The 52969-nt window shown below is 43.4% G+C and overlaps 2 long non-coding RNA genes across 4 annotated transcripts; one reads left to right on the top strand and one right to left on the bottom strand.

Moving 5' to 3' along the window:
* Nucleotides 1–12888: 12888 nt before the first annotated feature.
* Nucleotides 12889–50559, top strand: LOC121042794 (uncharacterized). Its single transcript, XR_005796449.1, has 4 exons — nt 12889–13535; nt 13981–14142; nt 40183–40308; nt 50244–50559. It is a non-coding gene; the product is annotated as an uncharacterized LOC121042794 (long non-coding RNA).
* On the bottom strand, nt 47902–50979 carry LOC121042793 (uncharacterized). 3 transcript variants are annotated; one of them, XR_005796447.1, is made up of 4 exons: nt 50572–50970; nt 49944–50073; nt 49704–49788; nt 47902–49141 (listed from the first exon to the last, which is right to left on the bottom strand). It is a non-coding gene; the product is annotated as an uncharacterized LOC121042793 (long non-coding RNA). The 3 variants fall into 3 exon arrangements; XR_005796446.1 differs by having other exon boundaries at nt 49704–50073; nt 50572–50979; XR_005796448.1 differs by lacking the exon at nt 49704–49788 and having other exon boundaries at nt 50572–50945.
* Between the last annotated feature and the right edge of the window lie 1990 nt (nt 50980–52969).

Below are 52969 nucleotides of genomic sequence, written 5' to 3'. Positions count from 1 at the left end.
CATGGCAGTGCTTACACTCCACGAGACTATGATTCTGATAAAACGCTAGTGTGAACACCTAAGTCACCTCCCTGTGGTTTGTGCCGCAGAGCAGAGGAAAAGATAATTAGCCTCAAAACACAATGGAAGGGGTGGAGTAGTGGAGGCAGGACCGATAAGCCGGTCGGTCACACTGTGAGGCACAGAAATGTTCTGCATAGGAGGTCATCAAGAACTACCCTGGGTCGTCTGGGGGAGGTGGGGAGGCTCACCCCTGTAGAGACAGGTCTCAAGATTCACATGAGGACTCAAAGCTGCTCTGTCCTAGGAACTCTGCTCAGTTAAATCTCTGCAGAAGGGGCTGTCCACTCTATTCCTCACATCACTGATGAAATCCGTCTGTCCTGTTCTCAGTGCTATGCGTTAAGTCAACATAAGCATTTACTGAGCCTAGGATTGGGGCCAGATGGGGAGCAGGGGAGGAGGGGGCAAAACCCAAATAAGCTTTAGGCTCTGCTCTCAGGAGGTCTCAGTCCAGCCTCCTCCCTTAATAAGGGGAGAAGGGAAGCCTGGGGAACGAACTAAAAATAAGGCCCTATCCTCATTTATTCATTCACAAGATTCTTCTGGGTGATGAGCACACCTGGAGTGCTGACAGTTTTCTGAAGGGAGTGAGGCCAGGGTGTTGTCCTCTGCCCCACGCCAGGCCTTCCCTGCTTCCCCCAGGCCTGGCGGATGGTCCATTCCAGTCCACCGGCCCAGGCGATGACCCACTTCCCGGGCGTTTGGACAGTTGTGCTCAGATCTGAATTCTTCCAGCTCCCCTGGAAACTCAGAATCTGGGCTGCCATCCCCACGAAAAGATAAACACACCAGCTTCACGCTTCTGCCTAAATTATGTTTCTACAAAATTTCTAACACAACAGGGTTTTTCCATTACCATAGTAACTCCTGCGTGTGAACAGCAGACTCCAGAGAGAAGAGAATAAAAATGCAGAGAAACCCAGGCTTCAAAATGGTACCTGGGGAAAGGGGCAGGCAGGTGAGGCTGGCCAGCCACAGGCCTGGCCCTGCGGGGGAGCCTGTGGTCTCCATCTGGCCTGATCCAGGCCGTCAGGGCCGGAGGGATCTGTGATTCCCTTTGCAGCTATTTTTGCCCATAAGTTACAGTATCTGGAGGCCCAAGGACACTGACATTGCCCTGGTTTTCATTTGGTTGACTTTCTCTTTCTTTTCTTTTCTTTTCTTTTTTCTTTTCGTTTCTTTTCTTTTCTCTTTTCTTTTCTTGCTTGCTTGCTTGCTTTCTTGCTTGCGTTCTTTCTTTCTTAGATCTAGGGGAAGATACTTTTGTTTGCAGATGGTGTCGTTCTGTGGCATAGTTTGAAAGAGACAGGATGCAAACAAGGCTGAACACGATATGGGTACGGAATCAAAGAGCCGGAAAGGAAGAGCTGCCATGCCCCAAAGCTGAAAGTGCTCTGTCCCCCCTCACCAGGGTGGCCGGCCCTTTGGTCTTTGTCCCTTCTGGGTCACAAGGCCATGGGTACAAAGAGCCTCCATTCAGGCTTCCCCAACAAGAGCAACAAGCCAGCAGTATCTCCTGTCTCCGAGTTAGGCAGAGTATTATAAGGTCCATCTGCCCATCAAACATTCCAGGTCTACAGGAAGTGGCCTACAGCCTGAGTTGAGGGGAAATGGATAAAGACAAGGGCATAACTGACGTCATGCAGGCAAACTGCTGACCACAGTGCCTAGACTTTGAGCTAACAGGCTTGCTGCTTTAAAATATGCAGCGGGAGGATTGTTCCCAGGGTCCCTGCATCTGAGAAGCAGTGGGCTTCCTCCTAGGGTCACAGTTTGTGAAACAGGTCCTGATTCCTGAGACAAGAATTATCGTTGAACTTTTGGAGAATGTTGCCTCCGCGCGCGCGCGCGTGTGTGTGTGTGTGTGTATGCCTCAGATACACGGACACAAACTTTTCAAAACGCTTAAATCTCTAAGTGACGTAGATGGCGACACTCCTCTGTGTTACGCATTCCTCTAGACACCAGGGCGGGAAACACGTAAAGGACTTAAGTTTCAGTAACAACAGACCGCGGAGCACTAGGAAGGCGCCGTGTCTCATCGCCGGGCCTTCACAGGCGCTGGCCTCTCTTCCCAGATCCCTTCCCCACACTCTCCTGTGCCTCTGTCAGTGGAACTCCGAACATCCTCTCGTGCTAAGGGCTTCCCTAACCTAGCTTGGTTAGGAGCTTAGCCTAAAAGAAGATGCACCGTTTCCTGCCTGCGATTTGACTAAGCTGCCGCCACCGGGGCATGGAAGTACCTCTGCTAGAGCTTGGCAGACAGTGCCGAGCAGACCAGAACAGCTGCAAAGGCAAAACATCAACCACCATCCCTTATCAGACACTTTCTGGGGGCAGGGTCTCTGCCCCGGACGAGGTGGTTTCATATCTCATTTAAATTCTCTCACGGGTGGGTGTCTTCGCGTGTCCAGCTTACAGATCAAGAAACTGAGGCTCAGAGAGGGTAAAAAAAAAAAAAAAAAAAATCTTCCCTAAATGGGGATGGGACGTACAGCACAGTGAGTATAGTTAACAATACTGTGTCACATATTTGAAAGCGACGAAGAGAGTAGAACTTAAAGGTTTTGGTCACAAGAAAAAAAAATGTGTGACTCTGTGAGGTGATGGATGTTAGCTTATTGTGGTGATCATGTTGCAGCATATACGTATCACTGGGTCATTACTTTGTATACCTGAAACTAATGTACTATTATATGTCAATAACACCTCAATCGAAACAGAGAGATCGGTACTCATATTTAAATTGTGGTAGTGTAACAGTGAATGAAATAAAGTTGTATCACTTTTTTAAAAGGTTTCTTAAGTAGGAGCGCCTGCCTGAGTGGCTCAGTCAATTAGGCGTCTGACTTCAGCTCAGGTCATGATCTGACAGTTTGTGAGTTCAAGCCCTGCATGGGGCTCTGTGCTGACAGCTCAGATTCTGTGTCTCCCTCTCTGCCCCTCCCCTGCTCGTGCTCTCTCTCTCTCTCAAAAATAAATAAACATTAAAAACATTTTTTTAAATAAATAAATAATAAAAAGTTTCTTAAGTCAAACAACTATTAAAGGGCAAAGCAGGTGTTTAAACACAGGACTTGGGCCAGTGCCCATGATCTTTACCACCGTACTAAGTGGCTTCCCTTACACGTTCCCAGGCTTTCTGCGGTGCTTTCTTCACCCACGTGTGTAGACAAAGATTCTAAAACAACGCAATGTGGCCATTTTGTGCCGATAGCTTCCTGCCTCCTTTGTAAGCCTTGGTCTGAATCCTGGCAGCAACAAATCAAGAGCTAAATTCTGAAGAAGCAATGCCCAGGCATCACTGGCCCATGCAAAGATCTGGGCAATTGGCCCAGGGAAGGTGTGTGCTTTGTTTGGGGTAGGTCAGCATTTCTATTCATGCTCCCTTGATTTCTAGACAAAATTTATGTAAGTCCTAAAAGCTGGAAGCTCTGCCTTGGATTTAACCCCCACACAGTCTCTTCTTTCTGATTTGTTTTAAAGATATAAATAAATGTTTTTAATTTTATTTTTTAATTAAAAAAAATTTTTTTTTTAGTTTACTGGCTTATTTGGAGAGAGAGAGAGAGAAAGAGAGAGAGAGCACAAGCAGGGGAGGGGCAGAGAGAAGGAGAGACAGAATTCCAAGCAGGATCTGCACTGTCAGCACAGAGCCTGATGCGGGGCTCGAACCCACCAACCGCAAGATCATGACCTGAGCTGAGATCAAGTCGGACGCTTAACCAACGGAGCCACCCAGGTGCCCCAATTTTATTTTTTTATTAAGATTTTTATTTTAATTACAGTATTAACATGGTGTTATATTAGTTTCAGGTGTACAACATAGTAATTTAACAATTCCATATATTACTCAGTGCGCATAATCATAAGCGTACTGTTTAATCCTCATCACTTATTTCACCCATCCCCCTACCCCCCTCCCCTCTGGCAACCATTAGTTTGTTGTCTATAGTTAAGGGTCTGTTTCTTGGTTTGTCTCTCTTTTTTCCCCCTTTTGCTCTTATGTTTTGTTTTTAAATTCCACGTATGAGTGAAATCATGAGGTATTGGTCTTTCTCTGACTTACTTTGCTTCGCATTATACTCTAGCTCCATCCGTGCCATTGCAAATGGCAAGATTTCATTACTTTTTATGGCTGAATAATATTCCACTGCATGTATATACACCACATCTTCTTTATCCGCTTATCAAATGATGGATGCTTGGGCTGCTTTCATAATTTGGAAATTGTAAATAATGCTGCAATAAAGACAGGGGTGCATGTATCCCTCTGAATTAGTGTTTTTGTATTTCTTGGGTAAATGCCTGATAGTGTAATTACTGGATCATAGAGTAGTTCTATTTTTAACTTTTTGAGGAAGCTCCATACCGTTTTCTAGAGTGGCTGCATCAGTTTACATTCCCACCAGTAGTGCACAAGGGTTCCTTTTTCTCCACATCTTCGCCAACACGATTTTTCTTCTTTTTTTTTTTTTTTATTTTAGCCATTCTGACAGGTGTGAGGTGATATCTCATTGTAGTTTTGATTTGCATTTCCCTAATGATGAGTGATGTTGAGCATCTTTTCATGTGTCTGTTAGCCATCTGTATATCTTTTTTTGGAGGAATGTCTATTCATGTCTTCTGCCCATTTTTAATCAGATTATTCATTTTGGGGGGTATTGAATTGTATCAGTTTTTATATATTTTGAATACTAACCCTTTATTGGATATGTCATTTGCAAATTCAGTAGGTTGCTTTTTGATTTTGTTGTTGACGTTTCCTTCACTGTGCAAAAACTTTTTATTTTGATGTAGTCCCTATAGTTTATTTTTGCTTTTATTTCCCTTGCCCCCTTCCAGGATTTTTATGGTTTGGGGTCTCACATTTAGGTCTTCAATCCATTTCGAGTTTATTTTTGTGCTTGGTGTAAGAAAGTGGTCCAGTTGCATCATTTTGGATGTTGCTGTCCAGTTTTCCCAACACCATTTGTTGAAGAGACTGTTTTTCCCATTGTATATTCTTTCCTCCTTTGTCGAGGATTAATTGACTGTAAAATTGTGGCTTTATTTCTGGGTTTTCTATTCTATTTTATTCTTATTCCATTGCTCTATGTGTCGACTTTTGTGCCATTTTTTACTAAGGATAAAATGCACTTTGTTTGTAAAAAATGTAATGTTTATCATAGAAAATCAAACTAGGTTTAATCAAATGTATCAACAAGAGCATAATATATTGTCGTAAACAAGGATTTCCAACCTGCTGTGTAACTAAATAAGAAGTCAGTTAAACACTTGGTTTAGCGAAGGGCAAACACGAGTCACTGCCACCTCATCCCATACTTCCATGCTGGTTCTCATTTAAGGAAAACACACAGTGGTCTCCCTGGCTCTTTCCGTTAGAAATGCATTGGAAAGCGACAAGCCCAGGGAAGAAGAGAAGAATCCGTATAACAAGGTAGAGCTGAAGTCAAAACTCTACTTCCATTACCTTGGGGGAAGTGGAAGAGACGTTTGTTATATGTTCACCAGGTCTACATGGAAGACAGTTTGATCACAAAACAGCCCAGGGTTAAGATTTCATTTGTGGGGCATGGGAAACATGGCCATGTCCTAATTCTTTCTTGGGGTCTCAAAGTGTCTCTGGCCATGTACCCATGTTTAGGGGCAAAGGAGATGTTAACGCTGTGCCCCAGGCCCTCCACAGATGCCACAGTGGCTCCTGCCTTGAGATGACTAAAAGGATGGCCCTCCTTTCCTTAGACAGACTGGCTCGGTGTCAGAAGTAGAGGCAGGGAGGTATTGTCAACTGCAATGAGTCGAGTCCACAGTTTATCCCACAATGGATGCATTTGGCTTTTTTAGAACCTCAATGAGATTTTCAGTGATAGTCAATCACCTATGAGATATTTTCGCCTCTATGAGACGTTTCTTACAAGTGTCTTTTGGGTTTGACTCAATTGGTTGAAAACTTCTCTATTGTTCTTGAAGACAAATGCAATTCCTTTTAAGTTATAAACCAGCACTTAGGTCCTATAGTTTAATATGTCTTCATACCACCCCCATTTGGAGCCTCCATAGAGACGGATGCATTGCACTGCTGCATGGAATATTCCATCTCAACCAGTTGGCAGCCCCCAATACTCAGTCCATGAAACACAATCATAAAGTTCCTGGGCAGATTAGACACTTTTATTTACCTCATACTTGATTGGGAAGTTATCGAGGTCTCAACATTTTGATAATTACTGGTCGAGGCCCAAATCCTTTCATGAACAGGAAGCAGGCTGAGAAGTCTTCTTTCTGATTTTTGAGGCTTAAAATTCTTCTTTCATTCAAATTTGTATTTCTGATGAGGATGTGTCAAGGCCGATTTGAAAATGTCAGACGCTGTTCATCACAGAGAGAAGCCAAAGGAACCCATCTGAGACACTGGATGTGTATAACTTTGGAAGATGGTGCGTTTTCTACTTAATGCAATGGAGGAATGTCATTCTGAGTGGTGCCTTTGTTGCTTCTCACCCCCAGGCCACCACACACATACTGGTGAAGGGACAGCCAGAGGTAATATGGCATGGTGGTGAAGAGCAGGCCTTTGAAAAGACTTGCCTCCCCAGCTTGCCACTTGTGTGAGCCTGAGTGCCTCCACTTCGAGTCTCAAATTCCTCATCTGTAAAATGGGGACACCAATGCTCCTCTCAAACAGATGTTGAGGGAATCAAATAACATCGTGTATATAAGTCATTCAACAGCAATACCTAGAACACAATGAATACTATAGTTTGGCAAACAAATCTAATGGACTTCATATTGGCCAATGAGGGACGTTTAGTTCCAGTCAGGTTCCTTTGATTCACTTCAAATTCCCTCTTGACAAGAAACTTCCTATGCCAAAATATGACTTACATTTTTCTAGAGGTAGGAACTACATAGAGATTAGGTCCCACATGAGTGCAGAGAGTAGGAGCAAAGGAGAGGAAAAGAGAATAATGGGTAGTCAGAATTCCACATGGCACCCACGAGTGGGGGGGGGGGGGCGGGGGGGGGAGGGGCTGTCTAATCTCCTTCTCTTATATGAAGAGGACTTGGGAATGGGATGGGATAGTCATGCCTGTGATTCCTTTGTGTTACATACAACTTCCATCTTAGCTGGACTGGCAAGAAAGATTTGTCCCGCTGGCCTCAAAGAGGGAAACAAATTGCCATGTTGAGAACTGCTTATGGGGGCACATGACAAGGACCCGGGGACACCTCCAGGAGCTGAGAGCTTCTTTGGCTGATGGCTGGCAAGAAAGCAGAAACCTCAGTCCTAAAAGACCCAGTACTGATTTCTGCCAACTGACTGAACTTGGAAGTGGCCCCTGAGCTCCAGCTGAGATCACACGCAGCTGACGTCTTGATTTCAGCCTGGTGGGACCCTGAACAGAGAGTGCATCTACACCTGGGCTTCGGACCCCACTGGAGATTGAGATAATGAATGTGTGTGGCTGTAGGCTGCTATATTTGTGCTAATTTGTTATGTAGCGTTGAAATCTCTACAGAAAGAAAAGGCAATGATTAGAGAAATTTCTTCTTGCCCCTTCTGCTTCTCCCACAAGTAGAAGAGGGACCTTAGAGAAGGCATGGAAGAGGTGCCCAAGGTTAAGAGTCTTCCAGCTTTTGGCACACAGGGCCCTCCAGACCTCTGGTCCTTCTCTTGCATTTGGGCCTCCCTGCCTCCAGTCTCTAGTTCAGCTCCCGTGTTGCTGCCAGATTTTTCTAAAGTAGAAATCAGATCACATTACTCCCCCATAAACCCTTCAGCGGGTTCCCCATCGCCCACAAGTTGGAGCAACTCTCAAGGTCTGCAAGGCTTCTGGCTCCATTACTTAGGAACGATTGGGGCACTTACAGAACATCCAACTAACAGAGGCTTCCGCAAGCAAAGACCTTTCATGACCTCACCTAGGAGAGGTCTAGAAGCAGGCCATCAGAGTGGGAGCAACAGCTCACCCTCATCAAGACTCATTCTTCCACCTTCCCTCTACATCCTCCTGACTTAGCACGTGGCTTTGCCAGCTCGAAGGTGCACGCGTATTGCTGGCACTCGGCGTCTGCATTCCCGGAAGCAGCCAGAGCCGCCCGAGCCGCCCTAGCGGCCCGAAGGGACTCCTGCCTCGGGAGGGCGGAGCACGTTTCTGCCGCAAAGCCCCACCCACACGAGCTTCCGTGTCATTGGCCAGGACTGTCACGTGGTCCTCCCTGCTGCACCGGAAGGGGTGAAAGGCGGGCCTGGCCTCTCCAACCGCGGAAGGACGGCTAGGGACTGTCGCGTCGGTCCGGCAGCACCGGGGCCATCGTTGGTGGCCACTCCTGCTTTGCCCAGCCACCACCCCCCGAGCAGCAGGCCCCTGGTGGATTCTGAGTCTGCAACATCCTCCCCGCCTCGGCCGCCTGGCGACCCCGACCCTGGTGCACTGCCTGCCCCGCCCCAGGCCCCAGCCAGCCCTGGCTGCTCCGAGGCATCCGGGCGACTTCCCCGCGGCCTCATGCTGGGACAGCAGGCGCTCCTGCCACGAGGGCCCTCGTTAGCCGTCTCTTTGAAGGCACGTATTTGCGTCTCGTTCTTATTGTCCCAGATTTCAGGCCTAAAACCGGAGTCCTACCTCCTTTCCTTGTTTCCTCGTCCCGTATCTGATCCATAGCAAATCCTATTAGCTCCATACTCAAAATATATCCGGACTTCCGATGCTCCCTACCACCTGGACACCACCCCCCCTCGTCCCGCCTGCTCCCCAACATCGGTCTGTCAGTCCTACAGTGGGGGCCTCCACGGATCTTCCTGCTTCTGCCTCCCCCATCCCCCAGCCAGTTGTTACCCCAGCACATTATGTCCCTCCTCTGCCCTAAAACCTTCAAATGGCTCCCCGTTTCATTTTGAGAAGTCAAAGAGCTTCTCACATCCTGTAAGGCCCATATGATCTGCCTCTACCTATTTCCCAATCTCACCTCCCACTACTCTCCCCCTCATTAACGCAGTCCCAGCCACATTACTGGCGCCTCACCAGTCTTTCCAAACACTCTTGTGCCTCAGGGCCTTGGCATGGCTATTCTTCTGTCTACAGGGCTCTGCCCCACACATCTGTAGATGCTCATCATTACAGTGAGCCCTTCCCTAACCACCTTATTTTAATTTATTTTATTTTATTTTAGAGTGAGTGAGCAGGGAAGAGGGAGAGAGAGAGAGAGAGAGAGAGAGAGAAAGAGAGAGAGAGAGAGAGAGAGAGAGAGAGAGAGAGAGAGAATCTCAAGCAGGCTGCATGCTCAGCACAGAGCCCAACCTGGGGCTCCATCCCCCAACCCTGGGATCATGACCTGAGCTGAAATCGAGAATCAGTTGCTCAACCAACTCAGCCACCCAGGGGCGCCGCCCGCCCCCCCCCCCCGCTCAGTTTTAAGTTTATCCAACCCTTTATCTCTCTCCCAGGTGTATTTTTCTTCAGGCACTCACCTAACATGGTATATAATTTATATATGTAATTTGTAAATTTGTCTTTGCCACACTCCCCATAAATTATAAGCCCCATGAAGGCAGCTATGTTTTCTGCTGTGTAACTGGCACCTAGAACACACAATAGTAGCCTAACAAATATTGATAATTAATGGGTTGAATGAATGGATCTTTGCATCCCAGCACAATGCCTGGCCCACGGTAAAAGATCAGTAAATGTGTCGAGCTCATGGACAAATAACTGGCTGAACTCGGAAGTGCAGATCAGAGAGAACAAATGTGCTGTGCAAAGTCTCTGTGAAGAAGCTGGCATTAGGACAGCGTGTCAGGAACCAAGCATCACAGCACTGGGAGCAGGAGTGTGGGGACAGGAAGAGGAGGGCAGTGACATTCAAGCCATTCATTCCATCCGGGATTAAGTTCAATTAACCCCTCAAAAGGCAACTCAATTCTGTGTCCTCTTTCATCCTTCAAGTTCAAGTTCTATTAGCAAAAGCTGCTGCCCACGGCATGAATCTTGATTTAGAGGGTAGGAGGAGGGCTGGTTTTTGTGCAGATGGAGGAAAAACACAAGAATAGGAAGCCCCACTGACTATTGGGTGGGCCGTGGAACAAAGGTCCAATTGTGCTGGTGCGTAGCCTGGCCAAAGACAAAGTGCGGAGGAGAAAAAAGGGAGAAGAAAGGTCTTGGTGCAGTGCCCAAAATCTGGTCACTTTTGTCACATAAGCTGTGTTTGTGACCCATTTCCACTGCTGTTGGTTGTGTCGGTCCTAGAGTCAAATCTGGGCAAATCTGGTGGCTGTTTTGGGAATCTGATTCAACTTGGATACATTTTGTACTGGGTTTCTCTCTGGTGAATCGTTTCTCCAGTAGGTGGATTCATTACCTCAGACCTGGACTCCCGAAGAGACTGTGTCGCAACTGCTCAGGGTGGAAAATCCTTAACACCCGTCAGATGCAGGGAAGAGGCAGCTATCCTTGTACGCACTTTGCGAGTTTTTGAATATTTGTGTAAAGAGGTTTTACACAGGGCGTCTCCGAAGTGGGAAGAAACTTAAGCCCCTGGGCACGAGGCTGCAAATGAACTAGATGTGGTGGTGGGTAATTTACAATCTTTAAGATTAAGCAAGAACAAACGTGTATTTAAGGAGCCTCCGTATGTATGGTTCGGAGTTTAAATTTTGGGTTTTTTTTTTTTTATAGTCACCTACAGAGAATGCAAATCTTATTTAAAAAAAAAAAACTATCATGCGACTCTATTTCGATTCCCTTTAAATCCATAAAACACTTATTAAATCTGAAGAATGTTTTCTCGTAAAATACTCCAGGTTAAGACACAGGGAGCTTAATTTTGTTGATGTTGTAAAATAGGCAACTTAAAGCTGCTTAGTATTATATTTAAGGATAAATTGTCCCAAGAACAGCATAAAATGAGACAGTCAAGTAACAGAAGCCTGTTTTCATATTTGTGTAATTGTAATTTTACAAGCAATATAAAAATGTAATAAAATTATATTGCAATTAGGTTTTTATTAATTTTAAAACCTTTAAGAAATGATTTGGCTGCTGTGTTTCCATGTTTCTGGAGCACAGCTTTTTCAAATTAATGCTAAAACTTCACTGTTTCTATATGTCATAAAATAAAGTCCCTGGCACGTTGTTGTCACCAGCTTTTCTTGTGAGGAAAGATCTGGTGGCAAAGAATTTATAATCTCATTCTTCAAAATTCTAGACCTTTGCCTGACCTACGTGTTTCTTAAATCTTTCTGAAACCTCCTTGAAAGGAAACCAGAAGAAAAAAACAACAACCACCCTGAAAACAAAGATCAAGTTTCCTTGAAAGGCTTTTTGTTTTTTTTAATGTTTATTTTTTATTTTTGAGAGAGACAGAGAGCACGAGCAGGGGAGGGGCAGAGAGAGAGAGGAGGGGAACAGAGGATCCGAAGCGGGCTCCATGCTGACAGCAGAGAGTCTGATGTGAGGTTCAAACTCACGAACCATGAGATCGTGACCTGAGCAGAAGTCAGACGCTTAACCAGTTGAGCCACGCAGACGCCCCTCCTTTAAAAGTTTTGAAAGAAGAATGGATCATGACATTAATCGAAGATCACTTTTTTTCCGTGTTTGAACTGTTGACTTTACTAATTTCCTAATCTGAGTTTTTGAAAAGAGTATCGTTAATGATCAGGGTTCTGCGGTTCCTCTTAAATATTAATCCTGCCGGGTTTCTTAGAAGAAACCTATAGTGATCAATTTCTATTAAACTTGATTTCAGTATTCACAAAAGGATTAATAGAAGTTGTTTATAAATCACCTTAATCTTCTTGAAAGAAAAAAAAAAGAATGTGAACTTAAAAAAATAAGTAAGTGTGGCTTCATACCTCATAGCATCATCAATGCAGCCCCAGTGGCCCCAACTTTCTGGGATAATCCTGATCCAAGTCATTTTATTTTTTCCACTGATGGCAATTGGTTACATGTATAACTGAATGAGATTTAAATCTGATGAGCTTTCTTTTTCATAAGACCAAGTTCTGAAATTAGCAAGAACCATTGGTAAGACCACATATCCTGTGTTTTAGTTCAGAAAATACTGTCACTGTGGCCATGAACTCTTTTTTTTTTTTTTATAAGATTTTATTTCTTTAAGTAAGCTCTACACCCAACGTGGGGCTCGAACTTACAACCCCGAGATCAAGAGTCTGCATACTCTACTGTCTGAGCCATCCAGGCACCCTGACCATGAACTTCTTTATTGAGAACTTTAATACACAGCTGGTGGGGTTGTCTTTAATTTCTTCCAGTTTCTCTGAGAGAATGCCAACTAAAATGGGTCTGCAAAATCTCCTTCAAAACTGGATGGCAAATTTGCCTTCTGCAGGACCACGTTCCCAGGTCATGGGGCTAAGAGATAGGCAGAGGAGGACCCCAGGCCACAAGCACCAGGTCCACGCTACTAAGTGGGCTGCTCTAAGTCCCTGTTTGCTCACTTGCAACATGGGCCGGATAAACTGTACCTTCCTCCTCCTTGGATTTTTGCAACATCGCATGAGATGTCTGTGGAAACCGTCAAGGGCTGTCTGTCATGAGCCAAGCTAGAAGACAGGCGCTCTGGATCCAACGGCCCATGGAGCCGTTCCTCCTTGCAGGAAGTCAGCTGGGACGCTTGTGTGGCTGAGCTTGGCTGAGAGGCCACAACCCGGGTAGAGCTGGGCCCAGAGAACCTTCCCCCCCATGGCAGGAGAGAGCAGGGAAGGCAGAGCAGGGCTGAGGCAACAAAAGACTCTGGGTTTGAGGGCCTGCTGCCTCTGCTCAGATGAGTATCTGGGGTGAGCTATGTGTGTCCCTTGACTACCAGCTTGACCTTTGGCTGTCTTGGGGGAGATGGTCTGTGGGACCACCCCAAAAAACACCCTGGGCTATGAACTATAAAGGGCAAAGATGCACGGTCCTCTTCTTTTGTAAATTCACGTGACTGAATAAAAAGTAAATAATAACATTGACGCTCCCTTTCTATCAACTCTCGCCCCAGTTCTCACCCCTGCCTTTAAGAACCCACTTTCCTTACTCCTGGGAAGAAAGAAAGCAGCTCTTTCTGCTGATTGCAAATGATCCTAGTGATAACCCTGAGTTCTAGTTACACAAACGAAAGGGAATCTTGTGATCAGACCCAGATTCGCTGTGTCACTCGTATCCACCTGTATACAGTTAAAACCTCTCACCGAACTAGAGATCCATTTGTACATGTAGCAGTCGTCTGAGCACAGTGTAACCTTGGATACCAAGAAACCCAACTTTCTCAGTCTCGTTGCTAAGGCAACAGGACAGAGTGGGTGTGGGGGAGCCCAGCATGTCTATCTACATGCTGTGCTACCAGCAGGCGGAATGGGATGGAGGGCTGGGGAGGGTCTTGGGCTGCCCACCTCTCCGAGGCCTTAACTGCAAAGGCCGCAGGGATAGTGTAATGTCCTCTGTCACTGATAGCCGGGGAACCTCTACGTGAGACCCTATTTTATACTCCTGGAGGGATGCACAGCAGACAGGGTAGGCTGGGAGGGAGGTAGACAGAGGTGGGGTGAAGGAGAAGGACGCTGGTGGGTTGAGAAGTGTGGGGTAGGGGGAGACAGCAGCCAGGTGAAGCTTGGATCCTGATATTACCGGTATTGGCACTGTGCCAGCAAGAGTCTGGCATTTCTGCCACAGAACCGAACATCAGTGAGTCTAGAACATAACCCTAGCCACAAAATTCACACCAGTGGATTATGCACGTTGGCCTGGTTAATCCTATACTGAACCACCAGGGAATGGTTGGAAAGTAAAGCCGAACGCTTTAGAATATTCTAAAGATCAGGCAAAAGGAGAGAAAGGTACTAAAACAAGAAAGAGTCTGCTTCTCCCACGTTGCTCGTTTGACCCGAGACCCTGTGTTTACTCTGATCTACAGAGCCCAGTGCCCTTGCTCTCCTTCAGGACGCGGAGGGAGAAGAGGGTCCCTGATGCCATCTGGACCGTCGTGGAGAATCAACTCTCAGGTGCCTTCCATCCAGGCAGTGCCTCCAGGGCCAGGCCTTCACGACCCCGAACCACCTGCACCCACCCTATTCAGGTATCATTTATAACTCTTACTATTTTGTTAGAATAATTTGTATCTTGTTTAAAATATAGGGAAATTCACCAAGACACAGAGGCAATAGGACATTAATCACTGAGTGAAAAATTCATCAAACTTTCGAGGGAGGGCAAGGTCAGTCAAGGAGCAGATAGGAATGCTTATGTTGGCTCAGCGACCGGACCCAGCCAGAGCCAATGAGATTCAGTGGTGACCACTGCAGGGACTTCTGGGGAAGAGAGCGCTGTATCTGCCGGGCATGGGGGGCCGCAGCCATCTGGCCAAGCTGTGGAGCTCGAGTATGGAGCCAGCCAGCACACAGAAGAGTGGAGCCAAAAGATGCAGCAGAGAGACCTGGGTCCTCATGACCTTGACTGAGGCCCCCCTCACGCTGCTCACGCTGGGCCTGAGCCCAGACTCCTCTTTAGCTCTTCAGTGCGATGCACCAATACATTTGTTCGTTGGTTGCCACAGGCAAGTGAAATAGCCCTAAACCAAGGGATATATCCTGTCTGACGTTGGGATGAGACAGAGGTGGGGGGGAAGTCGGTGGCCAAGGACAGAGGCCTCACGAGCAGGAGTAGCATGACCGATACGTAGAGAGGGAGGGAGAGAAGTATGAGTCACTCAGGTGTAGTGGTTATAAGTCTAAGTGAGGCAAAACCGAAGCACTCCTAGTAATCGCTGGCACTGGCTTAGTTCCTTTGCATAATTCTACCATATTTCCAAAAAGCTGAAGAGAGGAATGTACTCCCCCCCAACATATCCCACACCATTCTCCTCTGCCCTCTACCATGCCATGTTTATGTAGCATATGTTCTTTTCAGGGCATGTTTTATTTTCCCCTTCGGTGACAACTGTCCAGGGCAAAAGAGCTCTTTACATAGGTGCTGCTTTGTCCCCAAAATCTACTGCCCCAGTTTGGTAGAGGACTAACCACTACCCTCCCTTTCCTCTTAAATTCCTGTTGTCTGGCAACAGAAGGACAGGTTCTCTGGTTATCTTCAAGTATATCATTCTCAGCCTCACTTCTGTTTCTAGAACAGTCATTAAATGTGATCTTCCTTGGATTTGTATCTGTTTTCCAAAGTGGGTCGAGAAGAACGCAAGTCCTCTGAGACGTTCCTCAAAAACAGAGCTTGAAGTCCAATTTGGAAAATATCACACACCATAACCCCCATTGGAGATTCAGTGTGCACTTTGATCTTGTGGCCTTGAGAGAGTCCTACAATTTAAATTTTGCTTAGCCCACCTTTTCCCATGTTCTGCTAGCAAGGGATTTTCTTTAATGTTGTGTTGCTTACATTCTTCTGAACAGGTATTCTATAGAGCATGCTTTGTGAACATCTGGCTTAAAATAGAGTGAATTGTACACAATCTTTTATTAACTCCATTGTTATAAGAATGTAACTTTAAATAACCTGAAGCAGATGAGGAATGTTCTTTCACCTTCTGCTTTGATGAAAGCAGAGGTTTTTTTAATGTGCAAATGGGTATGAATTCATCATTTTCATTATTTTTCTTCAATCCTGCAACTCCAACTGTTGTTCGCACTGTAGCCGTGCAGGAGGCCAAGCGAGAGGAAGAACAAGGAATGCCTCTGGGTTTTCTCTCGGGGAAAATGCATGATATAAACAGGAACAAAAGTAGTAGCCAAAAACAGGCAGCTGAGGTAGAAGAGAGCTGCGAGACAGAGCTTGGATCTGTGATGATGGCATTGAGAGTGTTAGAAGAGGTGGTGTGGTCTTCTTCGTTGCTACCTTCCGCTTCCCAAAGGTTCAGAGGAATACGGAGCCCAGGGAATGGAGAGGCAGAGCTGCTTGAGGTTCAAGACAGGGGTCTTGAAAGGACATCTTTTCCCTTCTTGTTCCCAGTGTGGAGCCGCGTATACAATTATGTTTTGAACACAATATGTGCCGAGCACAGGGCGAAGAGTTTAATATACAATGTCTCATTTAATACCCACAAAGGCCCCGAGAATGTAATTTTTCACCGATTTGCAGATGAGGAAACAGATACAGAAGCTGACCTCAGGTCATCTAGGTAAACTGGTCGAGTCCCTGTATCTCTTTACCAGGATGCTACAAAGTCGCCCATCACGTGGGCAGCTCACCCCCCTTCGTCCCAAAGAGATGACATGGGAGTGTGGCAGGTGTGTCCAAGGCCTCAGGCCCACAGCCTGATAAGACTGATCTGTGTTAACTGACAGCCCTAAGTTGGGACGTGGGCAGCTGAGCACCAGTCTGGGAGGAGACCGGAAGCCAGTTGACTGTCCCCAAAGACTTGTGAGCGGTTTTCAAAGTACCTGGATAGCTACTAAAAGGAGAGAGATGTAATTGGTGTATTTGACTCATATTTTCAGTTTGCAGTAGCATGAAAATGAATTACTTTTATAATTAAGCGAGGCTTCTTGGTTTGAATAAAAATACAAGGGGAGTAGATAGGGAAAAAAAAAAAAACTAGTCTTTTTTGGGTAATAGTTATTACCCAAATCAACGACTGGTAATAACCAATGACTCAAGAACAAGTAAGAATCTTAACACCTTCTGAGTTTTTTTTATGAACCAGGGAATTTTGATGAAAATGACATGAGGAAGTTTTGGACGATCCGCAGCACCGTCTTCGGTGAGGAAGGGATGCCCACACTGAGTTGGGGGGTGCCTGGCAGTGGAAAAGAAACGAGGGAGAAATGTCTTTGAGGAGTATTATCTGCCAGGCTACGTATGTTTTCACCTTCACCTGCCGTCTGAGAGCCGGGGCTGGGTCACCCTAGCTAAGGCACACATTTACCGTACATAGCCATCTGTATAACTTACCTAGTACCTAACTTTGCCTGGTAGTATCGTTAACTGTTATGTGTCTGATGCCCCCGCTATTTCATACTTAGACATTCCGTTTAACATAAGCAATGGTAAGAGTGAGAAGCTGAAATCAGACTGATCTGGGTTCCGATGCTGGCTTTGCAGATTGGACAAATTACTTCAATTCGGTTTTTTCCCCTATGAAATGGGGATAATAAGAGTCCCTTTCAGAACAGTGAATAATACTGAATTAACTTTGTAAGGTGACAGACGGTAGCTAGACCTATTGTGGTGATCAGTTTTCAGTGTTTACAAAAGTCAAATCATTGTGTTATACACACACGCAACTAATAGAATATTGTGTGTCAGTTATATTTCAATAAAAAATAGTCCTTTTCTCAAAGAGTTGTTACGAAGTTTAAAAAGCATGATGCATGGGAAGTTCTTAGTATAGTGCCCAGCACATAGGAAGCACCCAAAACATAATAGTTTCCCTTCTTCAGAGGAAAGCTCTTTGATAATAGGTAAAAATTTAATAACTATTTGTAAAGTATTTTTATGCATATTATCCTGATCCTTATACAGGGCCTTGCAATTAGGAAGTAGGTTATTGGGGAGAAATTGGCATTCTTTTGCAATTATGGCGGAAGAGTAATTGATCCAAATCTTTCTGGAAGGCAACATGGTAACAGACCAAAGACGTATCCTCAATGCTTTGAGACACGTATACAAACAGGCATATGCAGAAAGGTTCATCATAGGGGCACTTGGCTGGCTCAGTCAGTGGAGCGTGTGATTCTTGATCTCAGAGTTGTGAGTTTGAGTCCCATGTTTGGTGTAGAGATTACTTAAAAATAAAATCTTTTTTTAAAAAGGTTCATCATAGGGGCGCCTGGGTGGCTCGGTCAGTTAAGCGTCCGACTTCAGCTCAGGTCATAATCTCACAGTCAGTGAGTTTGAGTCCCACATCAGGCTCTGTGCTAATAGCTCAGAGCCTGGAGCCTGCTTTAGATTCTGTGTCTCCCTCCCTCTCTGCTCCTCCCCCACTCACGCTGTGTCTCTCTCTGTCATCTCAAAGATGAATAAATATTAAAAAAAATAAAATAAAATAAATAAATACATACATAAAATAAAAGGTTCATCATAATCTTATTATTAATAGTGAAATTTTAGAAACAATGTAAATGTCCAACAATATCAGAGTGGTTAATAAATTCTGCTACATCCATATAACATGTATGAGGAAACTTTTAGTTGCAAGTTACATATCATTGTTCATGCTAGCTTCTGTCGAAAAGGGGATTTACTGGCTTAATCAGGAGAGGCAGGCCTAGCTCAGATGCTACTGCTCTGTAAGCCTTCTCTGACCCACCAGGCAGGATATATAGATTTTTTTTGTATCCTTTTATGCATAAGTCCTAAAACAGTGCCTTCTCTAGGCTAGGAGCTTAAATTAGCAAACAAATAAATCAATGGTTTTAAGTGAGGGATCACAAGGAAATCAGTGTGGCCTAGAGGAAAGAGGCTTGGAGGCAGAGAGACTCAGTACAGGACCTACCTCCTTGGCTTTTTAGCTGTGCGACCTTGGTCAAGTCAACCAACCCGAGCCTCAAGTTCCTCATGTAAAATCATAGAAGCCGCTTGAACAGATAACTGTAGAGGACTGAAGAAGCCATCTATCTCTTTAAAAATATTTGAATATAGGGGCGCCTGGGCGCCTGGGTGGCGCAGTCGGTTAAGCGTCCGACTTCAGCCAGGTCACGATCTCGCGGTCTGTGAGTTCGAGCCCCGCGTCAGGCTCTGGGCTGATGGCTCGGAGCCTGGAGCCTGTTTCCGATTCTGTGTCTCCCTCTCTCTCTGCCCCTCCCCCATTCATGCTCTGTCTCTCTCTGTCCCAAAAATAAATAAAAAACGTTGAAAAAAAATTAAAAAAAATATATTTGAATATATATTTTTCTAATTATCAAAGCAAGGGAATGAAATAACATCTTTTGATGCCCCCTGTCTAACTTCAAGATTTTAGCCTACTTTTGTTATCTATATTGCAGGTCTATATAAATATAAGCCGGGATTTTAGGTGTTTCTTAAAGTAACGTTCTTTCATTCATTCATTCAATGAACACAATATACATCAGGCGCTGTGTACAAGTTCTGACAGAGAAACAGATTTTTAGAGAAATAATAGCGAGGCTATGTGGAAAGGGCTGTCAAAGAGGTGTGATTAAGAAGTCTGCTATGGAGGGGCACCTGGCCAGCTCAGTCAGAAGAGCATGAGACTTTTGATCTCAGAATCATGAGTTTGAGCCCCACGTTGGGTGTAGAGATTACTTAAAAGTAGGTAAGGATACTGCTATGGAAACACATAGGGGTTGGGGGGCTAGAATTCTAGGGCAGATGGAGGAGAGTCAGTCCTGCCCCCAAATCACTGCCATATGAAGCTTGGAGTTTGCTGAAGATGTGGGGTTTTTCTTCAAGTGCGGAGATGATGGTCTTCCAGTGATGTCATGCGGTGGCAAAAAGGGCAGAGAAGAGGTGCCTTTGATGGGATGACCGGATTTATGGTTTCTTCCCATGAGGTAGGAGTGATAGGACTGATCCCTTGCACTGGGGAAGCCCCCCAGGGCTCTGGGATTCCATGACCTGATGAGGGACGGTGTGGACTTCCTGCTAATGGAGGCATGAGGGGCCTCCACTCCAGGGGCGGGAGGTTGTTGTACCCACCTGGTAGAGCAAGAGACCTTGGTTACATTAGAAAACCGTGTTCCGTGCTGTGCTGGCATCCCCACTTGCCAAGATTCTATCTCCGGTTCCAATTACAAGCAGGAGCAAAGGCAGAGTTAGCCGGCAGATGTGTCTGGGGCCCCCAGTCTAATTCCATTCCATTCCATGTCTGTTGTCTTCTAGTGTCTTCAGCTTCCAAGGTCCCAGATTTCTGAAGCCCTAGGGCTGCCTGTCTTGGTGGCCACCACATGGGCATTCTAGCTCCCATCACCTTGCCAGGAAGGGTAAGGAAACACCCAGGCTTCAAACATAGGAGCCCTGGCTCTGGGTGCCCCATCCTGATTGTCCCCAGTGCACCTCCTTTTTTCTGGTTTTCCCATTGTCCTAGACCCACACCTATTTCTTCCTTTCAACTGCTAACACCCTCTCCTCTGTCATTCTGTTGAGAACAGTGAGAACCTCCAAGTGCTCCCTGGTGCTGAGGCCTACAAGAAAAGGTTGGATGGGGTGCATTTTGAGCTGATACCCCTTCTGCCCACTTGCCCTGTAAACAGGAGCCACCTGCCATTCCTCCTTCATCTCACAGCTTGGAACGTGAACCATGCACCAGGGAAATGGAATCTGCAGAGATGCATTTCCTGCACCTTAGGCCATCCCTGCATCCCTTCAGTCTCAGGATTCTCCATCATCTCCTGCTGGGTGCTCTGAGGACACAGCCTGTGCAGAAACAGAACCAGGCAACACTACCCAGGAGCATTTGGTGGGTGCTGGGGAAGTACTTCCCCACGATGCTAATGATGGCAACTTGGCGCTGAGAAGCTCGTTAGCAAAAGCATTGAAGACGCCTGCCATAGCTTTCAAACGCTGACAATCCGTAAATTGAAATTAACAACGAATAAAAAGATAAGGAAAGCGCACACTCTCCCTCACTCCAGCTTCCGTGGATGTTCTTAGTTACCGAAAGAGAACTGAAGCAGGAGGGAGAAAGATCCCGGCTGCGTTCCCCTTGCCACCCTTCTTCCCGCAGGTTTTGCCTTTTCCCAACCGCCTGGCGTGTGTGCGTGTGTGTGTGTGTGTGTGTGTGTGTGTGTGTGTGTGTGCATGCGCAGAATCTCCCTTCTGTTCAGCTTGCCCCCTTGCCACTCCCCATTTTGCGAGATTTCAGCTCACAGTCAAAATGGGGAGATGGCCAAATTGTAAAAGCAACTGCAGGCTGCTGCCGCCCGCACTCAGTGGGGGTGTCTCAATGCCTCATCACCGGCGTCCTGAGCAGGCCAGTGGGTGCGCGTGTCCGTGCGTTTCCTTCTGCACTGCACCAAAATACTGTCACTGGAAGGTAGATGGAGCCGTAATTACAGCTAACCGTTTGCTATTCAAAGGCTGTCCTTTTTGGCAGCTTCTACCTTTTGGAAGAAAACGAAGGGAGTCGACAGCAGGGTCAGATCTTTGCTTTGCGAGGATGGTTCTGGAAGCTATGTGGAAAACAGATCTGAAGGGTGCATTAGCTCGGGAGGTTGGTGGCTGTTGCAGGTAACTCGCAGAGAGATGATGTGGGTGTTCTCTAGTGACCCAGGACTTCCTGTGTCCACACCCTTTTGTGATGTGGCGTCGCCACTCCTCTGATGAAGAGGTGTTTATCCTTCACACCTTTGAATTTGCCCTCGTCTTGTCACAGGGTTTTATCAGTAGAGTGCAGTAGACATGACCTTATGTGACTTTCAAGCCTAGGCCTCAAGAGGCCATGCAGCTTCAGGTTCTCCCTCTTGGAACTCTGAGACCACCATGCTACCCAGAAGTCAGGCAAGCCAACTGGATGATGAGAGACAAGGTGGAGAACTGAGCATCCCAGTCAGATAGTCATTCCAGCAACCCTCCGCCTACAACTGCTAAGTGAGCCCTGGCAAGACCAGCCCACGAACCACCCATCAGAATAATAAATGAGTGTTGCTTTAGGGTAGGTTTGTGAAGCAGCCCAGATAACTGAAATAGACAGTGTTAGTGGGATTCATTCATTCAACAAATATGTTGGGGCACCTATTATGTGGCAGGCTCAATTGCAGGTACTAGGAATCTTGCAGGTGAACAAAATGGATGCACGAGCCTGCACTCTAGTGGGGGGTGGACTGGAGAAGGGGTAAGTGTGAGAAATATTTAGGGCCTCATGACTGACTGAAAATGGAGGGTGCAGGGGAGAGGAATAAAGTATGGCTTCTTGGGTTTCTAGTGTGAGCAGTGAGGGCAATGGTTGGGCCATCCCGAGATAGCAAAGCAGACTGGGAGTGGTCCAGTTTTGGACACACGCGCACCCATGGAACAGCAAGACGGCAGATGGAAGGAGGCGTCTGAAGCTTAGGACGGGTATCAAGATAAACATTTTGGAGTCGTTTTATACCGTACAATTCAGCAAATATTTATTGACTGACAACCATGTCAATCATTCTGAGGCACCAGGAAATACAATGACAAACAAGAGATGGTTTAGTGAAAAAGATGAAAACATTCACTGTAGCAAGTGGTTGAACAGAGACAATGCAGAGCTCTGACACAGACACGGAGAACCGAGAAACTGAATATAGACTGTGGTTGAAATCATGACACTGAGTAAGGTTATCCTTGGACTGCACACAAGAAGAACAGTGGATGGGCCAAGGACAAAATCCTGGGAAATATTAACATTCATTTTTGTGCTTAACAGTAAGGGAGAAGACATACAAGAAAGGGTAGGAGATACTGGGGGCCAGGGAGGGGCAGGAAGAAGACGGGACCAGGGAGAGGAAGAGAAAACAAGTTGCTTTTTTGTCACTGACCAAGGATTTTAGGGGCAAGAGGCTGGTGAGAAAGTAATAGGCTAAGCATGTTCAAATTGTTTCGGGGTTGTTGGTGGAAACTGTTGCAAATAGGTTCTGATTTCGCCTAGATGTGCTGTGGACTCTCAGAAGCTTTATGGTGGGCGGTGGGGGCACTGATGGCTGGTCTGCTTCCAAGAGTGCCCAGGAGAGGCTTTCCTTCTGCAAGTCCCTAAGGGGCTCTGAGCCCTGCTGCTACTATAACATCGACTGCTTTGTTTTCTCACACGCAACCCTGGATTCCCTTTTAAATGGTTGATTTATATTAATTTTGCTCTTACTCTTTGTTTCTTAATATCAGGGAGTCATCTCATCTGGGGCCCCAGGTTTCGTGAAGCTGCCCCCAGCTATAGCCTATCATTCCCCACAGGAAGATGCTCTCCTTCATGAAGGCAGGACACAGAGATAACCCCACAGCCAGCTCTTATTGTCTGCCTGAGGAGGACACGCTAGCCCAAAGAATTCTGTTAGGAGTTGAATTGTGCCCCCCAAGAAGTTATGTTGGGGTACTAACCTTCAGTACCTCAGAACGTGACCTTATTTGGACATAGGATCTTTACAGAGGTAATCAAGCTGAAGTGAGGTCATTTGGGTGGGCCCCAATCCAACATAACTGGTGTCCTTATAAAAAGAGAAAATTTGGACACAGAGACAGATATGCACACAGGGAGAACACCATGTGAGGATTGGAATACGCTGCTACCAGTCAAGGAACTACCAGAAACTAAGAAAGAGATTTAGAACAGATTCTTTGGTAGTGCCTTCAGAGGGAGCATAGCCCCGCAGACATCCTGATTGCCGACGGCTAGCCTCCAAAAGCATGAGACGATATATTTCCAAGTCATTCAGTTGTGATGCTTTGTTGTGGCAGCCCTGACAAAGTAATACACACAAAGTAATACAACTTCCAGGTCTTGAATATCCCAGAATTATTTGATTGAATCTTTGAAATGTATCAGAATAGAATTTTTATTCAATGAGATTCAACTGGATCAGGAATTAGGATGAATTCAGAAGAGCACTGAGTAAATTTTATCTCTGTCTGCTGAATGAGTAGCATAAAAGAGGAAGCATACACTACTCGAAGAAAACAAATTGTTTTCAAACTCTCATTTGGTTTAGAAGTACTTATTTACATATAACTGAGGCACTAACTAAATGTGGTTTCTTATTTATTTACTGCAGTGATCACCCTCCCCCCCACCCCCCCCCCCAGGGACCATTCCTGATTCCCATGCTGGGTCTCATAGGCTAGTTGGTAGTTCAGATGTCTCTTTAACTTAGATTGACTAGTTGTCTCCTCAGCTAGTCAGAACAGGTAAGATTTTATTTTGTTGTTGTTGTTGTTGTTGTTGTTAGAGCATGCATGGGGGAGAGGGACAGAGGGGGAGAGAGAGACAGAGAAAATCTTAAGCAGGCTCCATGCTGAGCGTGGAGCCCAAGGTAGGGCTCGATCCCATGACCTGGGGATCACAACCCTAGCCAAAATTAAGAGTCAGACACTCAATTGACTGAGCCACCTGGGTGCCCCTGAACAGGTGAGAGTTTAATGCTAGCTCTCCTGGGTGGTTTCTGCTTGCCTGTCCCTCCTATTTTAAGCCCTGGAAGGCTGGCCCATGTGGACTGTAAAAACAGGTTCCCTTCTAGTTGGGTTCAGCTGAAAGGAGGTGCTGGTGGGAATCGAGGGAGGGGGAAGGAGGAGAGACAAGGAGCAGCATTTATCCCCCAGGGTGTGGTGCTCCCTCCCTTCAGATCACATGGGCTGGCTGTATTCCTTTGGGGAAAGCCACAGCTCTGGTCAGGGAGGTGATCCCTGCAGCCCTTTCTGGGTTCAGCGAACCACTCCCTGCCCTGGCCCTAACTCATTGAGGGCTTTTACCTTCAGTGTCCCCACATTACTGCAGTATCCCTCGTCCTTAACCCTCATAATGCTGTCCATACCTTTGTAAATTCCTGTAGACCCTTTATTAAGCCCTCCTGGGATTATTTAGTCTGAACGTGCCATCTGGTTCCTGCCAGAGCCCTGATGAATTTGCTAGTGAAATGTACCAATGCTTCCCATATGTCTGAGGCTGTGCTAAGGACTTCATGTGCATTCACTCATTTAATCCTACCAGCAAGCCTTACAACATTTAATCTTACTGACAACAGAATCACCTTCACACCGTGTTTTACTCAGGCTAATATTAAAAAGTGGTTGCATTACCTGGACAGCCATGACAGATACCAGAAGAACTTGGGAATCCACAGGGGCGCAGGAAATGTCATGCTGGGTTAGATATTTACCACGAAGGTGGGAGGAAGAGATATTCAACTATGAGTAATCAAAATGTACCTTTTGTAAAAAGAAGTTGGCTCTCTAAATAACGAGGCCTGGTACGGATGGGAGTGGGGAGAGAAAGGGTACCTGGGGAGGTGCCTTTCAGCGAGGGGCAGGAATTCCTTTGCAGCCAGGTAGCGGCTAGTGGCAGTGTGCCCTCTATCCCTCGCCCCCGCCCCCCATTGCCCTCTGTCTTTTACACGTTAATAGTTCTTTATAAATATTGATGCCCGAGATGGCCTCATTAATATTTATTAGCCCGTGCCATCCTTCTTCACCCGGGGTTTAAGGAGTGAGCCATCAATTTGGTGCTGTCAGAGGTGACGTGTGCAAGGTTCCCTGGTGAGAAGCAATTAGATGGTCTCCCCTCCAAAAAGTATTCTGATATTCTTAAAGCACCAATATTTGCTGGGGGGACTTCAATAACATCTTTAGATTTTTCATTTTGCTTGACTCCTACTTACATTTTCAAGCTCAGAAAACTCCCTAACCAGCCTGGTGGCTTTTAAGGTGACTAAATTGCAAACCCTTCATCCCCAGGGGTTCCCCAGTGGCTAAGGCCGAAGCCATTCATGCTCTGCTGCAGGAAAAAAAAAAAAAAAAATTTGAAAGGCAAATTCCTCCAGGACTTTGAGTCTGTAGGTCTGTGGGTGAGCAGAATTAAAAGGCCACACGCGCCTTAGCACCACCCCTCGATGTCCCAGTCCCTGTGCCAGGGCTAACATCCTGAAATTGAAGCTCAGTGTTCTTTCTGAAACAGTGGCTAAAACAGGCTTTCAGAGTCAGTGGTCCTACCAGGCTAGTGCCCCAAATCCTGTTTGCCTAAACACAAAGAAACCCTGGTTAATTAGCAAATGTACTTTGCTGCTCGTGTTCTTGCTGCTGAAATGAATAGTAGTAACATGTGACTTGACGGACAGTTCTGTATCTAGATAGCCGGTTCTCTCTACTAAATTTAAACTTCCAGAAGTCACCGAGGGATTTCAATAACAACTATATGGGAAAAATAGATCAGAGAGTTACCGATCTTTGGAGCGGAGCAGAGCTGAAATTCTTGTTTTTATAGGAGACAGAAGGTCTACAGTCACTTACCCAAAACCACACGGCAGTGTTTCACGGCAAAGGGTCCACCACGAACTCTTGATTTCAAGTGCGGTGCTCTTTTCACAATGCTCATTATATGAATAGTGAGATGCTCTGGTGGTCCATTGAAAACATCACCGGAAGTCCCAAGGTATATATTATATATATATATATATATATATATATATATATATATATATACATATATATATATATATTATAATAGCATAATAGCATAATCTGTACCTCTATAACTGAGCCCCAAGCTTGGCACGGAGTAAGCACTCCATAAATACTGGTGGTTGTGTTTCTTTTTTACAACTCAATAAGAGCGTTTGCTGAGTCGCCATTTTGTGGTTGTCAACAAGATTTGCAGCTCTTCCCTCAGAACACTGGCCGATTTCAGGACTCTGTAGCTAGCTTTAACACTTAAATGGTAATGAAAGACAACAAGCTGCCTAACTTTGGGCCAGATGAGCTCTTAGCATTTATAAACACAGTCATAAAGTGCCAATGAGAGTACCAGACAGTTCGGCTGTGGGACGGAAGAAGTAAGAGTCCCATACGCCTTCAAAGGACCAACAAACCTCCTTCTTAACCAACAGGAAAAAACAACTGGCAGCTCTCTTCACCAACTCTACTTTCTCACCCAAGGGGAACGTTTCCTAAAGTATTCGCTCTTTTGAGAGCTTACAGACGGCAATGACTTAAATGCCTCTTTAATACTAGTAACACACTGCCTGATCCTCACCAAATTCCAAATGGCACCAATTGACTAGATTTGCAAAGTCAGATGCTTACAAAAGTCCGTGCCAAATGTCTGTCAATTACATTCTGAACTAGTAGGCAAAGATGTGAAGGAAAAAGACATTCCAGATAAGGGTATGACATGGAGGAAAGTATGGTGATAGGAAAAGAACAAAGAGTGGTTGACATGACGTACACCAGTGTAAATAAAGCCGTTTCTGAACAAAAGATAAGATGAAGCATATGGGTCGGGCTCATGAATTCCTATTCAAAGTTCTCAAATTCCACGTGACTTAGCTGTTGCCGCATAACAGACCATCATAAAATTCACTGGCTTAAAATAATAAATATTTAATGTTATTGCCCACAGTAATAATATCTTGGGCAGTTCTTTGGGTCTTCTCCGGACTTCTGCAGCCTGCTGTGGTGTGGGTAGACAGCCCTGCTGATGTTGGCTGATTCCTCTCACGTGTTACATGATTGGCCGGCTGTCGGCTTGTCCAGGAGAAAGTTAACAATTGTAGGCTGATGCTGCTCTTTAGAAAGACCTGCTTGCAGAGATGACCCTTGGCTGGTATCTGGGAACTTGAGTTTTGGAATGTTCTCTATGTTATTAACTGTATTGTTTTTCAACTGCTGATGTAACAAGTTGCCACAAATTTAGTGGCTTAAACTAACACAGGTTCATTATGTTACAGTTCTGGAGATAAGAAGTCCTTGCCTTTTCAAGCTTCTAAAGGTCATCTGCATTCCTTAGCTCATCACCCTTTCTTCCATCTTCAAAACCAGGACCATTGCAACTTCAAGTCTCTCTCTCTCTCTCTCTCTCTCTCTCTTTCTCTCTCTAACCTCTGCTTTTGTCATCACCTTTCTTTGACTCTGATCCTAGATAATCCAGGAAAATCTTCCCATCTCAAGATCCTTCAGTTATTCACATCCTCAGTGTCACCCTTGCCATGTAATTTACCATATTAATAGGTTCTGGGCATTAGGACATAGGCATATTTGTGTGTTTCAGGTTCACTAACTGATGATGGAGAATACAGTGGGTTAACAAGCTGGAAATTTAGAGATTAAAGCCATTAGAAGGTTATGGGAAATTGTTCAGGATGAAATAATCAGTGATTGGAGGTACGAGTCAGAAAAACAAGTTATTTACTTGAAACTGGTAAACAAACAAACTAACAACAAAACCTGTGTTAATCAAGACCAGTTTGGGTAGAGCTTGTGGTATTTATATTTATTCATTCAAATATTTATTGAGTGTGTACTATATGCTGAGACTACAGAAGGAATAAAGTAGACATGTTTATATCTCCATAGAGTTTACCTTCCAGTTGGATGTTTCTAAGAAGGTTTAGGCTGATCCCTAAAGAATGGAAAGAGGCAGTTCCACAAAAAAATAAGGGGTTCCAAGGAGGGAAATGGCATGTGCAAAGCCCTGGGGTTGGAAAGAATGTTATCCTCTGTAAGTGTAATCGAAGTTCTAGGAGACTGAAGAATAGAGAATGAGGGGGAAGGATGTACCTAAGGTGGCAAGGAAGGTAAACAGATGCCAGTTCATGCAGCAGGGGCCTTATGGCCACAAGAAGGACACTAGATTTCATTCTTAGCGTAACTAGAGTCACTGAAAGGTCTTGTTTTTCAAAATGGTAACTTTACTGTTGAGGGACAAGAGTTGTAGTGGGAAAATCAGTTAGTGCCTTACTACTCAGTGTGATCCATAGACCAGCAGCATCAGATTGTTAGTCCCTCCCCAAATCTAGAAATAGAATCTGCATTCTAACAAGATCCCCAAATGATTCATTTGCACATTAAACTTTGAGAAGCACTAAGCTGGAAGATCATGGTAGCTTGACCCAACAGAGTGACTGGGGAGGTGGGAGAGTAGAGGGAATGTCTTAAAGATAGTCATAGGCATACAGAATTTGAGTTGGTATTTAAAGCTGGTATAGGGAGGACAATGTTTAAAACACAGATATTAGTTAGATGCAGGCATGGAACCCTAGTCTTTGGTGTCAGAGATGTTTTCAGGCAGAAGTCCAGTACCCTGGAGAGCTCCCCTAAACCAATAGGTTTTTGGAACTGAAGTCTAAGGATCCACAGAGATGCCTTTTTAGACTCAAAACTTTGAAGTCATCCTTGACTGTATTCTCTTGATAAAGCTCTGATGATCACTGGGTTAAATCCTATGATTACTGTAAATCATCTTCAATACCCAAAGAACTTTCTGTTCCACATGATAGAATGGCCGTGGTATCTGCTCTGACTTGCACACTCTAGTGTGTCCTAAAGGAGGCCAATAGGCTGAGATGAGGTGAAGGTAAGACCTTTTCTTCCTGACACTATTTGCCCTCAAGGATGTCTTCTTTTCTGGAACAGGAGCTAGAGTTTGACCTAGCTTCAAGGGCTCAATCCCCGAATAAAAACTGTCAGAGCATTAAATACAGTGATAACTCTGAAAGGGAAAAGGGTGTAGAAAATGGGGGAGATTATGAAGGAAATATCAGCAGAACTTGGTGAAGTATAGGGAGAAAGCAAGTGTGGAATTCCAGAACATGTAACTGATGCCAGGATCCTCCTATCGCCCTCATCTGTCCTGCCTAGAAGTGTGTGTAGCAAGTATAGAGAATTCCATTAAAATCCCACTGACCCTGTCAGATACCAGCAATATCATTCCCAGTAATATGATTAAACTGAAAAACAAGTATAAGTGAGGGTATGAAGCAATTCATGCATTATTGGTGGGAATGTAAAATGGTAGACCATTATGGGAAAAAGATCTGACAGTTTCTTAGGAAGTTAAATATATACCTACTGTGTGACCCAGCAGTTGCACTTGTAGATAAAACATACATCCACAAAGACTTTTTAAGAATCTTTATAGTATCTTTATTCATAATAGCCAAAACCTAGAAACAACCCAAATGTTTCTTAACTAGAGGAGAGGTAAATAAATTATGGTGTATTTGTATAATAGAATATTACTCAGCAGTAAAAAATAATGAGAGGCTCATACACACAATAATGAGAATAAATACCAAAAACATTATGGATAAAAAAATTGTAGTATATTCACATAATGAAATATGAGCAATTAAAAAATCAGTTACAAATGCATGCAACAAGGATATATCTCAAAAACAAGAATCCAGGCACAGAAAAGTAGACCAAAAAATAGCATACTGTACGATTACATTTATAAGAAATTGCTGAAAAGGCAACTAATTCATGCCAATGGAAGACAGAAAAATTGTTGCCTACTGGTTGGGCAAGGATTAAAAGGAAGTGGACAGAAGACAGCTTTCTAGGATGACAGAAATGTTCTACATCTTGACTGGGGGGATTGGTTACTTAGGTATATACTTTTGAAAGAATTCATCCAGTTGTAGTCTTAAGATCTCTTGAGTAGTATTGAATATAAATTTGACCTCAATAAAAATAAGTTTTTGAAGCACCTGGGTGGCTCAGTCAGTTACGTGTCCAACTCTTGATTTCAGCTCAGGTCACGATCTCACTGTTGATGAGATTGAGCCCCACATCGGGATCTGAACTGACAGTGTGGAGCCTATTTGGGATTCTCTCTCTCCCTCTCTTTCTCTATGCCCTTCCCCCTCCTTGCCACCTCTCAAAATAAATACATAAATGAACACTAAAAATAAGTTTTTAATTAACAATAAAAAAATCCCATTGATCTCTGCTTCATTCCAAGGGCACATGGACCTATATATTGCTGGCTTATTTTACTCTAGAAAAATTTGTGATGGATACTCAGTCTTTCTGGTCTGGAAAGAATGTGGCAGAAGGGCTGGCAGTTTGCCCAAGTTGATGCAAAACTTGAGGCAGCTGGGCTTAGCAAAAGCTTTCACCCAACCTCTGAACAATGCTTGTAACCACAAATTGTAACATCCCCACTGGAGCCTGTGTGTCAATAGAAATCTAATTTAGAGTGGGCTCCCAGTCCTTCTAAGCCACAAGAGCCTGATGAATTGCTCAGCTGTTCTTTCAGGCTGTTCCAGTGTCAATGGCAACCAGGGAGGAAGAAAACCCAGGTTTTCAGTGTTGCAAAAATTCAGTCTAGTGTAAAGGGCCCTGTAAGAGGAGCCAAAGAACAAGACAACAGAATAATGAGACCCCATGCTCCTAGATCTCCTCTTTTTTCCCCATCACCAATTTAGTCCCAATTCTAGTTGGTTCCCACCCAAAGTGGATTACTTCAACCAACATGTTGTATTTACTATGACCCAGGTGCTATGCCATGTACTTAGAATGCAGGTAAAAGATCCCAGTCCTTTAGAAACTGTCTGGTGGTATTACCTGCTATCACATCCGGCATCTAATTTGATCCTTACAACCTCTCTGAAAGGTAAGTAAAGCAAGAATAATTACAACCCGTTTTGCAAATGAGGAAATTGAGGCTCAAGAGAAATGAAATCATTTGCCCAAGGCTACATAGCAAGTAGTAAATTTAGGATTTGAATTCAGGTATTCTTGTGCTTGGTCCCATGTTCTTTCTAATGCATATTAAAGATGTATGTAAAACAGGTATGTGTCCTTTATCTAGTCTAAATTCATTGAAGTCTTGAGTCTGAAGAATATTGGGACTCATAAGCACAGAACTGATGGGGAGAAAAGGAATTGGGACCAGTCAGTGCTTAGCCCTCCAGGGGTAATCCAAGATATTACTTGTGCACTGTCTGAATAGACACAGAGGGAACGGGCTTTGCTCATTCAAGCTTTGCTCATCCACATCCACAGTGATGTGATCTGATGGAGGAATCTGATGAGGGATGGTGAATGTTTAACCAGCTAAGTAGCTGGTAGGTTAACTAATTTCATGCATTGTCCATCAGTGTCATTCATTAGTCTCTGATCTATGGGTGAGAGGCACCAGAGGCCCGATGAAGTAGGTGGAGCACCAAAGTCCCAATCTAGTAGGAGGCAACTCAGAGCAGCTTTTCACATCTCTGTCCAAGTTCTTGGTAGAAAGCCACAAATTTGGACTCTAACTCCCTTTAACAAAAATAATCTATTAAGAATACAGGTGGAGACGCCTGGGTGGCTTAGTTGTTTGAACTTCCGACTCTTGATTTCAGCTCGGGTCATGATCCCAGGGTTGTGGGATCAAGCCCTATGTCTGGCTGTGCTGAGTAAGGAAACTGCTTGGGATTCTCTCTCTCTCTCTCTGCACTCCCTTTCAAAATAAATAAACAGTAAAGAAGAAAGAATATAGGTGGCTCACAAATCCATAGAAAACTTGAACATCCAGCCCTCAGGACAAGAACTAGAGTGATTCTGAGGATTCAGGTAACAAGGACAAAGGGAAAATCTCTTCCTAGTGCCAACTTCAACAGTTTTCTGTCCTTTCTTCTTTTCAATCAAGATTCATTATCCAAGGGGAGACAGCCCGATTGGCTTAATATGGGCCATCTGCCATTACTTTGGCAGTCCCCAGAAAATTGCACAACAGTCTCCAGAAAATTGTATGCACTATGTGAAGACTTGGTTCCTCAAAGGAAAATCAGAATCCCATTAATTCTGTTTCCAGAAGAAGCAATGCTGAGAAGGCAAAAAACTTGGATGTCCACTATAGGATTCATAGGAAACTGAAAGGCTAGGAAGGGAAAGCAATAAGGAGACCGGGTCAGAGAATTAAACAGCAAGAAAAAGTGAGAGCTCCTTGTAGCCCAGAACTTAACCACCATGCACCAACCCCAGGTAAAGAGCAGTAGTGAGTCTTAAGCTAAGGCTCATGAGATCTTTATTGCCTTACTCAGAACAGGCTCAGGAATTGGAAGAATTTGAGACTGCAGATAGAATAATAACAACATTACGTATAACATCTTGAAGAAGCTAAAAAAAAAAAAAGAAATCAGGGGCTAGCTGGAAGGAAAGAAGGAAGTATTAAGCTCACTGTATTTTGTGGATAGTAAACAATAAGAATCAAATTACTTGGATTTAAATGATTTAAATGATGAAAATGCATTACAGATATAGGAAACAAAAACAGCTGACGATGTCTTAGCATTAGATACACTTCATCAGAGAAAACCGGTCCATTGGTTTGAAGTTTGTGCCATGATGCACCATTCAGAATGCTTAGGTTGTAAGCCCTAGTAAAGCTTTACTTACTCTGGCTTAAACAAAGGAAGAAAGTTAGTTTGTTCAAAACAAGATACACAGAGCTAGGGCAAATTCTAGTAACAGTAAAATTACTAATTCAATGATACCATTACAGCTTAGACCCAGTTTGAGTAGTTCTCAAAACTCTTGGTCTCAGGACACTGTTGATGTGGGTTATATCTATCAACATTTGTTGCAGTAAGAACTAAAACTGAGAAATACTCAATGTTGTTTTGGTTTCAAGTATATGGAAAAAATCGGTCTTATACAGATAACATAGTTAGAAAAGAAAGGAGCATTTTAATAGTCTTTTCAGATATTGTAGATATTCTTCTTTGATACTATACTCAAACCCAAGATTAGTTTCCTGAAGATTGGTTATAATGTGGATCTGAAACCCTGTCAGTGAAGTTTTTATGTTCTGTTACATCCATTGATCTATCTTGCATGGATCTTTAACTCTTGCATAATCTTGTTAAAGTCAAGCATTGGTCATTTGGAAAATATTAGTTCAATGAGTTATGCAGATCGTTTAAATATTGACACATTTCATTATACAATATCACAGTAATCTAATTATTTAATATCACCACTGATCTTATCAGAAAAGTCTTTAGGGGCTCCTGGGTGGTTCAGTCGGTTGAGCATCCGACTTCAGCTCAGGTCATGATCTCGCAGTTTGTGGGTTCGAGCCCCGTGTTAGGCTCTGTGCCGACAGCTCAGAGCCTGGAGCCTGCTTCGGATTCTGTGTCACCTTCTCTCTCTGCCCCTCCCCCACTTGTGCTCTGTCTCTCTCTGTCTCTCAAAAATAAATAAATGTAAAAAAAATTTTTTTAATAAAAAAAGAAAAGTCTTTAAATATTGGGAAGCTATCAGTAAATATAGGAAAGCTATCAAGCTCACAGAGACAAATACAAATTTTCCAAAATTCTAATTTTGCTCAAAAGCTTGCCCTCTATCACTGGTAACAAATACTGTCCATTGTTTTCTCTGAAGTGACTCACTTTGTCCAAATTTGAGATAATGTCTACCAAATACTCAAATTTAAGTAACCATAGTTGGTCAGTCCTCCTTTCAAGTAAAAAAGGAGCTAAACCACAACCCCACAATCACATGTCTGCTTTCCCTCAAGACAATTATCATATTTTTCAATAGGCAGAGAAGAAATTTATGAAAACTTGCCGTTTTTAAAAGTACAGATATCAAAAATGCATATTGAAGGGTCAAAATTTAATGAATTTAATTTTTTTCTTCATCATCAAAGACATTAAGTAAAACTAGTTGGGGTGTTTTTTTCTGCAAGTGCATGGTGCAGTGCAAGAATACAATGATACTACTACAGTGTGTATGATATGTGCCAATGACTCGATTCATGCTGATGCACCGACAGTGCTTTTGCATCATGAGTGCAAATGTCAGCTACAGAGGAAAGGGCAAATAATATCTTAGTATTATTATGAAGATAGTTTTGATCCCATAAAACTCCTGAAAGGGCCTGGGGAACCATACTGTGAGGACAGCAAACTTAGGCTTAGCAAGATCTGGAGTACAGGGTGGGATCACTTTACCCTGAATCATATAGGAGAGAAGTAGGTACTAAACAAAACTAGGATTCTGTTAGGAAGAAAGAGGGAATAATGGATACAGGTAGACAATCAGCAGTGTCTACTGTGCATGGGCACAATACATGGAAAGTGTAGCACAGTTAATATGGTTAGCTGCTGTGGAATTAAACCAACAGTTATAAGCACCTTCCTAAGTATTGTCAAGATAACTGGGTATATACCTGCAAAATATGAAGTTGGACCTCCACCTCAGACCGTACACAAAAATTAACTCAAAATTGGTCAAAGACCTACATGTAAGAACTAAAACTATAAAGCTCTGAGAAGAAAACCAAAGGGTAACTTTTCATGACCTTGGGTTTGGCAGTGTTTTCTTAGATATGACACCAAAAACACAATGAAAGAAAAAAAAATAGATGAGTTGAATTTCATCAAAAATAAAACTTCTGTAAATCAAAGAATTAAGTAAGTGAAAGGACAATCCACAGAATGGGAGAAATATATGCAAATCATACATCTGATAAGGGCCTACTATCCAGAATATATAAAGAACTCTTAAAACTCAACAACAGAAAGACAATCCAATGAAAAAAATGGGCAAAAGATTTTAATAGATAGGTATACAAATGGCCAACAAGCACATGGAACGATAATCAACATCACTAGTCATTGGGAAAATACAAACCCAAACCACAGGGGGATATTCACACCCACTAGGATGGCTATAATAAAGGAATAAAGAAATAACAAGTGTTAGTGAGGATGCAGAGAAATTGGAACCCTCACTCGTTGCTGGTAGGAATGTGAAATGGTTCAGCTGCTTCTCATAAAGGTAAACATAGAATTGTCACATGACTCAGAAATTCCTCCCCTAGGTACATACCCAAAAGAATTGAAAACAGGTGTTCAAACAAAAACTTGTACACAAACATTCATAACAGCACTACTCACAGTTGCCAAAAGTTGAAAACAATTCAAATGTCCGTCAACGGACGCATTGATAAGCAAAATGTGGTATATGGATATAGTGGAATATTATTCAGCCATAAAAGGGAATGAAGTGCTCACACACACGCACATATATATATATGTTCATATATACGCCATAGATGAACCTTGAAAACGTTATGCTAAGTGAAAAAGCCAAACACAAAAGGACACATATTGTATGATCCCATTTATATGAAAATTTAGAATAGGCAAATCCATAGAGCCAGAAAGCAGGTTACTGGTTGCCAGGGGTTGGGGGAGGGGGAAATGAAGAATAACTGCATAATGAGTACAGGGTTTCCTTGGGGGATCATGAAAATATTCTGGAACTTGATAGGGGTGATGGTTGCACAACATTGTGAGTATACTAAAAGCTACTAAATTGTACACTTAAAAATGGCTACAATGGTGAATTTATATTATGTGATTTTTTTACCACCACTTAAAGAAAGCAAAACCAGAACCAAAAGACCCTTCCTAAGGTTGCACAATAGCAAATAAGTGGCAGAGATGGTAAGGCAAGTGAATTAGCACAGTGCTAGAAGTCTAAGTCCTCCAGCTACTGCAGAGCAACCAGCACATAATCCGCTAGGTTCAAATCACACGCGGCAGGCAATACCCGATAGAGAGACAAAGATTCTACCAGACTCACCTGATGAGTCTGTGAGTGTGAGGCCAACATAGCTGTCTCAGTGGCAATACATAAACGCATTGATTGAATATACCACCCTGGAAAAGGAGACCTGGCTATGGATGTCACAGTTAAAACAGACCTTGAGGGGCGCCTGTGTGCCTCAGTCAGGTTAAGTGTCTGACTTCGGCTCAGGTCATGATCTCACAGTCCTTGGGTTCGAGCCCTGCATCGGGCTCTGTGCTGACAGCTCAGAGCCTGGAGCCTGCTTCGGATTCTGTGTCTCCCTCTCTCTTTGCTCCTCCCCTGCTCACACGCTCTCTTTCTCTCAGAAATAAATAAAGATTAAAAAAAAAAAAAGTAAAAAAAGTAAAAAAAAAACAGACCTTGAAAATATTCTCATTAAATATGTAAAACATGTTTCAGAAATTTCAGGAAAGTCATGACATGCTTAGGGAAACCTAGCTGGTTAGTGGAAGAACCTGGTCCAAGAGAACCAATGTGTCTTGCCTCTTTCTACCACAGGATCTTCAGAGTTGGAGAAATTCCATAAACATCTTCCAGAATAGTTACAGTCTGAGTGTTTAAGCCAGGGACTATATTTCCCCTACACATCCCCTGAAATATGTGCACAAAGAGAAACCTGCTATCTACACTTCTAAAATAGCTCCTACCTGTGTGCTCTAAGTCTTGGTTTGTGCCACACCCAAGTTAGAGAGCTGGCTTATCTGGGACCATCCCCCTACTTCACCCAGAAGCCAGTCACCAAACCTGCCAATTTTCATGTTGGAACAACGGAGAGGATCTGAACACTCTCCTATTCTCATCACGATTCCCTAATCTTTGGCTCGGACTGTTTCATACACGTCTTAAATGCTCAGTGTTACCTATGGCTCTATCTCACATGGACTCAAGAGGCACATGAACTGTGGATGGGAACTTAGAGAGTTCCAATCTCTATGTATGACACTTCTGGTAGGTGGGATTGGATCTGAGCGGAGCAGTGTTCTCCTCCTTGGGCCTGGTTCCAGGTTAACAGTGACCATGAAAATAAGCTGTAAATTAGTTTACAAGACTGACCTCAACAATGCCAATTGAGACAAAGTCTTGATAATTGATTCCTTCAGAGGCACAGAGAAAGCGATCTTGACTTAGTGGTACCAACACTGGATTGTCAGGTTTCCTTAGCAACCTGCAGTCCTGCCCTTGGTGACAAATTGGGAGCTCCAATTTCCTTCTAGCTCTAAAAATTCTCATTCTATGAATATCTGTGGCTTTAGAGAGCTTACTAAAGGGAGAGTGGTACAAAAGAAAGACTATTAAACTTGACTATTAAACATGGACTGTTGAAATAGAAGCAGGGACACAGATGGCTGGCTAGGAGGTAATGTGATGGAAGTCAGAGAAGCAACAGGCTATGTTTCGTTCTCCCATGGGCCAAGTATGATATCAGGAGCATCCAATGGCAATTCTAAATTAACACAAGTTTAAGCTTGCTCCAGCCCACTCTGTTAACTAAGGCAGGGTAATGAGTACATATTGTTGAAAGCTTTCTTTTTAAAATGGCTATACACTATGAACTTCAGGAATTCAGTTGTCACATTTTAGAGAAAATGTCATTATCCAGAACTATCCTCTGCTAACACACGCTGAGCTATTACTATATTGTACCATTAGAAGCACCGGTTTTAAGTCCAGACGTTCAGACCCAAGGGCAGAGGTTCATGTTCGATCTGATCCTGCGGCATCTGGAGGGACAAGGAGAGAAGTAGGAAAACTGTCAAATGGGGCCTGAACTTCCCAGTTCAGGACCTGCAGTGATACAGGTTATCCGTCTTACAGGAACAAAGTACATAATAGATTGCAATCAGTGTTCTTGAGCAAGATAAACTAAGGGTGGCTGTTCCCTTTTCTGTAAAATATGTGTGGTTTGGGACAGGGAATCTGAATAACATCCACCAGTCCCTTGCTTGTGGTCCCTTTTGTTTACTGTTGCTGTTAGTTTCTCTTTTGATGCAAATATCTCCATGAAGAGTTTGGGAGAAACTTGTCCACATATATCACAAAGAAGCCAAAAAGACAGTCAGGGATGTCACCAGGAGCCCCAAGGGAATGACAGAGCAGGCCAGGACATCTTCTTCCTCTGCTGGAGGCCAAGGCTTGCCTGCAGAAGCCTGGCTGCCCATAGCATTTTCCAGGCCCGCCAGGGATCCAGGAAGAGCAAGTCCCCAAGTTCTGGACAAAAGAGGTAGCAGAGAGCTAACAAAACTCCACCTTTGCTGCCAGTGAAAGCTAGGTCAGGGAGCATACCTCAGGGTCATTGCCCAAATGGGTCTGCTAACCCCGGTCAAAGGTCAGCCTCCACCCAAGGGAAGGTGGAATCTGTAAAGTAAACACATTTGCAGGGGGCAGCCTCTGGTTGGCCTGGAAGGAAAATAAAGGAGAAGAATAAAGTCAACTCATCCTTGCTGAGGAGCTACGGCCAGTCACTCTGCCCCGGCAACAGACTTGACCAATGACTGTCAGCCACCACCCAAGGTCTTACCCACCTAAGACCGCAGAGGAAGCAATGTGGTAAGAGGGCAGCTGTATGGAGGGAAATCCTTCACAGCACCCCTAAGACAAATGGATATTCATGGAGGCTAGGAAACCTTATTAAATCTCGCCAGTTTAGAAAATAGGAGTATCTCAAATATTCATCCCCTTCCTGCCGAGCTTTGGATTCTAAAGGCTGTTTGTTCACTTGTAAGATCTATTTTGCCAAGGCCTTGAACCTGACAGTCTGGCAGAGGGGGGTAGGGACAACAAGTGGCTTCCATACCTGGGGCTCAGTGTGTGCTTGAGGACAGGGTGGCCGCCCCCTCCCCTGCTGCCAATACCTATGGGAGCCTTGAGCTGCCTGCATTCTATTAAATACCACTTGGATGTGCCAGGGACACTGGCCATCTGCCCAGAGCTCTGTTCCCCCTCCAGCTCCCTCTGAGAGAAGACCTGGCCTTGAACCTCTTCCCAGTTGGCTGGAGGCTCTTCCCCCTCAGTCTGGTTCCTGCTAGCTCTTTTCCTGCCTAGATTTCACCTCCTCTCACATTGCCCAGATGCTTCTAGGATACCCGCAAATCCCTGAGAACTAGTGGCACTGCCCTTCCCTTGTTCCCTCCCTCCCTTCCTCCTCCCTTCTTGGATCAAGTATCGGCTTGAGAATAGCTGGCACTCAATCCAGAGAGGCAAAGAGGACTGGCAGGAAATGGGCAACCTCCTCTCAGTGGGCATTTGCCCAGCATGGCACCGTGAGATCAGCGTAAGAACCGGCCAGGCCCCTGGTCCTGTGCCCCCCTCTCCCTCCATATTCCTCGGCATCCTCTCATTTATACTCTTACCCTCTTCTTTCTCTGGCTCTTTTTCGTTGTTCTGCCTTATTGGCTATGTTCCTTCTCTTCCTCTTTCTATCTCTAGGTGTTAATTTGGGTTTGTTTTTTTTTTTTTCCAGCCTCCTCCCCAGCCCCCTTTCACTTCTTCCAGCTACTCAGCCTCTCCCACACATAACTGTAATCTGGTTGCCTGGATTTGTACAATAGCCTCCTAAAAAACCCTCTGTGGATGCAGCCTCCACCTCTAATTCTTTCTCCACTTTAGACAGAGTGACTACTTTATGTCACTCTCTGATTCAAGACCCTGCATTGACTTCCCAGCAGCCACAGAACTGAGTCTAAACTCCAATATGGCAGACAATGTCCTTCATATGTGCCTTTCTTCCGTCCACTCAAGTGTTTATTGGTTTAGCAAACAAATTAGTTCAGCCAGTGAGTGCCTACCATGAGCAGATATTGTACCGGGAGCTGAAGATAAAATAAATACACAAATATTTTCAAATAAAACCATGTCTGGGATTTGCTTCAAAATAATCCAAGGAGTAGGGGAGGAGAGTTGGTCAAATGGAAGAGGTATAGAGAAAACAAGACTGACCATGAATTGATAGTCACTGAAGCAGGCTAATGGAGATGGGACTTCATTCTGTTATTCTCTCCGCCTCAGTGTAGGTTTGAAAATGTTCTGTTAGAAAAATGATGGGTAAAGACAACTGGCAAGTCCTTGGCTTCCCTTTTCTCATGACTCTCCCTGTGCTCTATGCTCAGAATCCCTGAAGCAGCTTGTTATCGCATGATTACAATTTGTTGTAATTGCTTGTTTAATTGTCTGCCTTTTCTACTAGGCTACAAGCTCTGTGTGCACAGGGTGTGCACTAGGCACTCAGGAAATGCCCACTGAATGAATGAGTCTGATCAACTCTGGAGGCAGTAGCAGAAGCACCGGCACAGCAGAGTCTGGTGGAGGACAGGTGAGGCAGAGGACGGGCTAAGTGGGCACGCTGGCTGGGCACCACAGTTAGGCATTTGCACCCTGGTCTAGCAGCTTTGGGGCAGGATCCACTTAGAGTCGTGTCCTAGACATTTTCCGGACAGAAAAATGTGGAAGCTCATTTTGTAACGTCTGGATGAATGATCTGGTAATACTTTTTCTGGCTTCTCAATAAATTGTGAAGTGAGTCAAGAATGACATTTCTTGTAAGTTCCTTCTCAATAATACACCACCTGCCTCCTGCCATACTTGAACGCAGAGCAGGTAAATATGAGTTGTATGAAATGACATGATTTATTATTCAATAGAAGTGTCAAGTGCAGGACACTTCCACCCGGTGGACATACATAGCTGGTCATCAGGCCTTTCCTGAACTGTCCCGGAAGTGGCCACTCCAGTCTTGCTGTCTCCTGTTATTTTGTAAATAGCATCAATCACCGCCCACAGTCATGCGTAGTGTCCTGATTGGTCGTCTGCCTCCCTGCCTTAGAGTGTAAGCAACCTATAAACAAGGGCTCTGTCTACTATTAACTGGGCACAAGGTAGGTGTTCAGTGAACACATGAATGAAGCTGGTATTTATTACTGAGCAGAGCCCCTCGGCAACAACAGAAGCAAACGTTTTTTATATAGTTTTTGTTTTGGTTTTTTTTTTTTTTTTGGTCTCTGCATCCATGCAAGAGTTTATAAAAGCATTCTTTCAGTAAAACATACAAAGGTAATAAAACATTTTAACAACATGAATGAAATGAGCAAAAGAAAGACCTCTCTTATCCCATGATCTCTCTCTGCGATGAAAAGTTCTGAGTAACATAGAGGGCTTCTGATATAAAATGTTGACAGTGTAATCTCCTTTTATTTTTTTCCAGTGGAGTTCTTACATAAGTACTGTCTAACCAAAGAACAGTCTCTAGTATTTACAGAAATGAAACCATATTTACAACCCTTTGGGATTTCTTCCATGATAGGATTTTTAATGACTACATGTTTTGTTGTATGGATTTCCTTATTATTGTGCCTTTCAGTTAATAGTAATTTTCATTATTTTAAGTGCTGTTGCTATTAAAATGTTTGTATTAATAGTTACATCTTTGTGCTAAATAATTACTTCTATGGAATCAATTCCCTATAAACAAATTGTTAAATTGAAGGATATAAATATTATCAAAACTTAGGCTAGCTTTCCTTATTTCCAAGTTCTTGATCTATAAAACTGAGTAGATTCTTAACTCCTCCCTGGAACTAGAGTCCTGCTTTTTGTCCCTCCCAGTGGCTGGGAGATTGGCTCTCGTATATCGGCCACCCAGATGTCTATTTTATATCACAGGCGTACCTCTCTGTCATGGCTCCCTTTCCAGATTTCCAGATTCTCTGCCCCACTGTTCTGTCTTCTGAGGCACGCCATTTTTCTGAACCATATTTGACATTACCAGACCCCTTGCACAGGGTCACCCTTGCCCTGGTGGGTGTCTGGAGTCAGGTGCTGCCTTCCCCTAATGCCCTCTCTATCTCGTGTGTAAACATACACAATAGTCTTAAGCCGTGACAACTGTTACAACGTCTTGGCTTTTATGGCATATTTCTGGTCATCTCTGAAACTTACACATTCCTGCTTCCTTGCTCATGTACTCCCAAATGTAACTCTCAATTATAACTTTATTCCTTTAATAAAATATGATCTTCTTTATAATGATCAACTATGTGGCATGGGTTCTGGGATGCCTCATGGGAAAACCGCATGACAATTACTGACAGCCCATTAAGAGTAATGACTCTAATTATCTTAATCATAAAAGAATGATATTTAACGTGTTTTAAAATTTGTTTTATTACAGTAAAATACATACAACATGATGTTTACCATTTTAACCATTTTTAAGTGTATGATTCAGTGGCATGTAAGTACACTCATAATGTTGTGTGACCATCACCATAATCCATTTCCAAAACTCTTGCATCACCCTAAACAGAAATTCTATAACCATTAAGCAATAATTTCGTATTCCCCTCTCTCCCAGCCCTGGAAACTTGTATTCTACTTTCTGTCTCTGTGAATTTGTCTCCCCCCCCCCACCCCCCACCATGAGGGAGGGAGATCATGAGCAGGGGGCAGGGGCAGAGAGAGAGAGACAGACAGAGACAGAGAGAGAATCTTAAGCAGGCTCCATGCTCAGCAGGGAGCCCAATGTGGGGCTCGATCTCACAACTGTGAGCCAAAATCAAGAGTCAGACGCTCAGCTGACTGAGTCACCTATGCACCCCCAATTTTTCTATTCTTGATATCTCACATAAGTGGAACCATACAGTGTTTGTCTTTTTGTGTCTGACTTATTTCACTTAGCATCATGTTTCCAAGGCTTATCCATGTGTCAGAATCTCATTCCCTCTTTATGGCTGAATTATATGACATGTTCAACTCAGGACATTATTACTGCAGTTTTAAGCAAAATCCACCAGGTGGCAGAGGAAAGGACTCAACAGAAAACATGCACATTTCTAATTTAAATGAATAATGGCAAATAGCTGATTACTTCTGTTAATAGAAAAGACCTGCAGACCTTTAACATGAAATTCACTCTGCGAGACATAGAACTAAATGGGTGATTTAAATCCGATTTAAATCTGAACGCCAATCTTTGCCTGAGGATATTTGCTACTAGAAAAAAAAAAATGGTGCTTATTCTGATTTGCCTTTGCACAATTTCCTTCTTCTGGGAGAGAGACTTTGCAGTTCTCCCCTCTCACAGTTCACAGGATGCACCAAGTGCACCATCTCCCACCCCCACTGGGCTCACCGTGGCCACAGCCTCCCCACTCCCACCAGTGCCCAGCAGCTATGGAGCTTCTCCATGCTTCACCACTAGTAACAGATTTTTTTTAAAACTCAATTTATTTAAGCTAAAAAACCTCACAAAAACAGTTCATCCATTGCTCCCACCCCCAACCTTTGCCCACCCCCTCTTGTGCAACCACCAATCTGTTTTCCATAGCTGTGAGCTTGAGATATATATATTATATATATATTTATAATATATATGTTATATATATATATATTAGATTCCGCATATAAGAAAGATCATATATTATTTGCCTTTCTCTGTCTAATTTATTTCACTTAGTGTAATTCCCTCAAGATTCATCCATATTGTCACAAATGGCAAGATCTTATTCTTTATTATAGCGGGGTAATAGTCCATTGTATATATATACTACAGCTTTATCCATTCTTCCATCCACTGATGGACATTTAGGTTGTTTCCATATCTTGGCTTTTGTAAATACTGCTGCAATGAACACGGGGATGCACATATCTTTTCCAATCAGTGTTTTTGTTTTCTTCAGGTAAATACCCAAAAGTGGAATTGATGGATCATATGTTAGTTCTATTTTTAATTTTTTGAGGAAACTCCGTGCTGTTTTCCATAGTGTATGGTTGCAGAGCTTACATTCAGATCTTTAATCCATTTTGAGCTAACTTTTGCATATGGCATAAGGTGGTGGTCAGTTTTCATTCTTCTGCACATGGCTGTCCAGTTGTCCCAATACCATTTATTGAAGAGACTGCCATTCCCCCACTGTACATTCTTGACTGCTTTGTCATAAATTAGTTGACTAAATGCATGGATTTATTTCTGGGCTCTCCAGTCCTTTCCATTGATCTATGTGTCTGTTTTTATGCCCGTATCACACTGCTTTAATTACTATAGCTTTTTAATATAGTTTGAAATCAGGGAGCATGATGCCTTCAGCTTTGTTCTTCTTTCTCATGATTGCTTTGGCTACTTGGATGTCTTTGATGGTTTCCTGCAAACTTTAGGACTCTTCTATTTCTAAATTCCTTCCTAACAGATCCTTAAATACTACTCTTTTTATGGAAAAAGCATTAAGGAAATGCTTTACCTGCTGTGAAGGCAAATTCAAAGTAACAGAAGTAAATGATGTAAAGAGAAAAAGAAAAAATATTCCCTATAATTACAAAGAGGCCAATAAGTAAGCAGATTAGATATTTTGAGTTATTCATAGAAATCAACATGTTTTATATATAGGATCAATCTCACGATTATTTCATTTGAGCAGTCCTTGATTTGTTTTCCATAAATTTCCAGAGGGATTCCCAATTAGTCTGCACACTGAATTAAGACAGTCCCTCTACATTTCCCCTCTCTGACACATACTTTGGGATGGCAATGAAGCAGGAATGATGTAAGAAATTTTCAACGGTTGTCTAGCTTATTTTTTGTTTGGAAGGAGGAAGAAGATGAATAGGAAAATAAAACTCACATTTGTGGACCCAGAATTCCTTTTAGCATATAGATTGATCATATGTTTAGAGGGTGGAAAATGTCCATTAGTAATTCTTCAGGTGCATCATGGCACAGGGACACTTGAGGTTATGGTGTGAGGGAGTCAGTGACATGGCATGTGAAGTATTCAGCTGGAAAATGCAGAACATCAGTCAGCTGCTCTCAGAAACGAACTCCACTGATAATACCAAAGCCCTGCTCTGACATTAAAACCCTATGGCCCGTTTGGTCTTACTGAAAAGCACAGTGCTTGGCAATTTTTTCCAAGCTGACAAACATCATCCTCTGGGAGCAGAAGGCGAGAGCTGTCCCATAGTTTCAGAACCTCATGTTAGTCTCGGTTGGACTTGTCTAGCGAGTCGACTCATCCATTTCCCAACGAGGCAGCAACCAGATATATTGGCATTATTCAGGACCACGCCCTGCCGTAAATGCTTCTTCAGCCACATTTCCAATATTTTGGAACTGCTACTTTCATTCCCATTTCAATACATGTTTATGACCTGAATTTTTAAGTCTGCCGCTTTTTTGATCACAAATCAGACTAAGCATTTATATTATGAAAAAAAAAAATGCTGGGCCAGCTGAAAAGTACACTCTAATTACAATAATAATGTAACAGCAAAAGAGACTTTATCTGATAATTCAAGAACTCTGGAGCATCATATTATAGCAAATTTTATGGGACGCTGCATTTTATTGATGAGTAAGAAAAACAGGGGTTGGAATAGATATGTTTCCTCAAGAAGTTTTGACTCAAAAACAGGAAAAATTCTCTTCCTATTTCTTTCAATTTCTTTACTTTTCTTTTCCCCCTGTTGAATTTCCTCCAAACCGAAAAAGTTCTTTTTAAAAAAAAGCCAGTTTTCAACTTAGTTGTAATTAGGTTTTAATCAATGCAACGGTTTTTAACATTGTATACTGTCTTTCTCTCCAGTTAATTGGATTATCTTATAAGCCAGTTAACAGCCTGCAGTGAACATATTCTATCGGGCAAAATACTGGCTTCCATTAAGTGTCACGGAGGTGTTATTATCTCTGGGGGAAAAAAATGTAGAAACGGAGACACAAAGAAGTAGCATGAGTGGCCCAGCTGATGTGAAAATGTCACATTTCCTGAACTGATTGGTGAGAATAGTTGGCTACGCTTTGGGTCCAATCCCCTGGTGGGCCAGATAATAATATGCTATCCTGGTCACAGATTCTGGCGAGCCAAACGTCTGACCTGTGTACGCCACATGTCAAAATATAGATCAGGCACCAGAAGAATCTGTGTATATACCTGTCCTCACGGGCAGAAAGACCGCCGGAAGCACAAGCCCTGCTGAGACGGACGAGTAGTGAAATTAAACACTAAGGTTGACGCATACACACACATACACCTTGCAAATGTGAACTATGCCAGGTATGCTGAAGTATCCTGATGACTGTGTTGGAGGAACGCACATGTCACGCTGCATTTGTCCCAAATGACACATCACTTGTCTATTAAAGACATCCTTCTCTTATTTGTCCTTGAAATTCCAGGCCACTAAAGATAGCTCTCTTTAAGGTTAACCAATTCATGTTCTTTGTTGACTTTCTGAAATTATAAGAAAGAAAAAAAAAAGTTAAAATGTCAGCTAAATAAAGTGAACACTTGGGTATTTGGGTACTCCAAACCTACTTTGGAAATAAGAAGGCTATGAAATATAAATTTCTCATACATCAGATGTAACAAAGTTACCAGCATATTTTAAGAATCCAAGTTGTGGGGCGCCTGGGTGGCTCAGTCGGTTAAGCGTCCGACTTCGGCTCAGGTCATGATCTCGCGGTTTGTGGGTTCGAGCCCCGCGTCGGGCTCTGTGCTGACAGCTCAGAGCCTGGAGCCTGTTTCGGATTCTGTGTCTCCCTCTCTCTGACCCTCCCCCGTTCATTCTCTCTGTCTCAAAAATAAATAAACGTTAAAAAAAAAAAAAAAGAATCCAAGTTATCATAAAAGACCGCTGTCTACTCCAAATCCCTTGTTTTTTCAGATTAAGAAACAAGAGCCAGACATGATAAGAGATATCCCTGTGGCACCCAAAAGAGCATCAGGGCATAGTCGTGGCAACAGAGAGAAGCTTGCCGCCCATGTTAACCACTATTTAAGTCTGATGCAGGGCATCAGCAGTTCACAGGCACAGAAATTCTCCACGCTGGAATGCATTCCTGAGGCAGTGTGGTGTGGGGGAAAGAAGGCAAGGTTTAGAATCAGCTTTCCATTCCCAGTTCTGGCTCTTTTATTTACTAGCTCCCCACCCTGTAGCTGTGTGACAGTGACAAAAGTAACCTCTTGGAGCCTCGGTTTTTTCGTCAAAAAATTGGGGATAATCAGACCTAACTGTGAAGGTCTGATGTGAGGATTAGAGACACACAGTAAGTGGCCAAATTATAGCTATTATCATCGATAAGAGGCTTGACATAATCGTGAATTCAGTTATTTATTTATTTTTTAGTGTTTAGTTTCCATGCAAGTTAGTTAGCATACAATGCAATAATGATTTCAGGAGTAGATTCCAGTGATTCATCCCCTACATACAACACCCAGTGCTCATCCCAACAAGTGTCTTCCTTAATGCCTCTGACCCATTTAGCCCATCCCCCCACCCACAACCCCTCCAGCAACCCTCAGTTTGTTCTCTGTATTTAAGAGTCTCTTATGTTTTGTCCCTCTCCCTGTTTTTACATTATTTTTGCTTCCCTTCCCTTATGATCATCTGTTTTGTATCTTAAATTCCATATATGAGGGAAGTCATATGGTACGTGTCTTTCTCTGACTAATTTCGCTTAGTACAATACCCTCTAATTCCCTCCACGTTGTAGCAGATGGCAAGATTTCATTCTTTTTGATTGCCGAGTAATACTCCACTGTATATATATACCACACCTTTATCCATTCATCCGTCGATGGACATTTGGGCTCTTTCCATACTTTGGCTATTGTTGATAGTGCTGCTATAAACATGGGGGTACATGTGTCCCTTCGAAAGAGCACACCTGTATCCCTTGGATAAATACCGAGCAGTGCAGTTTCTGGGTCATAGGGTAGTTCTATTTTTAATTTTTTGAGGAACCTCCATACTGTTTTCCAGAGTGACTGCACCAGTTTGCATGCCCACCAGCAGTGCAAAAGAGACCCTCTCTCTCTGCATCCTCGCCAACGTCTGTTGTTGCCTGAGTTGTTAATGTTAGCCATTCCGACAGGTGTAAAGTGGTATCTCATTGTGCTTTTGATTTGTATTTCCCTGATGATGAGAGCGATGTTGGGCATTTTTTCATGTGTCAGTTGGCCATCTGGATGTCTTCTTTATGAATTCAGTTTTATATGGGAAGACAATACTAGGGACCTGGCTTCAGCAGGGCATGTCCTATGACTAATGGCTCCCAAATAACAAGCTGAAGTGCTTATCTGTCATTCTCCACCTCTATCCCCACATGCCTGTCACATTATACTTTAAGATAAAACATTTATTTTGGGAATTTGACCCAGTCTCGGGGTTGGATGCGTGATCATGAAATGCTATAAAGCTACGTGGCCTGCGTGGGGACTGAGTTAGAAGTCTGGATTATCATTTGTAAGGTGTCCCAAGCAGGTGAGCCAACCATACCTACAAAGAACATGGAGGCCAGGGAATTCTCCCAGTTTCCGCACTCAACAAACACTGAGTGCAGATCATTGTCTCATTTGTACCCATGAGGTTTTAATTTATGGAAGCAACGGAATGACGAAATGGCGAGGTCAATGCCATTGAAAAAAGAGTTTATTACTTACGTTACCACAGAGAAGGGGGCCCACCACACCAACGCAGGGTCACAGGGTGGGTACCAGGTTGTAGTTAGGACACAGAAGCAGAAGCCAGGGGAAAGCCTAGGCCAGCGCCTTTATCGGGGTTGGTGTGGGAAAGTCAAGGCTGGGCAGAGCAAACATTTTAGAATTAGCCAGTTTGAATAATTCAGGCCAGTTTGGGGGCTATAGGGATGATCTCTGATTGACTGGTACCTGGCCCTGGGATGACTTAGGTCGGGGTTAACACTGGTGTGCTGTCGGAGAGTCAGGGAGAGCGTTGAGGGGATACACACGAGACTATACGTGCATACAGAAGGCATAGTTCTAGGCAGGTTGCCATTATCCTCAGGAAGTAGCTAGCACCGGGAGGGGCAGTCTCTCCCTGGGGCTGGAAGGCCTCCCAAATATTAAAACGCCATAAGACACGGGAAACAAAAAACATGATGAACACAGTGACATTAGTTTCAAACAAGTGTTTCCTTCTTCATACTATTTTCAACCCATCCCTCAAACACTTAGAGTTCTCCTATAGTATGCAGAAACTACATTGTCATCTTCTTTGTAAATAGTGAGCAGCCTTGGTTTCAAATCTGTACCTGGGTGGGGCACCTGTGTGGCTCAGTTGGTTAAGCATCCAGGTCTTGATCTCAGGGTTATGAGTTCAAGCCCTGCATTGGGCTCTGCACTGGGTGTGAAGCATACCTTAAAAAAAAAAAGAAAAAAAAATGCAGCTGGATGGAGTTTGGAGTGGTTTTAATTCTGCCTTTCATAAATAGAGTTCTTTTAAAAGACCATGAAGTTCATGTTGAGTCATCAAGTCATAGACGTTCAAGGACTAGAGGGGTCTGGGAAGTCACTCAAACCCCCTCTTTCATTTTATATCTGGGGAATCAACCATTAAACATTCTCCGGAGTCTCAATGGCTTAACTACTATTAAAATCAAACACAGAATATAATTAAGCATGTAATTAGAAACATTAATAACCATACTCAGCCAAAAAGTAGTTACATTTCAGAGTGCAACTAAATGCTTTTTTCTTGTCTTCTCTCCTCCAAAGTAATGGTTCAAAGTGGAGACGTTAGAAAAATGTCTCTGCAGATCAGCAGAAGTCAGGGGAAACTACAGGAGTCATTTTCAGGACAGATTTCTCCATATGGAATCAGCCTGCCGCCACCAATGCAATCAGTGGACTTTGGACAAAATCAAAGCCATCAGCTAGACCAAGACAGCTCTCTGGTTAAGATCAAGGCAAAGGCCCTCACCCAGTAGACATCTGTATGAATTGCTGTCTGGGGAAGAATGAAACACTCCATTCTTGACTTTTCTGTTTTGTCTCGGTGTTTCCACCTGTTTAAGAGTAATAATGTAAAGGCAGCAAGGACAGGCACATTACATTTTGGATACTTTTCCCCCTAGCTGATTCAGCTGCCTGAGTCTAAAGATAAAGACGGTATGCCGAGAACTAGAAAAATGGAACAGGGGAAGCCAAGGCATGTCCTTACCTGGAATGAGAAGCAGAGACTAACTGCAGGGAGATGCCAAGGTGCTAATAAAACCTGGACTCATTATAATACCCGGAATTGTTCATCCGTCTTTCTGAAGCACCGAGCACTATGAAGACATACATACTGCCTGGAAACAGATACGGTTAGAAAATGATTAGAAACGCAGACTATTTTGTTCAGTTAGTTTTTGTTTTGTCACAGTAACGCATGCACACAGTTAAAACACCCTACTAGTCCTACCAGGCTAGTTAGGAAAAACAGTTGCAGTTTCCTGCCTGCCGTTTTCTCTCTTTTCAGCCACAGCTGTGTACAATCCTGTCCGTCAATTCTTTTGGTATTTACCTCTACACCTCTGCAAAATATTCTTATACTACCATTTCCTGCAAGTTTTTCTCAGTGTTACGCATCATCCAAGGACTTCCCACCGTGGCAAGTAAGAATTTAGCTCGCTTTCAGTGCTCTTCCCACCTCCTTGGCCCCATCCTGCCTCGACTTCACATCCCTGCATCCTCCCAATTAAGTTATATTTGTAGTTATAATTGTGGTTAGATCCATATCTACATTATTATCGCTGTGTAAATGCTATTACAGCATGCTCTGTGATACTTAGAGGAGGACTTCTAACCTAGTATGGAGGGATCATTCAGGTGTATCTTCATTCGACAAGTGTTTATTGATGCTTACACCCTGCCAAGCACTGTGCTCAATGCTGGTTACACAGGGGTAACCAGGGAGCTATGGGCCTTCCGTTGTGATGTAGAACAGTCAGCCCAGGATCTGGAACCAGACTGCCGGGGTCAAATATTTTCCACCTTCGGCCTGCCTGGGTGGCTCAGTTGGGTAAGTGTCTGACTTCCACTGGGATCACGATCTCTTCGTTGGTGGGTTTGGGTCCCCCATCGGGCCTGCATTGGGCTCTGCGCTGGTGGGATTCTCTCTCTCCCTCTCTCTGCCCTACCTCCACTCCCACTCTCTCACGCGATCTCTCTCAAAAATAAATAAATAAACTTAAAAAAAAATCTTTTCCACTTTCTAGTCATGTAATCTTGGGTAACTTACTTAACCATTTAAAAATTTTTTTTTTCAACATTTACTTATTTTTGGGACAGAGAGAGACAGAGCATGAACGGGGGAGGGGCAGAGAGAGAGGGAGACACAGAATCAGAAACAACTTAACCATTTTATACCTCAGTTACCTAAGAATTGTTGACACAATTACATGAATGAAAATGTGTGAAGTACTATCAAGTATGTGTAATAGTACCTGGTAGAGAGTAGGCAATACAGAAATGTTACATATTATTGTTTTAGGAGTCAAATGGAAAGGAAAAATGTACATATATTCCACGAACTTATATATATAATTATATATGGTTGTATATGTATATACATACGTGTTTATGTATATGTGAATATGATGTCTATATTTATAATAAATTACTAAGAATGAAAAGTACAGAGTGCTACAAGAGTACTAAACCAGACGAATCCTTGTTTGTCTGTTTATCTGTTAACACTTTAAGTATATTCAGTTTATTGTGTGTCAGTTACACCTCAGCAAAGCTCTTTTTATTATTTTTTTTTAAGTTTGTTTATTTATTTTGAGGGACCAAGAGAGAAAGCATGAGGAAGAGAGGGGGAGAGAGAGGAGAGAGCGAGAATCCCAAGTGGGCTCCGTGATCTGAGTGTGGGGCTTGGACTCATGAACCATGAGATCGTGGCTGGAGCTGGAGTGGGACGCTTTAACCGACTGAGCCACCCAGGTGCCCCAACGGAGCTCTTTGTAAAAGTAAGTACCTGAAGGTTTTCCTGCATTCATTAGCCACCCTTAAAGGAATCAATAACCTTGACGCCATCCACTCAAATACTGTTCCACACCCCACTCCATTATAGGTTTTCTATTCTTTTTTTTTAATTTTTTTTTTTTTACGTTTATTTATTTTTGAGACAGAGAGAGACAGAGCATGAACAGGGGAGGGGCAGAGACAGAGGGAGACACAGAATCCGAAACAGGCTGCAGGCTCTGAGCGGTCAGCACAGAGCCTGACGCGGGGCTCGAACTCACGGGCCGTGAGATCATGACCTGAGCCGAAGTCGGACACTTAACCGACCAAGCCACCCAGGCGCCCCTAGCTTTCCTATTCTTTGCTATTCAATATTTTTACTTTCATGAGCATAGTCGACAGTATAAAATGCTTCCCTTTCTTAGAATTGCCTTTTGTATTTGTGTTTCTGTCTTTTTTAAAATTTTCTTATTTGAGTATAATTGACAATGTTGTATCAGTTTCAGATGTGCAACATAGTGATTTGACAGGTTTACACATTATGCTATATTCACCACATGTGTAGTCACCGTATATTGCTGTTACAATATTATTGACTATATTCCCTCTGCTGTGCGTCTTATTCTTATGACGTATTTACTCCATAACTGGAAGTCTGTATCTCCCTCTTTCCTTCGCCCATTTTGCTCATCTCACCATTTCCCTCTGGCAACCATCAGCTTGTTCTCTGTATGTATAGGTCTGATTTTGCTTTTCGATTATTTATTTTTGTTTTAGATTCCACATATGAGTGAAATCATGTGGTATCTGTCTCTCTCACTCTGACTTATTTCACGTAGCATCTGGGTCCATCCATGTTGTCTCAAAAGGCACGATCACATCCATTTTCACGACTGTGTGATATTCCAATGTGCGTGCGCACTTGTGTGTGCGTGTGTGTGTACCACATCTCCCTTATCCACTCATCTATCAGTGGACACTTAGGTTGCTTCCGCATCTTAGCTATTGTAAATAATGCTGCAATAAACATAGGAATGCATATGTCTTTTTGAATTAGTGTTTTTGTTTTCTTTGGGTAAGTACCGAATAGTGGAATTATTGGATCATATGGTATCTCTATTTTTAATTTTTTGAGGAACCTCCACACTGTCTTCCACAATGGCTGTCCAGTTTACATTCCCACCAACAGTGTATGAGAGTTCCTTTTTCTCCACACAGAGGAATCCTCATTTAGATGGG

The sequence above is a fragment of the Herpailurus yagouaroundi genome, unplaced genomic scaffold, assembly GCF_014898765.1.
Source record: "Herpailurus yagouaroundi ecotype Mexico unplaced genomic scaffold, PumYag 186, whole genome shotgun sequence".
In the NCBI taxonomy this organism is placed as follows: Eukaryota; Metazoa; Chordata; class Mammalia; order Carnivora; family Felidae; genus Herpailurus; species Herpailurus yagouaroundi.
This window is presented reverse-complemented; position numbering and strand designations above follow the sequence as displayed.